This window comes from Dipodomys merriami, unplaced genomic scaffold (assembly GCF_024711535.1).
Source record: "Dipodomys merriami isolate MVZ:Mamm:240054 unplaced genomic scaffold, mDipMer1.0.p SCAF_70, whole genome shotgun sequence".
Lineage (NCBI taxonomy): Eukaryota > Metazoa > Chordata > Mammalia > Rodentia > Heteromyidae > Dipodomys > Dipodomys merriami.
Window position 1 is genome coordinate 823,342 of NW_027206291.1, and position 68,087 is coordinate 891,428.

The 68,087-nt window shown below is 55.4% G+C and overlaps 4 protein-coding genes across 6 annotated transcripts in view; 3 read left to right on the forward strand and 1 right to left on the reverse strand.

The window, feature by feature from the left end:
• Nucleotides 1–6,717: 6,717 nt before the first annotated feature.
• Nucleotides 6,718–22,180, reverse strand: LOC138817578 (excitatory amino acid transporter 4). Of its 3 annotated transcripts, XM_070008036.1 has the most exons (11): nt 22,029–22,177; nt 19,146–19,225; nt 17,967–18,203; nt 16,988–17,125; nt 14,863–15,067; nt 13,803–13,845; nt 11,883–12,226; nt 10,542–10,775; nt 9,551–9,745; nt 8,226–8,360; nt 6,718–6,933 (listed from the first exon to the last, which is right to left on the reverse strand). In XM_070008036.1, the coding sequence occupies exons 3-11, from the start codon at nt 18,169–18,171 to the stop codon at nt 6,738–6,740; spliced, it is 1,695 nt and encodes a 564-aa protein (XP_069864137.1). In that variant the 5' UTR covers nt 18,172–18,203; nt 19,146–19,225; nt 22,029–22,177; the 3' UTR covers nt 6,718–6,737. The 3 variants fall into 3 exon arrangements, with proteins under 3 accessions (XP_069864137.1, XP_069864138.1, XP_069864140.1); XM_070008037.1 differs by lacking the exon at nt 19,146–19,225; XM_070008039.1 differs by lacking the exons at nt 6,718–6,933; nt 8,226–8,360 and adding an exon at nt 8,539–8,644 and having other exon boundaries at nt 22,029–22,180.
• A 6,225-nt stretch (nt 22,181–28,405) lies between these two features.
• Nucleotides 28,406–33,208, forward strand: LOC138817577 (tektin-like protein 1). The gene is made up of 7 exons (XM_070008035.1): nt 28,406–28,981; nt 29,662–29,766; nt 30,081–30,279; nt 31,849–32,015; nt 32,118–32,213; nt 32,292–32,405; nt 32,929–33,208. The coding sequence occupies exons 1-7, from the start codon at nt 28,406–28,408 to the stop codon at nt 33,127–33,129; spliced, it is 1,458 nt and encodes a 485-aa protein (XP_069864136.1). The 3' UTR covers nt 33,130–33,208.
• A 13,219-nt stretch (nt 33,209–46,427) lies between these two features.
• On the forward strand, nt 46,428–49,099 carry LOC138817644 (caspase-14-like). Its single transcript, XM_070008145.1, has 6 exons — nt 46,428–46,463; nt 47,130–47,279; nt 47,375–47,600; nt 48,174–48,290; nt 48,386–48,489; nt 48,830–49,099. The coding sequence occupies exons 1-6, from the start codon at nt 46,428–46,430 to the stop codon at nt 48,932–48,934; spliced, it is 738 nt and encodes a 245-aa protein (XP_069864246.1). The 3' UTR covers nt 48,935–49,099.
• Nucleotides 49,100–64,105: 15,006 nt separating this feature from the next.
• The window catches only part of LOC138817753 (rho GTPase-activating protein SYDE1-like), a 6,288-nt gene continuing 2,306 nt past the window's right edge, over nt 64,106–68,087 (forward strand). Inside the window, exons 1-6 of the mRNA XM_070008387.1 lie at nt 64,106–64,209; nt 65,137–65,484; nt 65,611–66,252; nt 66,347–66,561; nt 67,401–67,527; nt 67,637–67,797. Coding sequence (XP_069864488.1) covers nt 64,122–64,209; nt 65,137–65,484; nt 65,611–66,252; nt 66,347–66,561; nt 67,401–67,527; nt 67,637–67,797 — 1,581 coding nt within the window. The 5' untranslated portion in view covers nt 64,106–64,121. The remainder of the gene's footprint in view (nt 64,210–65,136; nt 65,485–65,610; nt 66,253–66,346; nt 66,562–67,400; nt 67,528–67,636; nt 67,798–68,087) is intronic.

Below are 68,087 nucleotides of genomic sequence, written 5' to 3' on the forward strand. Positions count from 1 at the left end.
GGAGAGCAGTAGAGGGAGAAATCGAGGCCCACTGGGGGTCCAACCATTGAACTTGGAGTCTTGTAAAGCCCAGGGTCTGGCTTCCTTTTTTGATGAAAGAAACATCTCGATCTGTTCATTACTCCTTCAAGCTAAAAAGTCATCTCCTAAAAACAGTGTTCTACGCCTAGCATTCTTATTCGCTGCAATAGTTTGAACAGATGGTCACGTTGGGCTATAAAAGCATTGGTTTATAAATCCTCTGTGTGTGTGTGTGTGTGTGTGTGTGTGTGTGTGTGTGTGTGTGTGTGTGTGTGTTGGGGCTTGAACTCAGGGCCTGGGCCTGCTGTTCCCTTCATTCTTCTCCCCCTCTCCCCTTCTGCAAGCACCCATTTCCTAATACTTATTATTTGGGGCTTTGACTTTGCCTTTTGAAAGAAGTTTACTATTTTGTGCTCTCCATACACTTTCCTGAATGAGAAAAAAAAAATCAATACCTGACCTGACAGGAAGGGAAGTGAGGGAAGGGCAGGGGAGAATGTTGAACGCACAGCACTGACCAAGATACCATGTGCTCATCAGCAGCTCCTTGGTATAACTACTTAAAGATAATTATTTTTTGTGGGGGGGGGGTCTGATCGTGGGGCCTGAACTCTGGGCCTGGGTGCTGTCCCTCAGCTCTTCAGCTCAAGGCTAGCGCTCTACCACTTGAGCCACAGCACCACTTCCAGCTTTTTTCTTTTTGCTTATGTGGTGCTGAGGAATCGAACCCAGGGCCTCATGCATGCAAGGCAAGCGCTCTACCACTGAGCCATCTTCCCAGCCCCAAAGATAATTTTTAATACAAAAAAATAGAAAATAAAAGCACCTTTCTACGTTGGGTCTCGGCGTTCCTGCAGGACCACGCCGCCCGCTCGGGAGGAGGCGATCCTGAGGCTTTCTGGGGGATGGGGCCTCAGGAGGCTGCAGATCGGAGATGCCCATCCTCCCACCACCACCGCGCCAGGTCCATGACACCTTTTGCTGGTGGCCACATCCTCGCCCCCACTTAGCAGCTAGCTTGAGCCTCCATGGCCCCGTGAAACAGACCCAGGAAAAACATCACTCTGCAGCACCTGCTTGGATGCAGGTTTGGAGGGAGGGAGGGAGGGAGGGAAGGAGGGAGGGAGGGAGGGAGGGAGGGAGCTCTCCAAGGGTAAAGGCTGGCAACTTAAAGCATTCAGCACCATCAATCTCTGTCCTTCGTGGCCTTGTCACACCCTGTCCCCTCTTCTGTACCTTCCTCTTGGCACAAGTCTCTCTCTCTCTCTCTCTCTCTCTCTCTCTCTCTCTCTCTCTCTCTCTCTCTCTCTCTCTCTCTCACACACACACACACACACACACACACACACACACACACACACACACATCTGTATCAAGCTGTTATAGCTTGATATATAGCTTGCCTACTAGCCGGGCACCAGCAGCTCACGCCTGGCATCCCAGCTCCTCAGCACCACTTCTGGCTTTTTTTTTCTGCTTATGTGGTGCTGAGGAATCGAACTCAGGGCCTCAGGCATACAAGGCAAGCGCTCTACCACTGAGCCACCTTCCCAGCCCTTTTTTTAAATGACATACCTAATGAACTTTCTTGATCAAGGTTAGCACTCCACCACTTGAACTACAGCCCCATGTTCACCTTTTGTTTTGTTTTGTTTTGTAATTAAATGGGAATAAGAATCTCGCAGACTTTTCTCCCTGGACTAACTTTGAGCAGAGTTCTGAATCTCAGCATGGTAATTAGCTGGGATTACAGGCACGAGCCACCGGCATGTGGCCATCACCACAGGAGGACCTCTCTGTACCTCGCACCAACCTGTGCCTGGCACAACTGAACCAAGTCCCTACCTTAATTATGTGACTAGATCATTCTCTATTAGCAACAGCTGAGATTGTCACGGACAAAAAAAAAAAAAAGGATGACCCTATAGAACAGGGCCTGGCTGTGCTTTAATTACACTCCTTCTGATTCCTAGGCAAGATGGGCACTCTTTCCTGGGCTGATAGGCCAGCGTAAGACACTTGGCTTTTAGTTAACACCGGTATTTGTACTTTGCTCAGATAAAACTAACTGTAGTTCATTTCAGTTAGCATCATTTTATTTTTTTTTAGGGGCGGGGGTCTGGTCGTGGGGACAGCTCTGGGCCTGGGCGCTGTCCCTCAGCTCTTCAGCTCAAGGCTAGCACTCTACCACTTGAGCCACAGCTCCACTTCCAGCTTTTTCCTTTTTGCTTATGTGGTGCTGAGGAATTGAACCCAGGGCCTCAGGCATGCAAGGCAAGCGCTCTACCACTGAGCCACCTTCCCAGCCCAGTTAGCATCATTTTAGGTGCACCAGAGATACTCACAAAACCCTATGTTGGAAATGAACTTTACAACTGGGGGATGGGGGGAGGGAAGAGTGGAATAGGAGAAAAACGAGGGAGGGGGTAACAGTGTTCGACCAGAAATGCACTCATGACCTTACTGTGTAACTGTAACCCCTCTGTACATCACCTTGACAATAAAATTAAATTTTAAAAAAGAAACATTGTCAATCCCTTGTGACTCGGCTTTTGCAAGCAAGCGCGCCCTCTTGTGGCAGACCCGGGTTGGCCATTCAGTTCTTCACAGAGTCCAGCAGGAGTAAAAAATCCTGAATTGATCCAAGTCAGACATTGCTTGGTAAAATGTCAACTTGCAGACCTAGGGGGCGTGGCTTAGACAGTGAGGGCGTGGCTACGCAGGAGCGGACTTAGCTCAGAGCTGGAGGCGTGGCTTAAGCGGTGGGGGCGTGGCTACAGCGAAAGCCAGGCTCATCAGTAAGAGGGCTTAGCTCTACCGCAGGGGCGTGGCTCTGGGTTAGGGGCGTGGTTTGCCTGAGGGGGCGTGGCTCACGTGGAAGAATGCCCGCCTGGCAGATGCAAAGACCTGAATTCCAACGCCAGAGTCACCAACAGTAAAATATGACTAGTGAACCCTGACTTCACACACACACACACACACACACACACACACACACACACACACACACACACACACACACACACACACACACACACACAAGACTGGAAAATGGCAGCGAGGTAGAGGAAAGGAAAAGAAGAGAGGACAAAGGAGTATTCCAGAAGTGCATTAAATATGTGCATGGAAAACAGATCATGAAACCCACACCAAAGATCACTCATCAGGAGAGAGAGGTTACGGATTGTCATGGAAATAGTGAATTTGATCTAAGGACACACAAGCTGTGAATGGATTGCAATTGTGTTAGTCTTAATTGGCTAAAAAATGTGTTGTAAAAAAAATTAAATGTCTCAAGATCCAAATCTATAATAATGGGGGATCTTGCTACGCAAACTTCAGTTACATCTTGTCCACGATGGATTCAGGCGGAAAATATTTTGAAGTCAATTGCCTGATTGTTTCTTGCTGCTTTTTTTGTGTGTGTGTCAGTTGTGGGGCTTTAACTCTGGGCCTGGGCGCTGTCCCTCAGCTCTTCAGCTCAAGGCGAGCGCTCTACCACTTGAACCATAGCACCACTTCTGTTTTCTGATGGCTAATTGGAGATGAGTCTCACAAACCTTCCTGCCCAGGCTGGCTTTGAACTCCGATCATCAGATTTCAGCCACCTGAGTAACTAGGCTTACAGGCGTGAGCCACCAGTGCCTGGCATTTGGGGGATTTTTTTCTTTTTTCTCTTTTTTTTTTTTTTTTTTTTTTTTTGTGCCTGTCCTGGGGCTTGAACTCAAGGCCTGGGTGCTGTAACTGAGATTTTTGCTCAAGGCTGGTGTACTACCACTTGAACCACAGCTCCACTTCTGGACTTTTGGTGGTTAACTGGAGATGAGGGAAGACCTTCTGCCTGGGCTGGCTTTGGAATTGTGATTCTCAGATCTCGGTCTCCTGAGTAGCTAGGATTACAGACATGAGACACCAGCACCCGGCTCTTTTCCTTCTTTCTATTAACTGGTATAGACCAATTGTACAAAGGGGTTTATTATGGTATTTCCATAGTTGGATGTGAAGTATTTTGATTATATTCCCCACTTTGCAACACTTTCTTTTCCCTCTCTCCCTGTGTGGGTTACTATTTTCAATGGATTTTTATCATCCTGTTTTCATACATGCATATAAAGTACTGTGATCACAGGTGCATTAAATTGACATATGACATGGTAAAATCCACTAAAAGTTGTTGAAACTAGAAGGGAGGAAAAGAGAGAGGGACTTCATCTAAACAAAATACAACATATGCATGTGTGAAATTTCATACACTTAGAGTCTTCAAAGTACTTTGATCTATTTTTTAATTTTGGTGTTCTCTGTGTGTATGCGTGTGTGCATGCGGGGAGGGGGGCACATGCACACACCCCACCCAGGGCCTCATCTGACTTTCTTTTTATTGTTGTTACATACAGTCCTGGGCCTCGACTTCAGGCCCTGGGCACTGTCCCTGAGCTTTTGTGCTCAAGGCTAGCATCCTACCACTTGAACCATACTTCCACTTATCACTTTGGGCAGTGGGTGGACAGGGATTGATGGTTAGGGATGAGAATCTCATAGACTTTCTTGCCCAGGCTGGCTTTGAACCTCATTCCTCAGATCTCAGCCTCCTGAGTAGCTAGGATTATAGGCGTGAGCCACCAGCACTGGCTTCACTTGGCTCTCTGTTGTTTTGTTTTGTTTTTTGTTGGTGATGGGTCTTGAACTCAGAGCCTGGGCGCTGTCCCTCAGCTCTTCAGCTCAAGGCGAGAGCTTTACCACTTAAACCACTGCGCCACTTCCAGTTTTCTGGTGGTTTATTGGAGATAAGAATCGTATGTACTTTCCTGCCTGGACTGGCTTTGAACCATGATCCTCAGATCTCAGCCTCCTGAGTAGCTAGGATGACAGGCATGAGCCATTGGTACCCTGCACTTGGCTTTCTTCTGGCTAATGTTCTACCACTTGAATCATGCCTCCAGTCCACTTCTTTTTTAGCCAGACGCCGGCTCAAAACCCAGGATGAGGATCCTGCACTTGGACAGTGAGGGGCGCCGCGCTCGTGGGTGGAATAGCGCCTTTCTCATGGGAGTGGGTGCACTATCAGCCCCCCCTCCACCCCCACCGCTTCCGCACATCTCCCCTCTCCCCCCCCCCGCCCCCCCACCGCTTCCGCACATCTCCCCTCTCCCCCCCCTCCACCCCCACCGCTTCCGCACATCTTCCCCTCTCCCCTCCCTCCACCCCCACCGCTTCCGCACATCTTCCCCTCTCCCCCCCCTCCACCCCCACCGCTTCCGCACATCTTCCCTCTCCCCCCCCCTCCACCCCCACCGCTTCCGCACATCTCCCCTCTCCCCCCCCCCCCCGCCCCCCCACCGCTTCCGCACATCTCCCCTCTCCTCTGGCTTCCACTGTGTCTCGAAGCACTCGGGGCCCGGCAGCAGACTCCGCAGCCAGATGCTGGGCCCCGCAGCGTCCAGAACCAGTCATTCACAGTGACTTCACCACTTATAAAAACACCCATCCCGGGGACTGTGTTACAGTAATGACAAAAGCACACAAGTCCCACTCCGTCTCCTGTGTTGCCCCCCAGTCTTTGATGTCCCACAGGGAAAAGAATTCTTTTTGGGGGGGGGGTCTGATTGTGGGGCCTGAACTCTGGGCCTGGACGCTGTCCCTCAGCTCTTCAGCTCAAGGCTAGCGCTCTACCACTTGAGCCACAGCAACACTTCCAGGTTTTTTCTTTTTGCTTATGTGGTGCTGAGGAATCGAACCCAGGGCCTCATGCATGCAAGGCAAGCACTCTACCACTGAGCCACCTTCTCAGCCCAGGGGAACAATTCTATGCCTGATGTATACTCACACACATGCACACACACACACACACAAACACACATACATACATGCACAAACACACATACACACACACACACACACACCTTGTGTAGCAGAGATACAGTGCTGATGTATCTCAGGAGAATAAGCCTGGGCTGCCATATCCTGCTGTTCTTCCCAGAGGAAACTGCTTCTATTTTCTTTTTGTTGTTTTTTTTTGTTTTTTTTTTTTTTTGTGCCAGTCCTGGGGCTTGAACCTAGGGTTTGGGCTTTCTTTTCTTTTCTTTCTCTGTGTGTGTGTGTGTGTGTGTGTGTGTGTGTGTGTGTGTGTGTGTGTGTGTGTGTGTGTGTGTGTGTGTGTGTGTCTGTGTCTGTGTCTGTGTCTGTGTTGGGGCTTGAACTCAAGGCCTGGGTGCTGCCCTTGAGCTTCTTGTGCTCAAGGCTGGTGCTCTACCACTTGAGTCACAGCTCCACTTCCAGCTTTGAGTGAGTGCTTTCACTGGAGATGAGAGTCTCCCGGACTTTCCTGCCCGGGGCTGGCTTTGAACCGTGCTCCTCAGATCCTGCCTGTGGGATAGCACAGATCACTACAGACGGGAGCCAGACACCAGCCCCCACTGGCCTTCCTTTGTTGTGAACTCTGAAGCTTTCCCCTGCACACCCCTAAATTACCCAAGAGAGGGGTCCCCCGTCTTCCTTGTCCAGCCCCACCACACAGCACTCAACACGCACTCAGAGAGGACTCGAGGCCTGGGACAGCTTTCGCTCCTGCTCCTTTATCTCAGCTGCCCCCTCCCCAGACAAGACAAGCAGAGCACCGCGCGTGTTCCACACACGGTCCGCTGGGCTCCGAAAGCCCCCAGGGCTCCCTCCCGTCCCCTCCCCACCCGCCCGCCCGGCGGCCCCCCGCAGGCCCCTCACATGGCGCTCTCGTGACCCCCCCGGCCCCTGGATGCCCCTTTTTCCTGTGCCATGAGTGACTTGTAGGGCTTGCCCAGGCTGGGGAGGGTGAGCTCGGCCTCCTGCAGATCCAGCTCCTGCTGGGACAGGTGCTCGATGACGGCCGCGCCGATCGAGTCCCCTAGCACGTTGGTCATAGTGCGGAGCCGGTCGCTGGTGGGAGACAGAGACAGAAGCCATCGTCCACGGGGGAGCGTGGGGGGGGGAGGGGACCGCGGGGAGGACCGTGGGGAGGACTGTGGGGAGGACTGTGGGGAGCGGGGCATTCACACCCCCCACCCCACCCCCACGCAAGTCCTTCTCCTTCTGTACCCTCAGTGGACCTTCTGTTCATTTTTGTTGGCCATGGGGCTTGAACTCACGGCCTGGACGCTGTCCCTGAGCTCTGTGCTCAAGGCGAGCGCTCTACCACTTGAGCCACAGCGCCACCTCCGGCTTTCTGGTGGCTCATTGGAGATCAGAGTCTCATGGACTTTCCTGTCCAGGCTGGCCTTGAACCACCATCCTCAGATCTCAGCCTCCTGAGAAGCTGGGATGACAGGCGGGAGCCACCGGCGCCCGGCTCAGTGTCCCGGCTGTGAGATGATCACAGCTGTTCTTAGCAATGGGGTTGTTTCTAAGGATGTGAATCTCACAAGACAGGCCATGGGGAGTAGAGGCAATGGCCAGGGCAGAGCGGGGACGGTCCATCCAGACCCTAGCCCACCACAGTAGAGTAGCTCCCAGCTACTCTGTGACGCAGGAGGCTGAGATCTGAGGACCGCAGGTCAAGGCCAAGCCCACACAGGAAAGTCTGTGAGACTCTTATCTCCTTGGGGGAAAAAGAAGCCACAAGTGGAGCTGTGGCTCAAGTGGTAGAGCACTCACCTTGAGCAAAAGAAGCTCAGGGACAGCGCCCAGGCCCTGAGTTCAAGACCCAAGACCAACCAGAAAAAAATTGCAAGCCAGATCTGTTCTGAGTATCTCCCCCCCCCCGCCCCCCGCCCCTTTTTGTTTTTTGTTGGTTGTGGGGCTTGAACTCTGGGTCTGGGCCAGCTCTTCAGCTCTAAGCTAGGGCTCTACCATCTGAGCCACAGCGCCACTTGCAGTTTTCTGTTGGTTCATTGGAGATAAGAATCTCACAGACTTTCCTGCCTGGGCTGGATTTGAACCGTGATCCTCAGATCTCAGCCTCCTGAGTAGCTAGGATGACTGGCGGGAACCTCCAGCTCGTATCCCCTTTTTTGATTTCCACGTAGAGCACTTCCAAGAGGAGCTGCTCTAGCTGACGAATAAAGCTCTCCCTCTGTGTCCCGTCCCGCCCTACATCCTGGGGCCCACAGGCCACGGCTTCCAGAACTCTCCAAAGACCCTTTGGTCTGAGACACTAGGGATCTGTCCTTGCTGGATCCTACAGACAAAAGCAGGGGTGGGGTTGGAGGAGAGGGTAGGCGGAGGGCACTCACAGAAACCAGTCCACAGCGATGATGAGTGTGATGTCCTCGGTGGGCAGGCCCACGGAGGTGAGCACGATCACCATGGTGACCAGGCCCGCCTGGGGGATGCCGGCCGCGCCCACGCTGGCCGCCGTGGCCGTGATGCTGGGAGAGGAGAGGGGAGGGGAGGGGAGGGGAGGGGTGGATGGAGTCAGCTCAGATCCCCAACCCGGCACCCAAAGAGAAGAAATACTGCAGGAGCTGCCTGACAGCGAGGGAGCTCCCCAGAAGACAGAAGATGTCAAACTCAGGGAAGCAGAGTAGAGTAGTGGGGTAGTTTTTTTTTTTCAGGGTTGGGGGGGAGGGGGAGGAGAAGACCTGGGTCAAAGGGTACCAGATTTTAGTCACAAAATTAGTAAGTCCTAGGGATCTAATGAATTGTATGGCAGCTAGAGTTAATAATGGCGGTGTTGCAGGGAGAGGAGAATGTAGGTGTTCTCAGAACACCAACAAAAAGGAAGGAAGGAAGGAAGGAAGGAAGGAAGGAAGGAAGGAAGGAAGGAAGGAAGGAAGGAAGGAGGGAGGGAGGGAGAGAGGGAGGGAGGGAGGGAGAGAGGGAGGGAGGGAAGGAGGGCAGAATGAGGGAGAAGGGAAGGGAAGGAGGAAAGGGAAGAGAAAGGTAATTATATAGTGTTGCATAAATTCATCAGCTTGATACAGAAATCATTTTTGATGGGCATATATATGAGACCACATTACATACCTTAAATCTATACACAGTTTGCATCAGTTACCCCTCAATGTGGGTGAGAGGAGGGGAGAAGGAGAAGTTTTGATGGTTTCCTTTTTTTTGTTTTTTTGCCAGTCCTGGGGCTTGAACTCGGGACCTGGGCGCTGTCCCTGAGCCTCTTTGTGCTCAAGGCTAGGGCTCTACCATCTGAGCCACAGCACCACTTCTGGCTTTTTTGAGTAATTTACTTCCTGCCCGGGCTGGCTTTGAACCTCCATCCTCAGATCTCAGCCTCCTGAGTCGTCAGGATGGCAGGCGTGAGCCGCGGGCACCAGGTTTCTTGAAGTACCCACACAGCTAGCCACACTGAGGCGGATTAAGTCAGGTATGGAGTGCATTTCTCGCTCAGTTAAAAAAGAAAAATCTGTTCGTTTTGAAAAAACATACTAAGCAACTTGCTGACAGCTCTTGCCTAGACACACTGGGTACTGTTCTCGGTACTGAGACTAAACCAATCAACCCTCAAATTAATCAATTCAAAGTGACACACACCCCTCCCCGCTGTGGCTCCCACCCCCCCCCACCCCCAGCCCAGCGCCACCCACTCCCCGCAGGCAGGTCTCACCTGATCGTGGTGATCTGGCCCAAGTTGAGCTCGTAGTTGTTGACTTGGGCGATGAAGATGGCGGCCAGGGCCTCGTAGAGAGCGGTGCCGTCCATGTTGACCGTGGCACCCACGGGCAGCACAAACCTGGTGATGCGACGGTCCACGCCCAGGCCTTCTTCCAAGCAGCGGAAGGTGATGGGCAGAGTGGCAGAGCTGCAGGGGGGAGGGGGAGAAGAGAGAGGGAAGGGGAGAGAGAGAGGAGAGGAGAGGGGAGGAGAGGAGAGGAGAGGCGAGGAGAGGAGGGAGGGGGGAGGTGCAGGGGGAGAGGGAGGGGAGGAGAGGAGAGGAGAAGAGAGGAGAGGAGAAGGGAGGGGAGGAGAGGGGAGGGGAGAGGTGAAGGGAGGGGAGGGGAAGAGAGGGGAGGGGAGGGGAGGGGAAGAGAGGGGAGGTGCAGGGGAGAGGGAGGGGAGGAAAGGAGAGGAGAGGGGAGGGGAGGAGAGGGGAGGGGAGGAGAGGGGAGGAGAGGGGAGGAGAGGAGAAGTGAAGAGAGGAGAGGGGAGGGGAGGGGAGGAGAGACTGCAGCATAGGACCAAAGGAGGGCTTCCCATGACAGCATGGAGAGCGCCAGTGGAATCGGGGCCAGAGGAAGAGAGGAAGTGGCAGGCCTCAGCACCCGGTTAAACTCAGGAGTTTAAGGCCAACAGTACCAGCCACTAATTAATCCGGTCCTGCGCTTCCAACCCCGCCCCCCTTTCCCCCCCTCCCCACGCCTTAGGGCAAACAGCAGTGTGTTGGCCAGACGCCGGTGGCTCCCGCCTGTCATCCCAGCTACCCAGGAGGCTGAGCTCTGAGGACGGGCAGTTCAAAGCCAGCCCCAGTCCTGCGGGACTCTCCATCTCCAATGAACCACCAAAAAGCGGGAAGTGGAGGTGGCCTCAGTGGGGGCGGGGCCTCGGTGGGTGGGCGGGGCCTCAATGGGGCGGGGCCTACGTGGGTGGGCGGGGCCTACCTGGAGGAGGTGCCCATGGCGGTGAGGAGCGCCTGCAGCATGCCCCCGATGAAGGGAAAGGGGTTCCGGTGGGTGACCAGGAAGTAGATGAGGGGCAGGACGCCGCCGGCGTGCAGGAACAGGCCCACGATGACCGTCAGCGTGTACATGCCCAGCTGACCGCCCAGGACCGCCATGTCTTCCATCTCCAGAATCTTCCCCGCGATCAGGAACAGGATGCCCACGGGCGCGTACCTGGGCGAGCCGGGCACCTGTCTAGGCTGGTCACCCTGTTACACACGCACACACGCGCACACACACACACACACGCCTCAACCCTCCCGCACACCCACAAACCACACAGATCTAACGTTCCCTAAAGCTCAGCGGTCGCCCAGGGCATCAGCGCCTTTGAGGGGTGATCGGATCTCGAGGATCCTGACCCCCACGCCCAGGGATTCATCCACTGAGGGACTTCGAAGGTGTGGAAACTACCGGAAGTAGAGCCCAGTTCCATGAAGTAGGTCACTACAGAGGGGGAGGGGGTGACCTTATAGGGTGTATCTGGTCCCCCGGTCCTTCCTTCGATGTGTGTGTCTGCACCACCGCCACAATGAACAACTCACATGCACGTTAACAAAAAGGAATAAAAATTCCACCAGGCGCCCGTGGCTCACACCTGGAATCCCAGCTACTCGGGAGGCTGGGATCTGAGGATCGTGGTTTGAAACCAGTTCAGGCAGGACAGTCCATGAGCCTCTTATTTCCAATGAAGCAGCCAAGAGCCTGGAGTGGAGCTGTGGCTCAAGTGGTAGGCTGCCTGTCTAGCAAGTAAGAGGCCCTGAGTTCAGACCCTGGTACTGCCAAGAAAAATTAAGTAGGAGCCCGATACTGGTGGTTCACACCTATAATCCTAGCTACTCAGGAAGCTGAGATCTGAGGATCATGGTTCAAAGCTAGCCCAGGCAGGAAAGTCCGTGAGACTCTTATCTCCAATAAACCACTAGAAAACCAGAAGTGGTGCTGTGGCTCAAGTGGTAGAGCGCTCGCCTTGAGCTGAAGAGCTGAGGGTCAGCGCCCAGGCCCAGAGTTCAAGCCCCACAATCAACAGAAACAACAGGAAACAAAGAATAAATGAAACAAACAGATGAATGAGAGATGGTGCAACTGAATAAACTATTGCAGGCAGGAAGGAATGAACTGGCAAGTAAATTAACCAGTAGATGAATAAATGACTTTGGTTAAACATCCACCATCACCTCTTCAGCATCTCCCACACGGCCTGGCTGGTCCAGCCCCTCGGGGCTCCCCCACGCACCCCCAAGTTACCTGCATGCCCGCCCAGACCCAGCCACCACTCACCAGATAATGATGCCCACCAGCCTCATAATGGCCTCGTTGAGGCTGTCGAAAAAGTCCCTGAGGACGCGGCCCTTGTGTTTCATGCCCCCGATGACCAGGCCGAAAGCCACAGAGAAGACCACCAGGCCCAGGGCGTTGATGCCATTGGCAGAGCCGGGCACCGGCACGGTCTCCTCGAAGCTGAGCATCTCCTGCAGGGTGCCCAGGGCCCGAGTGACGTTCTCCACCACGCTGCTCTCGTTGTCCACCGTGGACAGGGGCGCCGCCGAGGCTCCTGGCTCCGACCCGTTCTCCGTCCTCACCACCGTCCTGGTGACCACTCTGGTGCTATACTGAGTCTTGAACTGAAACGCAGAGCGGTGGAACCCAGATTTAGCATGGTGGGCATAACAGGGAATTCCAGACTCTCACAATGACGCATACACACACATTTCACTCGCACACACACAGAAAACTGGGAGAGTGAATTAATGATTTGATCGAGGCATGGGGGCGGGGGAGGGGGAATGCAAATGAATTACAAGAGCCGCCCCCAACCCCATTACCAAGTATCTATAACCAAAGGAAATGAATTCGGTGTCTCAAGGAGACAGAGGTTGAGCCTCCCTGATTGGAAAAAAAAAAAAAAAAGCCACACAAAGTCTGAAACTTTTTTCAACACTGGCATAACACAAGCAGAAAAACCCCACGCCTGAATTTTTGTGTGACAGATCACAGTGAAAACACGGGTGTCCGGCTGGGTGACCCAGCACACACCTGTAATCCCTAGCTACTCGGGAGGTGGAGATCAGAGGATTTCAGCTTAAGGTCAGACAAGATAATAATAATAATAATAATAATAATGTCCATGAAACTCCATCTGAACCAAGGACTGGGTGTGGACACTTGTCACCCGCAGTGACAGAGAGAAACACAAAAAGGAGGTTCACAGTCCAGACAGAAGTGGTCATAAGTAATATCCTACCTCAAAAATAACTAGAAAGAAGGCTGAGACTACTCACTGGAGGCTCACACCTGTAATCCTAGCTACTCAAGAGGCTGAGCTCTGTGGATCACTGTTCAAAGCCAGCCCTGGCAGACAAATCCAAAGTGTGTGTGTGTGTGTGTGTGTGTGTGTGTGTGTGTGTGTGTGTGTGTGTGTGTGTGTGTGTGTGTGTGTGTGTGTGTGTGCATACCAATACTGGGGCTTAAACCCAGGGCTTCATGCTCTCCCTTAGCTTTTCCCACTCAAGGCTAGCATTCTACCACTTAAACCACAGCTCTACTTCTGGCCTTTTGCTGGTTAATCGGAGATAAGAGTGTCACAGACTTCTCCACCCAGGCTGGCTTTGAATGGCAATCCTCAAATCTCAGCCTCCTGAGCAGCTAGGATGATAGGCGTGAGGCACCAGAGCCTGACTGATTTTAAGAAGAGGGAGCGGGGGGGGGGGGGGGGGGGGGGCGGGGAGGGGTGGCAGAGCGACAGAGGAGGTGAGGCAGGCTGGGACACGGCACACACATGTGTGGGAATGTCACCACGCAACTCCCTGTACAACGAATGTGTGCCAGCAAAACAAATGACGATCATAATTAACTAACCACTAGAAAATAAACGAAAAGGAAATGAGCCGGACAAATAGGTAATAAATGATGCACAGAAAAACGAATGTAGAGCCTGCATCCTTCGCTACTCTGGATGTCGCTTTAGGGCCTCTCTCCCCGAGTCTCCACGTCCAGGCCTCCTCTGATCCCAGGCCGGGAAAACCCAGGTCTCTCCCTGACCCTGGTGCCCGTGGAAACTACATTTTGTCTCTCAGTGTCTTCCAACAACCCTTGCCCACTCTCTTCTCCTCCCACCCCTCACCAGCAGCCTCCACCTACCTCCCCCCACACCCCCCAGGCTCCAACTCTTTCCAGACGAAGCAAGCTCTTCGTCCTCACCTGTTTGAAGCAGGCCTCCACGAGGTTGGGTGGAAACATATTTCTGCAGAAAAAACAACAGGAAGCAAAAGCGCTTAGACCTTGGAAGGGAGCCTCAAGCGTGACTCTCCTTCATCTGAGGTAATGATGGCGCGCATCCATGGTAGGCCAGGACCCATCTGCACCTCATCTGATTTGAACACTACAACAGCCCTGCCACACAGGTGTGTCATGTCCCGGTTTTTTACATGGGAAGAAACAGGTGGTCAGGGAACTTCTGTTCATTACCCAGAGCTGTCCAGCTAATGGAGGTGGCCTTGGCTGCTAGCGCTCTACCACTGGAGCCACAGCGCCACTTCCGGTTTTTCTAGTGGTTCACTGGAGATCAGAGTCTCATGGACTTTCCTGCCCAGGCTGGCTTTGAACCATGATCCTCAGATCTCAGCCTCCTGAGTAGCTAGGATGACAGGCGTGAGCCACTGGCTCCAGCTGGAAGGTTCTTTAGCTTATGGTTTTGGAAGCTGGGGAATGGAACACAGCCCCAAATGGACGAATCCAGCTCTGACAGCCAAGCCCTCATCTCTCCAGAGATGGATTCATCCATTTGTGGCTGTGTTCAATTCCCCAGCTTCCAGAACCATGAGCTAAAGAACCTTCGAGTCTCCACAACCCACCCAGACTTAAGCGTTCTGTGACAACCATGGAAAACAGACTAAGACAAACCTCAAACCCAGGGCCTAATGAGCACCTTTGTCAGAGCCCTTCCAATTCTGAAGCTCCCGGCCAAGTTGGTGGTCAGGGGGAACCTGTGAATAGCCCTGATTTTGCCTACCTAAACCTCGATGAGAACCACGGGCCCACCCAATGGGAGCCTGCCAACATCAAGCCAACAGTAGCCCTCAAGATGGCGCCACCATACCCTGCCCGGATGAAGGGTGGGAAAGCTCTCTCGGAAGATATGCATCCACCAGGGAAAGACAAGGTGGAGGCTCAGGTCCCGGGCTGGGTATTCCCCTGTCCCTTTGTCCTTGGCTGCATGGCCCAGAAGGAAGTCCCGCCCCAGAGGCGGGCCGAGCCTCACCTGACCAAGTCCATGAAGGCGTCGGCCGTGGGGACGGTCTCAATGCGGCCCTCTCGGTGCAGCCCCTCCTTGGAGCCCTTGCCAGGGTGGATGATGGTGACCATGAGGATGCCGATGAAGACCGCGATGACCGTCGTCACCATGTAGTACACAGCTGCCCGCATCCCCATCCGCCCTGTGGCCTTGTTGTCCAAGGACGCCATACCTGAAAGACAGACAGCGCAGTCTCCACACACGTGTCCGTCCTGGGGCTTGAACTCGGGGCCTGGGCGCTGTCCCTCAGTTCTTCAGCTCAAGGCGAGCGATCTACCACTTAAGCCACAGCACCACTTCCCGTTTTCTGGTGGATCATGGGAGATCAGAGTCTCACGGACTTTCTTCCCACCTGTGACCCTCAGATCTCAGCCTCCTGAGTACCGAGGCTGCCGGGTGTGGGCCACCGGCGCCCGGCTTCGCCCTCTTTGTTTTTATTTCTCTTTCATTCTTTTCTTCAGGTGGAGTCTCTGTTCTTGTCAAGCTGGTCTGTGATTCCCATACCGCAAAGCTGGGATGGTAGGCGTGAATGACCATGCCTGACTTTCTTTCACTGACAGAGGGGAAGATTGCACCCCTGGCCTTGAACCTCAATCCTCTCCATCTCTATCTCCCTCTCAGATCAGATTACAGGCATGGGCCACCACATCTGGCTCCCCCACCCCATTCTTTACCCCAAACACACCTCCAGCCCGCCACACTACCTTCCCTCTACTCCACACCAACCTCTTGATCTCAATCTTGCCCCATAACCTCCTTTCCATCTGTCTTCATGTCACTACCCACCTCAGACCTGCCCTCCCTCCAGCTCCCCTCACCAGACACTCACTCGGTGGATATTTTTGGCACTGTATCCAAATGCCCGGGACCAGCCCAGTGTACTTGTCCCTCAGCTGCTGTGAACGCTGGCTGCTAAGAACTCAGGCTGCCGCCTCCTCCTGATAATTGCCCTGAGCACAACAGGCACTTCTTCACCAGCAAGGCTCCCCAAAACAGCCAACAGCCAAACACCGACTGGTATAAGAGTTCAAAGGCTAATTCCTCCCAGGCACCCCATGGCTCATGCCTGTAAATCCTAGCTACTCAGGAGGCTGAGATCTGAGGATCACAGGTGGAAGATGGCAAAGGCAGGAAAGCCCATGAGATGCCTATCCCCAACTAAGCAGCAAAAGGCCAGACGTGAAACTGTGGCTCAAGTGTTAGAGCGCTAGCCTTGAGCAGTAAAGCTCAGGGGCAGCACCAGGGCCCTGAGTTTAAACCCCAGGATTAGCTCCCAAAAAAGGCAAACTCCTTTGATGCAGGTGTAAACAATCTCCCAGTGCTGTCCCAGGCAATGAGGCAGAGGGTCTGGAATTCTTCTGAGCACACATCCCTCACCAAACCCTGCTTCCAGACCCCTCATGATTCCCTCCCTCAAATATCCTGTCAGCCTCGGCTTCTAGGAAACCCAACCCAAGGAACCACTCTTCATCTTTTCTTTCTGTTGTCAAAACCAGAAACACGCCACCTACGATTAAGGAACCAAACCTGGCCCGCTTCTTGTTTTTATAAATACAGCTTTTATTAGAATACAAGAGTGTTCATTTGCTCTCCTGTTGCCTATGGCTGCTTTTGTGTTACAAGAAACAGCAGTGGGTGAAGCTGCAGCGGAGATCAGAGGGTCAGCAGAGAGGAAAATGCTTGCTATCCAGCCTCCTAGAGAAAATGCTTCTAGAGCCCTGCATGATCCATCCATCCTCCCAGCCCACCCCCTGCTCCCCATCCTGGAATCTCAGCCTCATTCACCGCCTCTTCATCCCCCACCCCCACCCCACCCCATATTACAACTAGCTTTCTTGACTGGCTCTCCTTTTCCAGCCTTTCTTTCCCCTCTGGATAAAACTGAGCCCTTGTAGGCTGGCATATCTGCTCCTAAGGAGAAGTACAGGAAAGTTACTGAGGCAAGTGGGGTGTGAGTGCCAGGACCACCAAGACTTGAATGGGAAGGGAACCTAGGCTCAGACCAAGGGCGAGGGGAGCCGAGGTGTGGAGGAGACCCACAGTTGGACTGTAGGTAAGTCTTGGAGGCCAACACTGGCCCACAGTCGCTCACCTGTGACCAGACTGGAGACGATAAGAGGCAGGACCAGCATCTGCAGCATCCTCATCAGAAGCTCGCCAGGAAAGGAGAAGTATTTGATTTGGCGGTAAGTGAGCTGGTATGGACGCAGGGCGAATGCCAGGCTGACTCCTACAGCCAGAAGAAGATGTGCATGGAGGACAGAGCAGGCGACTTGGGCCCAGGCAGGTTCCATCCATCCTCAGAACGGCGCGTGTGGGGATGGGCAGTTGGAGAAACGTGCTCTAAGTGTGTGTGTGTGTGTGTGTGTGTGTGTGTGTGTGTGTGTGTGTGCACGCACTGGTAAATGCATACACTGCAGAGATGTACAAATGTGTTGGGCGCCTGTGGCTCACACCTATAATCCTAGCTACGCAGGCAAGTTGAGATCTGTGGATCTCAGTTCAAAGCCAACCCAGGGAAGGAAAGTCTGTGAGATTCTTATTGCCAGTTAACCGTCAAAAAAAAGCCAGGAGTGAAGTTGTGGTTCAAGTGGTAAGAGCACCGTCCTTGGGTACCAAAGTTCATAGGCGGTACCCAGGCCCTGAGTTCAAGCCGCAGGAGGGATACAAGAAAAAAAAGTGATCTGATTCTGGGATGGGAGAAAACAGATATGATATTCAATGTACTGTGTGAACATGGAACCGAGGGGATGGAGTGGGGCTGGGAAAGACGGGAGGAGGGACAGGATGGCATTGAGCTGACACGTTGAACTGAAACCCCTTTATACAAATGATCGCTTTAAGTAAATATTCGCTTCTGGGCTAAGCATTTACAGACTTCTTATTTTTCTGTTAGAGAATAAATTTTATTTTTAAGAGGCTTTTTGGCACACGACTCGTGAGTGCCAATCAGGGATGAGCCAGTAGGAAGTTCCGCCCTCTACGGGGAGGAAGTCCCGTCCCCAACAACAGAAACTCTTTCTCCTTCATCCCGCCGGCAGGAAGCCCCTCCCCCGGAAGTCCCAGCTCACCAATGACGACGGCGCTGACGGTGAGCAGGATGAAGGCGTTCCGGCGCAGGAAGCGCCGCACGTGCTCGCGCGTGGTGGTCTGCAGGCGCAGGCGCAGGCGCAGTGCTCGCCGCTGCAAGCCCTCGCGCGTGCGCCGCAGCCAGCCCGCCCGGCCCAGGCGCGGGCCGCTCTCCCGCAGGAACAGGCTGTTGCCGTGGCTGCTCATCGTCTCGCTGCGGGGGACACAGGAGCCCGGGTCTGGTGAGGGAAGAAAGAGGGGGGCGGGGGGGGGGAAGACACCTGAGACCCTGCTTGGAGTTCAAAGGTCACGCCACATCCGGGCATCCGAGGCCCGCCAGGCTGTCGCAGGAGCATCCTGATGGATGCCGGGCTCAGTGCCCCGTGCCCGCTGCCGGGCTCAGAGTGAACAGCTTGCGGTCCTGGCAGGAAAGGCCATGCTTCTCACCAGGGCATCGTTAGCAGGCGAGGTAAACAGTGGGTGCCCCATAAATGTAGCTCTGCCCATCCCCAGCGCACCCCCAGCAGCAAGACCGGGAAGGGCACCCCAGGGAAGAGGCCGGGACAGTTCTCTGGTCTTTGTGCTTTGTATTTCCCTTCTTTATATTTGTCCATTTGCTTTTTTTTTTTTTTTTATGTTTGAGGATCTGAACTGAGGGTCTCGGAGCTGTCCCTGAGCTTTATTGGCTACCACCTGAGCCACAGCTCCACTTCTGGCTTTTGGGGTGGTTAATTGAGAGAGAAAAGTCTCATGAACTTTCCTGCCCAGGCTGCCTTCAGTGATGCTCAGATCTCAGCCTCCTGGGTAGCTGGGATGATAGGCGTGAGCCAAAGGCACTGGCCTTTACTCATATTCTCATTTACCTATCTTGGGGGGAAAAAAAAGCATCTATACACACATATGGGTAGATATATATCAACATATATATCCAAAGTGGAACGCTTAGATCACTACTGGAAATGATGTACTTTTCATAGATGTTAAATAAAATGCATTAAAAAAAAAAACTTGCCCATCTATTTGCCAACTAAACACCTCAAACAGGAGAGGTTGAAAATTGTGACTCTCCATGGATCTGAGGAACTTTCCCCTTCATGGACCCCTTCCATGATCTCTTAAAATTATATTTTACTACTGTCTTGATATCAAGATAAATACAAGCAGGGCATGGTGGGACATACCTGTAATGCTAGCATTCAGGAGGCTGAGACAGGAGGATCATGAGTTCGAAGCCAGCCGTGGCTACATAGCAAGACCCTGTCTTAAGGAAAAAAAGAATTTTGGCCATTCAGCTGTGTTCCAAGAAATCACAGCTCCCAAAACCTCTTCTCACCTCCAATGCCTGAATTCATGCAGAGCAGACCTAGGAGGTATGATTGCTTTCCTGGCACTGTCTCCCTAATCTCCCCAGCCCTTCCCAAAGTCTTGTTGTTGTTGTTGTTGTTGTTTGTCTTAAGTAAAAAAAAAAATTGTTGGTCACTGGGCACCAGAGACTCAAGCTGGAATCCTAGCTACTCCGGAGGCTGTGATCTGAGAATTGAGGTTCAAAGCCAGCCCAGGAAACTCCCTGAGACTCACCACCAAAAATATACTCAGGGGAAAAAAGAAAAAAAAAAACGGAGTGGATCTGTGGCTCAAGTAATAGAGCAAAATCTTGAACGAAAAGCAGCTCATCGACAGAGCCTGGGCCCTGAGTTCAAGCCCCAGGACCAGCACACACACACAAAAAAAACCTAAAAATTAAAAACTTGCTGGCCCTCAGCCTAGAGAAAAGCACACATGTCCATATTTCAGACCCCAATTCACTGTGGCTAAGATAGTTCAGTGCACCAAACACTTAGAACAGCACAGGGTGACCACAAACTTAAAAAAATGTGGTTGGTGAAAAGCAGAAACCTGAGCCCAGGGACTCAAACTTGTAATGCCAGCTCTTTGGGAGGCAGAGATGGGGCTCCGTTTTAGGCCAACCAGGGCAATTAAAAAAAAGTTTATATAAAAGACTCCACCTCAGGGCTGGGAAGGTGGCTCAGTGGTAGAGCGCTTGCCTTGCATGCCTGAGGCCCTGGATTCGATTCCTCAGCACCACATAAGCAAATAAAAAAAGCCGGAAGTGGCACTGTGGCTCAAGTGGTAGAGCGCTAGCCTGGAGCTGAAGAGCTGAGGGACAGCGCCCAGGCCCAGAGTTCGGGGCCCACGACTGGACCCAAAAAAAAGACTCCACCTCACATCAATGCCTGAGCATGGTGGTGCATGCCTGCTATCCCAGCTACCAGGGAAATGCAACAACTAGACACTGTGATGTGAGCCTCTCATCCCCAGCAAAGAGAAACACAAGTAGGAGAATTATAGATCAAGCTGTTCAGGGAATAAGTCAAGACTCTTGTAAATAACAGGAAAAGGGGGGTTGGGAACGCAGCTCAGTGGTAGAGCGCTTGCCTTGCATGCATGATGCCGTGGTCCAATTCCTCAGCACCACATACACAAAAAAAGCCAGGAGTGGCGCTGTTGCTCAAGTTGGTAGAGCGCTAGCCTTGAGCTGAAGAGCTCAGGGACAGTGCCCAGGCCCAGAGTTCAAGCCCCACAACTGACAAAAAAAAAAAAAAAAAAAAAAGGAAAGGGGGCTGAGGGAATGGCTCAAGTAACACAGCATCCGGCTAGCAAGCATAAGGCCCTGAGTTCAAACCCCTGACGTCAACTTGTTTCAGTCCTGTCTGCATTACTGTAAATAGATAATTATAGTCTGTTAATTGAAACTAATATTAGAAGTCTGGCTCTGGTGGCTCACATCTGTAATCTTGACTACTCAGGAGACAGATGGGTTTGAAACCAGCTTTGGGCAGGAAAGTCGGGGAGATTCTTACATCTAACTAACCACCAAAATGCCAGAAGTTGAGATGTGGCTCAAGTGGTAAAAGCACTAGCTTTGAGCAAGAAAGCTCAAAGACAGCATCCAAGCTCTGAGTTCAAGCTCCAGCACAAATACTATATATTTAATACATGCATATATACGTATATGTGCATGTACTAATTTTCTTATTTTTAATTGGCAGTAATTGTGCCTATTTATGAGGTAGTGATCGTTGGAAACATGAATACAGTGCGCAGTGCTCGCCAGAGTACACGGTACTTTTGCGCTCCAGGCATCCCACTGCCTGCAGAGCGCAGGACTCGGCCCAACGCCCCGCCCTGGACTGGCTCTCCCGTGTGGCCTCCCCCCTCCACCCTCTTCCTGTCTACGCCCTCTGACCCGCAGCACCCGCATCCGTGAAAACATGCAGTGATCTTAATAAAACTGTTAATACTGGTCTGACGTGGTTCTTCCTGGGTGGGCAGCCACCTGTGTCCCCGGCCTCTCTCGGGCTTCTGGAGGAGTCTCTTCTTACCCTGAGCTCTGGCGCTCCACCACTGATCCACACCTCCACTCCGGCTTTGGGGGGGGGGGGTCACTCGAGATGAGAGACCTGACAGGACTTGGCTGCCCAGAGCTGGCTTCGAACCGTGATCCTCGGGTCTCAGCCTCCAGAGTAGCCCGGATGACAGGTCCAGCCAAGGGGGGAAGCCGCGGCGGCGGCGGCTCCGGGTGCGGGGCAGGGCCGGGCCCGCGTCCTGTCCGCCCTCCGTCCCGCCCGCCCCACCCCCGGGCCCGCACCCCACGTGCGGACACCGCCGCGGGCCGGACAGCGCACTCGGACACCGGCGGACACGGGCGTGCCGCACGCGCACCCCTCCCCAAAGTACAGGCGCCGGCCTTGCACGGGCACAGCTTGCACACGCCCGTGCGCACGCCCGTGCGCACACCCGGTGCACAGGGAGCACCACACGCAGCGCGTTCGCGTGCGCACACCGCACACTCGCACGGCCCCCGTGCAAATTAAGCCTGACAGGCGGCTCCTGCACGCGCGCGCACACACACACACACACTCGGGCACAGAACTTCACCACGGCCCTCGGGCAGGCAGCCGCTCCCAGCTTCACGCCCGCTGGCACGCGCGGCCCGGCGGCGGGGAGGGGAGGCGCGCGCACCCCGGGGCGCAGGCCCGGCCCGGGGAGGGTCCCGCACTCACCAGCCGTGGAGCGGAGCGGCCGGCCGGCCCGCGCGGAGCCGCCGGGACCGTGGGGCGCTGGCTGGCGCGGAGCCGCGACGCGCGCGCTGTGCGGCCGGCGGGATCGGGGCCGGCCGTGAGCTCACGTGGGCGCGGGGCGCCGGGGGAGGGGGCGGGGTCCCCTGCGGGACGCCCCCCCACCCCGCCTCCCCCGACCCGCAGCCCAGGGCCCCCCGCGCGCGCGTGCGGGCGGCGGCGGCGGCGGGGAGGGAGGGCGCGGGCCTCCGGTGCGCAGCCTCCCCGCCTCCGCCCCGCCCCGCGCCCGCCCCGCCCCCGGGACCCCCGCGGGGACCTGGGGTCCGCAGCCCGCGCTCCCTCCGCGCCTCCCAGCCGAGAACTATTCCTTATCCGAAATGCGGAGTGCTTGGGCTCATCCTGTGTGTGCGCGCGTGTGCGTGTGTGTGCGTGAGTGTGCGTGTGTGTGCGTGCGTGTGCCGATCCTGGGGCCTGACCCCCGCGCCTGGGCGCTGCCCTCGGCTCCCCTCTAAGGCTGGCGCTCCACCCCTGGAGCCACAGCCCCACTTTTGGCCGGTTTCCTGGTGGTTCATTGGAGATCAGCGCCTCACGGACTTTCCTGCCCGGCTGGCTTCGAACCGCCGTCCGCAGATCTCAGCCTCCTGAGTCGCTGGGATGACAGGCTTGAGCCCAGCTCTGACTTTTTTTTCTTGTCTTTATTTTATATATATATACACACACACACACACACACACATATACATACATATATATATATATTAAGGTTAAATTCACACCATCTCCAAGAATCTTCCCATTCTAACCACCCGACAGGGAATCCAGACCCTGGCCACCAGCCTGCTCCCCGTGTTTCCCACCCGCAGAATGCTTCACACTTGACCTCTGCCGTGGCCTTGTACATCCCTCAAGCTTCCTCTCCACCCTCGAAATCCATCGGCTTACCCTTCTACACAGAAGAGAGGACCAAAGAGGTTAACTGGTGAGCCACGCCTTAACAGGTGACAGAGCCAGGATCTGAGCCAGGTCTGTGTGGTGTCCACCCAGCCCAGGCCCCCCCTGGCCCCCAGCTCCGGCTCACACGGGGCACTCCCCACCCCCACCTGTCCCAGGTGACCAGCAGGCTGCAAGGTGGGGCCTGAGCCAAGCCCAGAAGAGCCTGACACGGAAGAACCAGGCTAATTCCTCTGTGGGTAGCCTCCCTGTCAATTAATTAGGGCAGAGTTAGCCGGCGGCATCCCCGACACCCCCAGAGTCATTAAGGGAGAGGAGGGTCTCATTAGGATCCAGCCGCTTCCCTGCTGTTCCCAGAGGCCTAAGGGAGCTGGCCTCCCAGAGCAGCAGGGCTGCGTAGAGGAGGCCAGCGTGGCGGGGAGAGATGTCAGACCAGCGGTCAGGGAGAGGCCTTAGGAGATCAAACATGAGCACGAGCCTGGTGCTCACGCCTGTCATCCCAGCTGCTCAGGAGGCTGAGATCTGAGGATCGTGGTTCAAAGCCAGCCTGAGCAGGAAAGGCTGTCAGATTCTTATCTCCAGTGAGCCACCAAAAAAGCCAGAAATGGAGCTGTGGCTCAATGGTAGGCTAAACCTTGAGCACCAAGAGACTCAGGGACAGTGCCCAGGCCCCGAGTTCAAGCCCCAGGATCGGCACAGAAAAGGGAGGCGGTCTCTAGGAAATAAGCCAGACACAGAAAGTCAACTGGTCCATGTTCTGGTTCCTATGTAGAATGTAGCACAGCCGTTCTCACGGATAGAGGCGATCTAAGCTGACTACCAGGGCCGGGGAGGGGACGGGCAGAGAAGCCAGGCAGGGAGTGCAAAGACAGAATTCGGAGAGAGGCCTGAGCCCTGAACTCCACTCCCCAGGAGCAGCCGGAGTTGACAGTCATGGAATGCCTGTTCCATGGTCTCCACACAAAGAAATGAGGGCGGGTGTTAGAGGCACAGACACACTAACTTCTGACACGGACAGATACTGAGGTAGTCCTCTCTTGTTAATGCCAGTAATCTGTATGTGCCAGTTAAAAAAATAAATAAATAAAAGCTAATGGGTTTTGTTTTGTTCTGTTTTGGGGTTTTGTCAGTCCTGGGGCTTGAACTCAGGGCCTGGGCACTGTCCCTAAGCTTCTTTTACTCAAGGCTAGCGCTCTACCACTTGAGCCACAGGCACCACTTCGGGCTTTTCCTGTGCATGTGGTGCTGAGGAATCGAACCCAGGGCTTCAGGCTTGCTAGGCGAGCGCTCTACCACTAAGCCACATTCCTGGCCCAAAGCTAATGTTGTTTTTTTTAAGTAATAATAATTAATAAAATGGAAACCCCCAAAGAGAAGTGAGCCAGTCTGCCAAGTGGCCCATGCCTGTCATCCTACTTACTCAGGAGGCCGAGATAGAGGCTGGCCACTCAAAAAACCAGCTCAGGCAGGAAGGCCTGTGAAACTGTTATTCCAAGGAAGCAGCAAAAAGCTAGAAATGGAGCTGTGGCTAAGGGAAGAGGTAGAGCACTAGCCTTAAGGAAAAAAAGTTCTTAAAAAAAACTAAGGGACAGCTGGGCGCCGGTGGCTCAAGCCTGTAATCCTAGCTACTCAGGAGCCTGAGATCTGAGGGTTGAGGTTCAAAGCCAGCCAGGCAGGAACATCTGTGAGACTCTTATCTCCAATAAAACACTAGAAAACCAGAAGTGGCACTGTGGCTCAAGCGGTAGACCACTTGCCTTGAGCTGAAGAGCTGAGGGACAGCGCCCAGGTCCAGAGTTCAAGACCCACAACCGACCAAAAACAAAAACAAAAAAGAAAACTAAGGGACAGTACCCAGGCCCAGTACCAGCACTAAATAAGTAAATAAACAAGCAAATAAACTATGTGACTCTTCCATCCCAGAAACAGGAAGTTCAGCCATAATTCTCCCATCCCAGAAACAGGAAGTTCAGACATTTCTCTCCCAATCTCAACAACCATCTAGTGAGAGACCTAAAGTAAATAAATAAAGCTTTTAAGTGTGCAAAGTATCTATATAAGAAGACTCAGGGACATCAACAATTTCAGATAGTACCCTAAAGGTCCAGTCGACTGAAGTGGAAAAGACACTGGAATTTGCCAGGTCCAACAGAGCAATGGCGACCTTTGCTTGGGTCATTTCAGGAGCCTGGGGGAGAGGACCCATCCTTGTCACTCACTGGCCACCACAGGTCACTATTGAATCCCTACCTTTGCAGGAAGTGACCAGGAAAAACCTCCCCTCACAGCCTCGGGCTTCCCGCATCTCCTGACACCTCTGCTAGGAAAGCGACCTCATTTCTCAAAGACAAAACAAATTCTAGGTCACGTCCCCCTGAGAAGAGAGACCAACTGGATGTGATTATCTCCGAGAGAAAGGGGGGCACCTACTAAAAGTAGAAATCCATGCCCCAGAAGGGAAGACCTCGGGGAACCTAAAAAGGGGTCTCTGATAATTATCTGCCAAGATGGCAGTGTGAAGGGCATCTCCATGTAATGCCAAGAGGAAAGGCGAAAAGAATCACTAGAAGTTTTCGAAGGTTCTCCTTCCACGGCCACTCTGGCACTAAACTCTTATTGTGCCCAAGGACACAACTCTCTTCTCTGCTTGACACTTCTCAACTGCTCTAGCAGGTGGCCACAGCTCAGAAGGCAGCCAAAAAGAAATTTTTCACTGTTCCCTCTATTATTTAAAAAAAATGTGTATAATCACAGAGGTAATTTCATAGAGAAAGGAATAATTCCCTATTGGCCGGAGTTAGAAAGATTTGGGTTTTAGTATGTTAGAAGGATATGTGTGTATATTCACGTTATTCCTATTTACATAGGAAGTACAAGGGAATAGAGTAAAAAAAAAAAAAAAAAGGCCATATTCTGAATAAGTAAAGCAAGACCCTATATCTTGAAAATATCCCAAAGAGAGGCTGGCTATAAGCAACCAAGCACCACAGTTCAAGGCAGCTTAGGGGAAAAAAAGTCTTGAGAGTCATACCTCCTTTTAACCAGCTAAAAATCTGGAAGTGGAGCTGTGATTCAAATGGTAAGCGAGAGCACAAGGCCCTGAGTTCAAGCCCCAGTACCAACACAAATTTTTAAAAATTTTAAGAGGAAAGATGGGCACCAGTGGGTCACACCTGTCATCCTAGCTACTCAAGATCTGAGGATGGTAGTTCAAAGCCAGCCTGGGCAGGAAAGGGCGTGATAATCTTATCTCCAATGAACCGCCAGAAAACCAGAAGTGGCACTGCGGCTTAAGTGGTAGAAGGCTAGCCTTGAGCTGAAGAGCTGAGGGACAGTGCCCAGGCCCAAAGATCAAGCCCCACAACTGACAAAAAATAAAAATAAAAATAAAGAGGAAATATCAAAACAAATCAAAAAAAACAGCCATCCCTCTCTTCCCCACAAAAAAAATCCATAACAAGATCTGATCAAAAGAGTTGAACAAAGTGGCACTGTGGCTCAAGTGGTAGAGTGCTTGCCTTGAGCTGAAGAGCACAGGGACAGTGCCTAGGACCAGAGTTCAAGCCCCACGACCAACAACAAATGTTTGGGGCTGGGAAGGTGGCTCAGTGGTAGAGCGCTTGCCTTGCATGCCTGAGGCCCTGTGTTCAATTCCCCAGCACCACATAAGCAAAAATTTTAAAAATTAAAAAAAAAGAGTTGAACAGCCCAAGAATTGTAGGAAGACAGAGATAAGCCAGGGAGACTGGCTTCGGGATGAGGTGGAAATAAAAGACAAATTCACTCAGGAAGGTGAAGAAAACAGCCAGACTGCAAGGCCTTGTGAGGAGGGAGCTGGCAGACTTCATTCTCCCTTCACTGGGATTCACTGAAGGACATTACCGCTGGCTGCTGGGTGGGAAACGACTAATGGAAGCCGAGGAGTGGAAGGTGGGCAATGGATTAAAAGTTAAAAAAAAAATGAAGAGGAAGAAGAAGAAAAAAATAAGGAAATACTTCTAATTTTGTATCATGAGCAGCTGGAGTGCATAGCGAGCCGACTACCAAGTGAAGCAACTTTAATTGAGTGGAAAAAAGCGAGGACATTCCATCTGGAAGCTTCGGGAAACAGAGGTGTGATGGAGAATTACTCAGGAGAGAAGGACGGGCTCTTGTCTCTTGGGTTTCCCACCTGGCAGAGACTATGATAGGCCGCCAGAAGCTCTTCCTCCCATCCCAGAACCAGGAAGCTCAGCCCTGATTCTCCCATCCCAGAACCAGGAAGTTCCGCCATGACTCTCATTCCAAAAATCAGAAAATTCAGCCAGGACACGCTTCCACTTTTCTTAGAAACAGGAAGATCAGCCAAGAGTTTGCCATCCCAGACACAAGAAATTCAGCCCTGATTCTCCCATCCCAGAACCAGGAAGTTCAGCCATTTCTCTTCCATCCCAGAAAGAGGAAGTTCCGGCGTGGCTTTCCCAGCTTCCCTTGCTGCCAGGCATGGCCATGTGGCACAGGCCCTCAGCTAACGGAAGCCAACTGAGGCCCTGGGCTCCACAGAGGTAGAAGCGGGATCGGAGGGGAGGGGTCAGGGGTCAGGACAGCAGACAGGGTGCAAGTGTGGCCGGGCCAGCCACAGTGTCCCCAGGGGGCAGCCCTTGGCTCTCAACCTTGGGTTGTTTTGTGGCGTGGCCTTTTGCCCGCCATCTAAAGGTGAGGCCCTTTCCTGTTCCCACAATTCCCAAGCGATGACGGGGAATGGGGCAGAGAAAAAAAAAAATCTCCTTTCAGATACAGAGGCTGGGTTCTGGTATCGAAAGGAGGCGGCCATGAACACAAGGACATGCAAGGGCTGGGGGCATGGCTCAGGTGGCAGAGCGCCAGCCAGTGAAGAGTGCAAGTCCCCACACAGCCCCAAAAAGAAAAAGAGACATTGAGAGAGTATCCGGTGCGGAGGGATAACGAAGTCGAGCGGCGTGGACAGAACGCGGCACGTCCCAGCGCGACCCTCTTCGCTGCTGTTACAAATGGACCATGTTTCCCCTTTTTGTTCATGTTTTTCCGCTCGAGGCGGGATCCCACGGAGGCTCCGGTCACGGCGTCCGTGACGGGCCGGGCCGGGCCGGGGCGCTCCCAGGCACCCCCGCGCGCCGCCGCCGCCGGCCGGTGCTTCCGGTGGTTCCCTTCCTACCCAGGGCTGGCTTCGAACCGCGATCCTCCGATCCGAGCGTGGCCGGCCCGGGAGGGGGCCCCTCTTCCCGCCCCTCCCCCCTGGAACCCCGCGGGCGTCCGCGTCGCGTCGCCCCGGTGACCGGCGCGCGTGGCGTTCCGCGCCAAAGCGGAGCGGTGGAGGTGCGTGCGTGGGGTGGGCCGAGGTCCCCGCGTCCGTCCGTGCGTCCGTCCGTCCGTCCGCGCGCCCGCGCCGCCGCCATGCCGCCCGTGCTGCTCCCGCCCGCCGCCGAGCGCCCGCAGGACCTGCGCGTGGGCGCCCCCGCGTGGCGGGAGGCCGCGCTGGCCGCGTCGCGCCGCGCGCAGCAGCTGACGGAGCGCAGCGGCCTGGAGGCCGTGGGCATGTGGCAGCCGGCCGACACCGGGCGCGACCCGCACCTGGCGCGGCACCTGAGCCGCGCCGCGCACATGGAGCCCTGGCGCTTCCGCGTGGAGATGCTCAAGGGCGGCGGCACGGTGGAGCGGCCGCCGCCCGGCGAGGGCGTCACGCTGTGGCGCGGGAAGACCAAGCCGCCCGCCTGGCGCGCGCGCCTGCCGCTGCCGCTGCACCGCGACGCGCGCGCCCTGCAGACCGCCGAGGTGGTGCTCGCGCACGCGCGCGGGGCGCGCCTCACGGCCGCGCGCCTGGGCCGCGCGCAGGGCCAGATCAACGCGCAGCTGCAGCGCGTGCTGCGCATGCGCGAGGGCTGCGACCGCCGGCTGGGCGAGGTGCGCAAGGGGCTGCTGATCAACGAGCAGAGCACGCGGCTGCGGAGCTTCCGCCACGCCTCGGAGAAGGTGCGGGGCGAGGGAGCGGGGCGCACCCCAGGCGGGGAGGGGGCAGGCCCGCACCCCCCTTCCCAGCGCCAGGGACGGCTGCCCGGCCACGCTGGAGGCCGAGAGGAGGAGGATCGCAACATGAGGCTGGCCAGAGCCTGGTGGCTCTGCCTGGAAAACCAACACGAGTTCAAGTCCCCAGTGTTGTCGAGGAGGAGGGAGGGAGGGAGGGAGGGAGGGAAGGCAGCCAGACCCTGTGATGTGAGAACCCTCTTTGGTCAGTCGTGGGGCTTGAACCCTGGGCCTGGACGCTGTCGCTCAGCTCTCGCAGCTCAAGGCAAGCGCTCTGCCACTTGTGCACAGCATCATTTCCGGTTTTCTGGTGGATAATTGGAGATAAGAGCGCTTACCTTGCATGCACGAGGGCCTGGGTTCAATTCCTCAGCACTATATAAGCAGAAAAAGCCCAAGTGGCCCCATACTTTATTTCCCCCTCCACCCAAGGTTGGTACTCTGCCACTTGAACCCACAGCTCCACATTCAGGTTTTCAGTGATGAATTCTCCAATAAGAATCTCATTAAATGACTTCCCTGCCCTGGCTGACTTCCATCTAGAATCCTCAGATCTCAGCCTCCTGAGTAGCTGAAGATTACCGGTGTGAGCCACCAGTACCACCCACCCACCCCCCCTTGGTGTTTAGATTCCTGACAGAGTGGACAGCACACTGAAATGGGAGAAAGAGGAGCTGAAGGCCATGAAGAGGAAAGTGGAGGTGGACATGGAAAAAACAGAGACCTTGCTCAAGGTCAGGAGGCACCTGACCCTTGTTAGGCAGAGGCTGAGTTGCTGGGGGCTGGGGAAGGGACCCCCCCCCCCAGCTGTCCAAGGGCTGACTCATTCGGACGCCGAAGACTGTACGAATGGCAGATCCATGCACTCACATGGCACTCCTGGCGGTGGTGGTGTCTTCGCTTTGCAAAAAGGAAACTCACAGCCCTGAGAGGTGGGGTGTGCCCCACCCTGCACCATCCTTCAAAACTGTGAGGGGCTGAGCACATCATCCTGGCTGGATGAGAGACAGAGACAGGATCACGGATTCCCTGCTCTCCCGGCCCCCAGACTCTGGCCACCTGCCGCGACATGCTGGGCTTCTACTGTCAGGAGCGGCTCCAGGCCGCGGAGCTCATGAACCAGCCTCTGGACAAGGTCCTGGAGCAGGCCGGCCGCCACTCCTGGGTGGACCTCTCCCGAGCCCCTACCCCTCGAACCCAGGGCCTGAAGACACCGCCTCCCGACCCTGTGGGTGCCTACACCCCAGGTAGGCCCCACAGAAGGGAGGACTCTGTTACAGCGTGCATGCGTGCACGTGTGTGTGTGTACACTAGTCCCAGGGCGTGTGTGTGTGTGTGTGTGTGTGTGTGTGTATACTAGTCCCAGGGCTTCTGTGTGTGTGTGTGACACTTGTCCCAGGGATTGAACTCAGGGCCTGGGTGCTGCCCCTGAGGGGTTGTTTTGGGGGAGAGCACAAAGTTGGCACTCTACCACTTGAACAGCTCCACTGCTGTCTTTTTGGTGATTAATTAAAGGTAATCTCAACCAGGCGCTGGTGGCTCACGCCTGTCATCCAAACTACTCAGGAGGCTGAGATCTGAGGATCACGGTTCAAAGCCAGCCCAAGCAGGGAAGTCCATACGCTCTGATCTCCAATGAAGCACCAGAAAACCAGAAATGGTGCTGTGGCTCAAGTGGTAGAGTGCTCGCTTTGAGCTCAAGAGCTGAGGGACAGCGCCCAGCCCCAGAGTTCAAGCCCCATGGCTGACAAAAAAAAAAAGACAATCTCAAAGACTCTCCTTCCCTGGCTGGCTTTGAACCTTGATCCTCAGATCTCAGCCTCCCGAGTCGCTAGGTTGACAGGTGTGAGCCACCAGTGCCGGCTCACTTCCAGCTTTTTTCATGGTTCATCAGAGATAGGAATCTCTCAGACTTTTCTACCCAGGCTGGCTTTGAACCTTGGTCCTCAGATCTCAGCCTCCCGAGTCACTAGGGTGACAGGTGTGACCCACCGGCCACCAGTGAGCGTCGTCAGTCCCTGGCCCTGCAAGAGTTCGCTCTGTTTCTCCCCCTAGACATTCCTCTCCATGTTCAGCCACAGATTTTGCTTCAACAAACAAAATTCCTACTCAGGCGGTTGCCCGTGTGCATGGCCTGCCTCTGTGTGAGGGGTGAGGGGGCAACAGGAGAGGAAAAGGAGGGAGAAAGAGAGAGAGAGGAAAGAGGAAAAGGAGGGGAGGGGAAAGGGGGAGGAGAGAGAGGAAGGGAAAGGGAGGAGAAGAAGAGGAGGAGGAGAAAGTAGAGGAGGAAAAAGAAGGAAGAGGAGAAGAATTGGAGGAGGAGAGGAGGGAAGAGGGATGGGAGGAGGAGGAGAAAGAAGAGGAGAGGGGGGAAGAAGAAGAGGAGAAGGAGGAGGAAGTAGAAGTTGTTGAGAAAGTGCGTGGCCAGGTACCAGTGGCTCACACCTGTCATCCCAGCTACTCAGGAGGCTGAGATCTGAAGATTGTGGTTCAAAGCCAGCCCGGGCAGAAAAGTCTGCAAGACTCTTTATCTCCAATAAACAACTCAGAAACGCCAGAGTGGTGTGTGGCTCAAGTGGGAGAGCCTTGAGCCCAAAGAGGCTCAGGGACAGCGCCCAAGTCCTGAGTTCAAGTCCCAGGACGGGGGGGGGGGGGGGGGGGGGGGGTGGACAATGGACGTGGAGCTGTGTCTCAAGTGGTAAAGACACCATGCCTAGGCCCCAGGATGGGCACAAAAGAAGAGGAGGAGGAGGGGAGGGATGGCGGGGCCAGGGAAGGAGGAGGCCCGCCCCCCACCCTCACCCCTGCACCCCCAGACTGCGCGACGGCCCTGTTCGAGGCCAAGCGCCTGCTGATGGAGTCCAAGGAGGCGCTGGCGGAGCTGGAGCGCGGCTCCAGCGGCCTGGACGAGCAGCAGCGGCAGATCGGGAACCGCGTGAACAACACGCTCCTGCAGAAGATGCGGGAGACGCTGGAGCTGAAGGTACAGGGCTGCGGCGGGAGGGGGCGTGGGGGCCAGGAGGGGGCGCGGGGCCCCCACACCCACGACCCCCTGCCCCCCCCCCCCCCGCGCCCCGACCCCCAGGAGCGGATAAACATGACGCTGGGCCTCATGCGGGGCACCATCCACCGCTGCACCAAGTTCAGCCAGGAGATGTACGTGACCTGCGGGATCATCAAGGTACGCATACACCCGCGTGGGGCCTGCGAGTCTCAGTGTCCCCGCCCCCCAACACTCTGCCCCCCACTCCCGCCCCAGGGGCCTATGCTGAAGACTCACATGGAGGCCCGAGAGAAACTGGACAGACCCCTGGTTCGAATGTACCAGAAGCACGTGGGCACGCAGCTTCCCGAGGCCACACGCCTGGCTCAGGTAGGCGCACCCCACCCAGCCCCCCACCACGGACAGGAGCCGCGGCTCAAGGGGCAGAACGCAGCGTCCCAACAGCGCAAGGCCCCGAGTTCACAGCCCCGCACTGCCGAGAGAGGAACACGCACCGATCACCACGCTGCCTTCCAACCCAGCCTCCCAGGAGTCTCCTTTCTGTTTGTTTTTGCTCTGGGTGAACTCGGGTCTGGGCGCTGTCCCTGAGCTTTGTTGTCGTCATTTTGCTTATGGCTGGTGCTCTACCACTTGAGCCACAGCTCTGCCTCTAGCTTTTGTTGGTGGTTCACTGGAGATAAGGGTGTCTCAACAGCCTTGCTTGCCCAGGCTGGCTTCGAACCCCGATCCTCAGAGCCTCCTGAGTAGCTGGGATGACAGGCGTGAGCCACCGTGCCCAGCTCTATTCAGCCCTCTCTGGCAGTGCCGGGGGCCGGCAGGGTCCACCGGCCCAGGGCCTGGCCGGAACCCAGCCTGGCCTCTCTCCTCCCCTCTCCCCCGCTTCCCCTCCCAGGGCACCGACCAGCTCCATCAGCACAACATGCTCATGGAGAAGAACTTGAAGGAGCTGCTGGCCACGCGGGACAAGCTGGCCGGGTGCCTGGGCGCCAAGGAGATGGGCTACCAGATAGACCACAGCGTGGTGCGGCTGCGCCGGCGCCAGCAGAACCCGCACGTGGGCTACGAGCAGGCCCAGCAGCTGGTCCACCACTGAGGCCCAGCGCCCCCCACCCCTCCCCCAGCCCCTCCCCCTCCCAGCCCCCCTCTGGCAGAATTATAATTAAAAAGGCTATTTATCATGTAAACCTATTCCTGAAAGCTATTAGGAAGACGGGGGGGGGGGGCACCAGATGCCCTGGAGGTTCAAATCTCAGTCGCCTGGCTTCTTTAAGCTGTGCCACTTTGGGTACATCATCATCCCTCTCTGATCTGCCTCCCACCTACAACAAGACAAGGACACAGGGTCCCCGTCCTGGTCTATTTAATACCATGGGTTCCACTCCCCCCCCTTTCACATTTTTACTGGATAATTTTCTATTTAAAACACCCCCATAGGACTGGGAAGGTGCATTAGTGGTAGAGCGCTTGCCTTGCATGCCTTAGGCCCTGGGTTCGATTCCTCAGCGCCACATAAGCAGAAGTAAATAAAAATAAAGTTCTTTTTAAAAAAAAAAGGGGGGGCTGGGAAGGTGGCTCAGTGGTAGAGCGCTTGCCTTGCATGCCTGAGGCCCTGGGATCAATTCTTCAGCACCACATTAAAAAAAAAAAAAAAAAAGCATGGTCATAAAAAAGTCATCTCTTGGGACTGGGAAGGTGGCTCAGTGGTAGAGCACTTGCCTTGCATGCCTGAGGCCCTGGGTTCAATTCCTCAGCACCACATAAGAAAAAAGCCGGAAGTGGCACTGTGGCTCAAGTGGTAGAGTGCTAGCCTTGAGCTGAAGAGCTGAGGGACAGCACCCAGGCCCAGAGTTCAGGCTCCAAGACCTGACCCCCCAAAAAAAAGTCATCTCTTAATAGCAACAGAGAGAATATGTTACAAATATTTCTAAGAACATGGAAGTGTGGTTCAGGTGGCAGAGCACCTGCCTGGGAAGAGTCAGGCCCCAAGTTCACACTACTTCACACACACACATGCACACACACACACATATACACATACACATATACACACACATACACACACACTCACAATTTAAAAAGGGCTGGGAAGGTGGCTCAGTGATAGAGTGCTTGCCTCATATGCATGAGGCCCTGGGTTCGATTCCTCAGCACCACATACACAGAAAAAGCCAGAAGTGGCGCTGTGACTCAAGGAGTAGAGTGCTAGCATTGAGCAAAAGAAGCTCAGGGACAGTGCCCAGGCCCTGAGTTCAAGCCCAGGACTGGCAATAAATAAATACCCTCATATAAAGTGAGCATAAACAAGGGTGTCTCGCTGCATAAACTGCACATCAGTCTGGTCATTTAGGTCGTGAAATAACTGAAACCCCTTGGGATAATTCATATACACTTTTAAAAACAGACAAGGTAGACAGATCCTGTCTGGGCAAAAAGTCCTGGAGTCCTCTTCTCAATAGCAGCCGGACACAGTGCAGACGTGTCCCAGCCACCTGGGACACAAATGAGGAAGATCATGGCCCAGTCTGCTCACATGCAAGATCATGTGCAAAACAAGTGTGTGTGTGTGTGTGTGTGTGTGTGTGTGTGTGAGTGTGTACACACACTGGTTCTGCTGCTTGAACTCAGAGCCTGGGCGCTGTCCCTGAGCTGCATTTTGCTCAAGGCTAGCCCTCTACCACTTGAGCCACAGCGCCACTTCCAGTTTTTGAGTAGTTAGTTGGAGATGAGAGTCTCACGGAGACTTTCCTGCCTGGGCTGGCTTCAGACCTCAGTCTTCAGCTCAGCCTCCTGAGTTGCTGGGATGATAGGCGTGAGCCACCGTGCCCAGCCCTCCCTGTGTGTTTGGACCGGCCTGCAGCTCCTTTTCCTGGGGCTGCGCAATGCAGCGTCACCCGTCCCCATTCCCAGAACCTTTGCATGAGGATGCAAATGCTGCTCTGCAAGCAACGTCTTGTCCCACGGGATGGAAGCCTGCCACCCTCGCCCGGCTGACACAGCCCCAGCTGTCACCTCGGCGTGCACGTAACCCAGGCAGCATTTGCACAACCCCCAAAGTTGCCTCAGAGCCGAGGTTTCAGCTCGGTGGCCTCCCCAGGTGTGGGCTTTCCAGACAAGCCACAAGATGCTGGCCGGGTCACAGGTGAATCCAGTCACAATGGTGGAAGAACAGCATGAGGGAATGAAATCCAAACTCCAAACAGTGGTCGGCGAGCGCTAACCTCTCCTTTCATACAACATGGGGGCCCTGGGTTCCCTTACTGCAATAATGAGTAGACAGCTAGGATAATGTTAGCAGATGAGCAGAACAGCTCGCTGTCTGTGTGTGTCTGGCCATGGCAGACGATGCTAAGTGAAAGACATGGACACAAGAGGCGATTCTCCATTGTTGTTCTCCATGTGCTACATGATTCCTTTTTTCTATCGTGTTTTCCCCTCTATGGTATATCCCCTATTGTCACTGTATTTGGCCTTGGTACCCTGGGTACAATTTGCGGGGGGGGGGGGTTGGGGGAAGAGGGGAGGGGACAGCGCCAGGCCCAGAGTTCAAGCCCCATGACCACCAACAACAACAAAAAAAAACCTCTGGCTGGGAAGGTAGCTCCGTGGTAGAGCGCTTGCCTAGCATGCATGAAGCCCTGGGTTCGATTCCTCAGCACCACAGACACAGAAAAAGCTGGAGTGGCACTGTGGCTCAAGTGGTAGAGTGCTAGCCTTGAGCAAAAAAAGCTCAGGGACAGTGCCCAGGCCCTGAGTTCAAGTCCCAGGACTGGCAAAAAAATAATAAAATAAAGAGTAGGTCATCTCACAATTACAATCACACACACACACACACACACACACACACACACACACGAGTATTATTGAACCATAAAGAATGAAATGATGACATTAGTAGCAAAAAATGGATGGAACTGAGGATCCTCACATTAAGCAAAATAAGCCAGAGTCAAAAAGACAAATATCCCATGTTGAGTCCACATCTCTATAGAAAGAGATACATGAAGGAAGGGAGCAGGGAGGGAGGGAGGGAAAGGGAAGGAACGCGAAGGGAAGGGGAGACAGGGAAGAAGCCAGAGAGATATAAAGAAATGGAATGGGGGAAAAAGAACTTTCTAAAATAATCCCACATTTCCTCTTGATATGAGAGGAGAGAGAGAGACAGAGACAGAGACAGAGAGAAAGAGAGAGACAGAGACAGAGAGAAAGAGAGGGAGTGCAAGGGAGAGAGCCCTCTGTGTGTGACGCCGTAACATGCCCCCCCAGCAGCAGCTCCACGCCCCGCCATGCTGAGGAGACCACCAGGAAGCATCTAGAAAACCCAACCTCAGTCACCCCACCGTCTCCTCACTTCCGGCGTCCTGGCTCCTGAGGGCAGGATCTCCCTACAGATCTCAGCATTCACCCCGTGCTGCTGCCCTGACTCACTGGGGCTGACAGCCCGGGACTCGCGCTCCAGTGCTCTGGGCAGAAATGATCTTGTGCAAGCATCCCCCCCCAGCCCCTCCAGGACTCACTGTCTACTCCAGACCTCTTTCCTGACACTTTCTGCCCCCTTCCTCCCCCTCTCTTCTCTCTCTCTCTCCCTCTCCCTCTCATTTTCCCCCATTTCTTTCCCCGCCCTTTCCTGAGCACAGAAACATGTTTGCAGTTCTTCCTTGCAAGAACACACCACAGTGGCCATGTGTGCGTATTCGCGCTCTCAGGCGGATAATTGCTCTTTTATCTTCATCTCCCCCTCATTAGGAGCCCGCCTGAAACAGCCATGATTAAGTCATGCATCATCTTAAGTCACTCACCCCACGGGGACGCGGGGACACACATCCTCCTCCAGGAGACCTGGCTCTGCTCATGGGTCCTGCGGAGGCTTGGGGCAATCTCCTTCCCTTCCTTCTTCCATGTTGTCTTTGTTTTTGTCCATCGTGGGGTTTGAACTCTGGGCCTGGGCGCTGTCCCTCAGCTCTTCAGCTCAAGGCAAGCGCTCTACCACTTTGAGCCACAGCACCACTTCCGGTTTTCTGATGGTTCATTGGAGATAAGACTCTCACACAGCTTCCTGCCTGGGCTGGCTTTGAACCGTGATCCTCAGATCTCAGCCTCCTGAGTAGCTGGGATGACAGGCGGGAGCCACCGGTGCCCGGCTTTCTTTCTTCCTTGTTTATCATTGAAAACCCAGAGAGCGCACACATGACCCCAGCCAGAGGACCAAGCCCACCTCCTCAGACGCCAAGAGCACGTCCAGGCCAACCCACACGCAGCGCTGAGCCTCCGGGAGTCCGGGCTGCCCCTCGCACCAGCTGCCCACCGAGTACCATTCAAGAAGCCGTGTTGGAGAAAAGGGATGAAGAGAGGCGCGGAGGGCAGAGGGAAGGAGGAGGATATTCACAAGGTGTGTGGGGCTGGGCCTGGCGGCTCACTCCTGCCATCCTCACTACTCAGAGGCTGAGATCTGAGCATCGCCTGAGGGGGGAAGCTGACGAGATGGCGGGTGTGATGGGCCCTCTCTCCTTCTAGCTATACAGGGTACACAAGGAGGAGGGCTGAGCTTCAGCTTTCCCTCTGTGTCATCATGAAACCTTATAGGAAAACATTTTAAGCAAAAAAAGGCAGAGGTCCTGGCTCAAGGGAGAGAGCACCTGTCCCGCAGGGACAATGTCCAGTCCTTCGCTCCAACTAGACACGCAGCAAAAGAAGGTGTAGGGTTTGCTGAGTAAAAGCCACTGCTTCCCTCGTGTGTCAGAAACAGGAAGCCCCTACCACGCTCCACCACGGTGGGCACAGCTGTCTCATCTTTCCAGATGAGGAAACCGAGTCACCAGAGTGTGCCCTAGTTCAAGTCACTGGGATGGCGCCTTTGGAGTTGGATTCCAGAGTGAGCAGCCTTCCACAGTGCGCTCCTCTGTGCTTTCCACCAAGTGATCTACTGCTCCAGACTCCTCACCTGTGTGTGCCCCGCTTCCATCAGCCTTACACACACACACACACACACACACACACACACACACACACACACACACACACACACACACACACACACACACAATTTATAGCCAACTTACAGATATTGGAACAATGTGGATGTGTGTGCAGGAGGGAGGGAGGGAGGACGGGAGGGAGAAAAGAAGGAAGGAAGGAAGGAAGGAAGGAAGGAAGGAAGGAAGGAAGGAAGGAAGGAAAGAAGAAAAGGAAGGAAGGAAAGAAGGAAGGAAAGAAGGGGAGGGAGGGAAAGAAGGAAGTCCAGAGGGAGGAAGGGAGGAAGGGAGGAGGGAAGGAATGGAGGGAAGGAGAGAGGGAACACGAAGGCAGAACGGGCTGGGAGGATGGCTAAAGTGGTCCAGGCTCCCTGGGTTCAAAGCCCCAGCACTAGCCAGGCACTGATAATCAAGGAGGAAAACCATCCACTGCGGGAAGATGGCAGTTAATAAAACCTGTGTCATTCATTAGAATAAAAGAGGAGTAAATGCAAATTTCAGAAGCAGGATTTGATGTGGTATATATACACAATGGAATTCTATGCCTCCATCAGAAAGAATGACATTGCCGCATTTGTTAGGAAATGGAAAGACTTGGAAAAAATTATATTAAGTGAAGTAAGCCAGGCCCAAAGAAAACATAGGTCCCATGGTTTCCCTTATTTGCAATAACTAGTATATGTCTGAGTCAAGCAGAAAAGGTCAGATAAGGTGATGTTAGGGAAATGAACCCTAAGATATGTATTCAAATGTTTTTTTTCTTTCATGGAATTGTTTCTAACAGATTTATAAGATTATTTCTTTGTTGCTTTGTATGTCCCTCCCCCACAGTATAACCCCTGCTTTCACTGTATTTGAGGTCAGTGTAATTTTGGAGGGGAAGGGAAAAAACAAATAGTTTAAATAGGGATACAGGTGGACCCAATGCAACAATGAGATGTACAAGTCGTTATGTAAAAAAGGAACTTTACAACTTTGGTGCGGGGGTGGGGAGGGGGGGTGGGGGGAAGGATTGAGGGGGGGGCAGGGGGAGGATGGGAAGGGATAGGAAAGGGAAACAAAGGAGGAGCCTACAATGCTTGGTAAGAAATGTACTCATTATCTTGTCCATGTAATTGTAACCCCTCTATACAGAATTTTTGCAATAAAAAAATAAAGTAAAAAGAAGAAAAAAAAGAAAGAAGGAAGCAGGATTTGGGGGCTACGGGCACAGTGGGGTCACAGAGTCCTGGCGGAGCCCGTGTGAGGTCCCAGGTTCCAACTCCAGCCCTGAAACAATACCGACGGCCATCCTTGCTATTATTCTTTCAACAATCAGAAGTTCCATCCAACAATAACAAGGTACCGGTATTTCTACTGCGCCTGAACATATTCAGATTGTTTTCTCGTTATCAATACCAGAGGGAAGCTATTTCTCTTTTCAAAACAACGTGAACTTCAGGGGAAATAAAATGAGACATTCTAAGTGGGCGTCTGGGATCCGGGATCTTGGGAAACTCCACCACTGCCCTTCCTCCTTGAGTTGCAAAACTTTTGACACATTCCAGGAGGGAGAGGGAGGGAGGGAGAGAGGAGAGGGAGGGAGGGGAGAGGGAGGGGGGAGAGCGAATTCCTGGCTCTGGGCGTCATCCCCCAGACGTGGCTGACTCACTCCTGCCTGACAACCTGTCACCTCTTCTTATTGTCCTGGTGAGTTGTTGATCCTCCAGGCAGCCTGGGTTGGTGGGACGCTGGCCACAGGTTGGGGCTCAGCCACCCTCTCCCACCACCATCTCTGTAAAAGGGAGGCCTGGGGGGAATACTATGCTGGTGATAAAAAATATATATATATATGGGGCTGGGAAAGTGACTCAGTGGTAGAGCACTTGCCTTGCATGCATGAGGCCCTGGGTTAATTCCTCAGCAAACCACATAAGCAAAAAACAAAAAAAGCGGGAAGTGGCACTGTGGCTCAAGTGGTAGAGCGCTAGCCTTGAGCTGAAGAGCTGAGGGACAGCGCCCAGGCCCAGAGTTCAAGCCCCACGTCTGGACCCAAAAAAAAAAAAATAGGTTTCTGATCCAGGCAAACAGACAGAGAAAGGCTGCAGGGAGGCATGGAGGGGTGTGCTTGCCCAGGAGGGCCATGCGGGATCTGAGTGTGTGCTGGTCTCTGACCCAGTGTGGAGGCCGATCATCCTGCCACCTCCCAGGGAGAAATGGGACTCAGAAAGCAGGGCACGGAGAAACACCTTCCCTCACCACTCTCCAGAAATGATCAGCTGGGCACCGGTGGCTCACACCTGTAATCCCAGCGATTTAGGATGCTGAGATCTGAGGATCCTGATTCAAAGCCAGCCCAGGCAGGAAAATCCATGAGACTCTGATCTCCAGTGAACCACCAGAAAACCAGAAGTGGCGGCGCTGTGGCTCAAGTGGTAGAGTGCTCGCCTTGAGCAATATAAGCTCAGAGACAGTGCCCAGGCCCCAAGTTCAAACCTCAGGACTGGCACAACAAATAAATAAACAAATAAGAACAAGAGTGGTAGTTGAGTCCCCAGGTCTTTCTAGTTACGGATTTGCACTGCGCATCATGGCTGCTCATTTGTGTCAACCCCGCATGGTTCATGTGTCCTCTGTCTTTTGGAAACAGAAGGCCTCTGGCTATTTCATTTGGGGTCAGTACAGGGATTTGAACCCAGGACTCACACTTCCTAGGCAAACACTCTACCACTTGAGCCACACCACCAGTCAATGAAGGAAGACTCACTAAGCACCATTGTAAAGGCGATGTGGCTCCAGAAAGCACTGAGAACTCTGGATGATGGCCCCAAGCTGGTCCAATCTCCTGCCAGAGCTTCATTTCACCTGCCAACTGCCATCTAAGTGGTCGCCGTGGTCTTCTTTCTCCTCCTCCTCCCTCTCCCCCTCCTCCTCCTCCTCCCTCTCCTCTTCCTATTCCTCTCCCTCCTCCTTCTTCTTTTCCTGGTTCTGGGACTTGAATTCAGGGCCTGGGCGCTGTCCTGAGCCTCTTTGTGCTCAAGGCTAGCATTCTAACACTTGAGCCACACACCACTTCCAGCTTTTTCTGAGTGGTTCATTGGAGATCAGAGTCTCACGGACTTTCCTGCCCAGGCTGGCTTGGAACCACGAACCTCAGCTCTCAGCCCGCTGAGCAGCTGGGATGACAGGAGTGAGCCCTGGCACCCGGCTCACTTCTTACCGTATTGCTTTCTCTCTCCCTTCCCAGACTAAGCTTCACCATGACTGCCCCTCACAGCTCACTGTGTGACCACACAGCCACGGTGTCCGCCATCGAGTCCTCTCTCCCTCCTTGGCCTCCGCCATTCCTCAGTCTGGCCCCCTGCTCTACAAGCTGTGGCTTCCATGTGTCCTTCTGGACAACTCCGATTCATTCTCAGTGTCTTCCCTTTCAACTCATAATTCTGTATCCTCTAGCAGCGTGCCCGCACCTGAGTCGATTTTCCAGGCTGTCTTCTCTCTGACTAACCGAGTGTTTGATCCTCTTATTAATATAATGAACCACTTAATCAATTCCTCTCACCCTGACACGGTGTAGACCTCTCTAGAACATCTGGACTGCAGCATTTCAAAGATACACGACCAGCCATTAGTAACAAGAAGCCGTGCATTCCCATATACAGCCCCTCAGGGCTGCCCAGGGCTGGCTTCAAACCTCAGTCCTCAGATCTCAGCCTCCTGAGTAGCTGAGATTACAGGCGTGAGTCACCCATACCTGACCCTGTCCGTTGTTTGAGTGCATGTTACTTGGTGCCGCACAGTATAAAACACATGCAGATGAAGAACTCCAATCCACCGACCCCTCCTCCTAGACCCCATCTCCCTCACCCTTTACCCCGTATCATTCAATAGCTCCCAGTGAGTTCCAATCTGGCTTATCTCACTCAACATGATCATCTCCAGTCTCACACACTTTTCCCTGCAAATGATTTTGTTCTTTTTGTTTGGTTTGGTTTGGGTTTTTGGTCAATCATGGGGCTGGGACTCGGGCCTGGCTGCCATCCCTGAGCTCATTCGCTCAAAGTTAACCCTCTACCACTTTGAGCCACAGCACCACTTCTGTGTTTTTGTGGCTCATTGGAGAAAAGAGGCTCACAGACTTTCCTGCCCAGGCTGGCTTTGAACTGTGATCCTCAGTTCTCAGGCCCCTGAGTAGCTAGGATGACAGGTGTGAGCCCCCAGTGCCTGGCTTCATTTCATTCTTCCATTGGGTAGCTCCATCCATTCATCAGCAGGTGGACGTGTAAGCTGAGTGCACACAGCGTGGGGGTTGTGAATGGAGCGACAGTAATCACGGGTGGGTGAGTGTCTCTGTTGTGTGCTCAAGTGTGTGTGTGTGTGTGTGTGTGTGTGTGTGTGTGTGTGTGTGTGTGTACACCAGTATGAGGGCTTGAACTCAGGGTCTGCCATGGACTTTTACCCCAGGCAGGCTTTGAGCTGGGATCCTCAGGACTCAGCTTCCTTGAGTAGCTAGGATTTATAGGTGTGCACACTGGTGCCTGGTTTTACACATGGTTACTTATTGAGATGATGAGAATATTCTAGAATGGCATGTGGTTTACACATGGTTACCTATTGAGATGATGATGAGAATATTCTAGAATGGCATGTGGTAAGGACTCCAATCAGTAAATATAGGAAATAAAATAAATAAGGAAAAGCCCCTGAGTTGGACACTTTCTGTGGTCAAGCCCCGTGGTAGGTGAATGAAAGCTGGGAACATTTTTTTAAAAATCACAAAAATAAGCCGGATGTCAGTGTCTCCCACCTGTCATCCTAGCTACTCAAGAGGCTGAGATCTGAGGATCGCGGTTCAAAGCCAGCCCGGGCAGGAAAGTTCCTGTGAGACTCTGATCTCCAAAGAACCACCAGAAAACCGGAAGTGGCGCTGTGGCTCAAGTGGTAGAGCGCTCGCCTTGAGCTGAAGAGCTGAGGGACAGCGCCCAGGCCCAGAGTTCAAGCCCTACCACCAACCCCCACAAAAAAAATCATGGAAATAAAATGAAATACTGATTGATACTGGGGGGGGCAGCGAATCTCCATGGAAGCAGCCGGATGCCACCGCCCTGGCCCTGGGTGGCAACTGTGCCAGTTACCAGCTGGCTGAGCTCAAGCAGTCATTCCAATGTCCCAACTGTGGGCTTCGATTTCCCCATCTGCCAAGCAGAGGCGCCACGCTCACCTCCCTCCCACAGGCTGCGAGGTTAGCTGGGGCACGTGCGCGCCGGCACACACACACACACACACACACACACACACACACAGGATCAAGGGATCGGGCACGCCAGGCGGCAGCCAGCTTTGCCAGGGGGTGTTCTCCACGCCGAGCGCGCCAGGCCTCACTCCATGGGTGGCTGACGATTTCTACACCCAGGCCGGGCCCTGGGTGTGTCCTGACTGGAGTCAGGAGGTGGCAGAAGCTTTGGTGGCAATAAAAGGGACTAGCCGTCACAGGCGGCGCTCTGGGGAGGAAGCCGGGAAGAGCCCACTCCACTGGCCTGAGCCGCGAGCCGGGAGAGCAGCGGGCATCAAGGTGAGTGATGGCCATGCCCCCTCCCTCCGCTCCACCCAGCAGCGGCCCAGGCCACTTCCCGGAGTGAAGGATGTTTGAAAGGAGGGGTCTCCCGCATCACCTGGGTGAATGACAACTCCTTTCTTTGTACAGCGACTCCAGGAGGATTTGGGGGTTTGTTTGTTTTTTCAAAAAGGAATCAATTTAAACACTGGATGTGTTCTTGGATTTTTTTTTTTTTTGCTTTGTTCATGTTTTGGTTTTTTGTTTGTCTGTTTGGGTGCCAATCCTGGGGCTTGAACTCAGGGCCTGGGCGCTGTCCCTGGGCTCCTTTTGCTCAAGGCTAGCGCTCTACCACGTGAGCCACAGCGTCTCTTCCAGCCTTTTGTAAGTGATTTAGTGGAGATGAGCCTCACGGACTTTCCTGCCCAGGCTGGCTTTGAACCTCGATCCTCAGATCTCAGCCTCCTGAGTAGCTGGGATGACAGGCGGGAGCCACCAGTGCCTGGCACTTTTTTTTTTTTAATATGCTGCTTCGTAATGCAGGCAAAAGCAGATGGGGCCGTGGGAATCCTAAAGCCTACCTTGCTTCATTGCTACACTTAAAGGAAGCATGCATCCCCCTCTCCCTCCGGTCCTTTGTGTTCAGGTGGGAAAACAAGACTCAGAGAGGGGACAGAGATACTGAAGGTCACATCACCAGGAGGAGCCAAGGCAAGAGGAGATTCTGGTTTGTCGGGTTCTAGAGCCTTACTTCCACCTCCTCCTCCTTCACAACACACGGCTCACCTCCACCTTTCACTCATGTATTCCCAGTACTTAACACATAATACTCAGAAAATGTGTGCTGGGTGGATGGATGGGTGGATGGATGGGTAAGTGGATGGACAGATGAATGGATTGATGGATGGGTGAGTGGATGGATAGATGAATGGATTGATGGATGGGTGAGTGGATGGATGCTAGATGGATGGATGGATGGATGGATGTGTGGGTAGATGGAGGGATGGTGGGTGAATAGATGCATAGGTGGATGGGTTAATGGATGAAGAAATGTACAGACAGATGAATGGGTAAGTAAGGTGGATGGATGAGTGGATGGATAAATGGGATGGATGGATGGATGACAGATGGATGGTGGATGGATGGATGGATGGATGAATGATAGATGGATGAGTGGATGATGGTGGATGGATTGGTGGATGGATGGTGGATGGTGGATGGATGGGTGGATGGTGGTGGATGGATTGGTGGATGGATGGATGGTGGATGGATTGGTGGATGGATGGATGGATGGTGGATGGATGGGTGGATGGTGGATGGATGGGTGGATGGTGGTGGATGGATTGGTGGATGGATGGATGTAAAGATCATTGGATGGGTTGACGGATGAGTATATGGTAGGTGAGTAGATAGGTGAGTGATGTGGACGGATGATAGAGGAAGACAAGGCAAGTATTATGACACCAAAATCATCAAGGAACTCTTCGCTAACAATAAACTCCAGGCTAACAATAAATAACATAAAATACAAAATAATGTAAAGCAAAGTGATGGGAAAATACCAAGAATGTGCCTGAAGTCTCTCCATCCAGCCATAGAGCACCACGGACTCTGAAAGAATAGAGCACTTTGATAGACTCGTTTTTTTTTTTTTTTTTCTTGCCATGGGGCTTGAACTCTGGGCCTGGGCACGGTCCTTCAGCTCTTCAGCTCAAGGCGAGCGCTCTACCACAGGAGCCACAGCACCGCTTCCAGCTTTTTCTGAGTAGTTAAGTGGAGATAAGAGTCTCATGGACTTTTCCCCCCAGGCTGGCTTTGAACCATGATCCTCAAATCTCAGCCTCCTGAGTAGCTAGATCATGGGGCCTGAACTCTGGGCCTGGGCGCTGTCCCTCAGCTCTTCAGCTCAAGGCTAGCGCTCTACCACTTGAGCCACAGCGCCACTTCCCACTTTTTTCTTTTTGCTTATGTGGTGCTGAGGAATCGAACCCAGGGCCTCAGGCATGCAAGGCAAGCGCTCTACCACTGAGCCACCTTCCCACCCCTGGTGCCCCGCTTCTGCTAGCACTTTGCTAGAACTTTCTCAAGGCCAAAAGAGGATAGCCAGACAAACTTCTTCACATTACAGAAGCACAGCTTCAGAGGATATTCCCAGCCCCAAGGGCTCATGCCTGTCATCCCAGCTGCTCAGGAGGCTGACCGCTGAGGATGGAGGTGCAGGCAGAAGAGTCCATGGAACTCTTATCTTCCATAAGTCACCAAAAAAAGACAGACGTAGACATGTGGCTCACGTGGTAGAGCGCCAGCCTTGAACAAAGAAGCTCAGGGACAGCGCCCAGGCCCCGAGTTCAAACCCGAGGACCACGCGCGCACACACACACACACACACACACACACGCACAGAGTAATGCTACACACACACACACACACACGCACACACACACACACACGCAGAGTAATGCTACACACACACGCACGCACACACATGCACACACACACACAGAGCAATGCTACACACACACGCATGCACACACGCAGACACACACGCACGCACACATACACACACACGCACACAGCAATGCTCCTCACATTCATGGAACTCTCATCTTAAGCCTGAGCCCTGAAGCCCCTCCTCACAGTCCCCCAGCCCGTCACCCCGGTCGCCCCGTCCCCCAGGGCCCCGCAGAGCTGCGGCTGTGGCGGGAGCTGCCGGCTCCGAGGGCCTCGGGTGCAGGGCCTGGCCGCAGCGGTGCTTTCCGAGAGGCCCCGTGCCGGGGCGGCCACCTGTGCCCGGGCTGAGCCCGGAACAATTCCCCACCGCCATCCTCACAGCTCCCAGACGGCCAGCCCGAGCTTGTGTCCAGCCGCCGCCCGCAAGCCCACGCCGGGATGGAAGCAGAGATCCAGCCTCAGCCTCTGGAGGAGGTGTGCGGGGCAGTGGAGGGGTGACGGGGAGGTGTGGGGAGAGGGGACGTGAGGAGGGGGGACGTGGGGAGGAGGGAGGTGTGGGGAGGGGGGACATGGGGAGGGGGGACGTGGGGAGGGGGGACGTGGGGAGGAGGGAGGTGTGGGGAGCAACAGTGTTGAAGCCCGAGGACCAGCACACATGTACACACACTTACACACACGCACACGCGCGTGTGCACACACACACAAAATTCACAGTTGAGTGTGAACTGTGCCCAGGTAACAAATAATTCTGTAGTCCACACTCCATGTTCTATTTGGGATATACTTGCTTGTTTCTCACTTACTTTATTTAATCTGAAATGTCAGGATCACTAGACCCCATGTTGTTCTTCTTGTTGTTTTTTTGTTGTTGGTCAGACCTGGGCTTGAACTCAGGTCTGGGCGCTGTCCTGAGCTTCTTCTGCTCAAGGCGAGCGCTCTACCACTTGAACCACAGCGCCCTTCCTGATCTTCCTGTGTGTGTGGAGCTAAGGAATCGAACCCAGGCCTCACGCATGCTAGGCCAGCTCTGTAGCACGGAGCCCCTTCCCGGGTCCTGCGCCCCACGTTTTCCCGGCCACGCCCCACTGTCTCCCTGCCTGTCCCGGCCCTGCTGACGCCTACTGTCATGTGGGGTCCCAGGAGACATACGACATGTCAGGCGCCCGCCTGGCCCTCACGCTGTGCGTCACTGAAGAGCGAGAAGGTTCCGAGGTGGATCTGGACGCCCTGGAGCGCATGTTCCGCCAGCTGAGATTTGAAAACACCACGAAGGAAAACCCCACTGGGCGGGTACTGGACTGGGGGGGATGGGCACGGGGGGGGGGCAGGGGCCACAGCGAGGCCTGGGCCAGAGCCCAGCTCAGCCTCACCTCTCTCCCTTCCAGCAATTTCTAGAAGAGATGAAAACATTCCAGGAGACCCTGGACGGCTGGGCGGAGCCGGTCAGCTGCGCCTTCGTGGTGCTCATGGCCCACGGGGACGAGGGGCTGCTCAGGGGGGTGGACGAGGAGATGGTGGAGCTGGACAACCTCTTTGCGGCCCTGAACAACAAGAACTGTGCGGCGCTGCGGGGGAAGCCCAAGCTGTTCATGGTGCAGGCCTGCCGGGGAGGTGAGGCCCGCCACACCGCGCCGCTCCGCGGCCTGCGCGCTACACCAGGCCCGGAGCTCGAGCCCAAGGCCGGGCGCTGTCCCTGCGCTCTGCAGCTCCAGGCCAGCGCTCTACCGCTGAGCCGCAGCCCCACGTCCGGCTTTCTAGTGGCTCATTGGAGATCAGAGTCTCAGGGACTTTCCTGCCCAGGGTTGGCTTTGAACCGTGATCCTCAGATCTCAGCCTGCTGAAGAACTAGGATGACAGGCGTGAGCCACCGTCGCCCGGCTCCCCATGTTACTTTCAAGTAATATTAGGCTCCCACAAATCATGCCCAGGTCAGGGCCTCAAACCACGGGCCTCCAGATCTCTGCCTCCCCCAAGGGCTGAGATGACAGGCATACGACGTACCCTTCATCCGTCATATCCTTCATCCATCCCTCCTCCATCCTGAGCCCCAGCTGAGAGCACACACGCGTGCGTGCACACACACACACACACACACACACACACGCACACACCCCAGGCCCTCCCCCCACCCCCCGGCGGCCCCTGGGCCCCTCTGACGCAGCTCGCTCCTCTTTGGTGTTCCAGAACACAGGGACCTCGGTGAAGCCATCGGCGGGGACCAGGTGGCCGTGATCGAGCAGGAGCACCCCCAGACCATCCCGACGTACACAGACACAGTGCACGTCTACGCCACCATGGAGGGTACGCGCTCCCTGGCCGTTGGCCCGGGGTGGGCGGGTGCTCTCCCCCCTCCCGCCAGCGCCCCCCCTCCGAGCGCCTCTCCCACCCCACCCCAGGGCACATCGCCTACAGGCATGAGCAGAAAGGGTCGAGCTTCATCCAGACGCTGGTGGATGTGTTCACCAAGAAGAAAGGGCCCGTCCTGGAGCTGCTCACCGAGGTAATGTGGGGCGAAGGTGGCGCAAGGCCTGAGCAAGGTGGGACCCCAGCAGCCCCCTCCCCCCCAGTCTCTCCATCCCCACCCCCACCCAGCCCAATCCCACCCAGACAAAAAAGAAACGGAAATGTCTACTACTCAGGAGGCTGAGATCTGAGGATCGCGGTTCAAAGCCAGCCCGGGCAGGAACGTCCGGGAGACTCTGATCTCCCATGAACCCCCAGAACACTGGAAGAGGCGCTGTGGCTCGGGTGGTAGAGCGCCCGCCTTTGCTGAGCAGCTGAGGGCGGGGCGCCCTGCTCCCCCCAGGGCCGGGTCCCCTCAGTGACACGTGTGATTGCAGGTGACCCGGCGCATGGCGGAGGCAGAGCTGGTGCAGGAAGGCAGAGTGAGGAAAGTGAACCCCGAAATCATGAGCACCCTCCGCAAACGGCTCTACCTCCAATGAAACCCCAGAGCCCGCTGACAGCGCCACCAGCCACCCTGCTCCTTCTCTGTGTCCCCTCCCGGCGAACCCCGCCCCGGCCAGAGCGGGCCAGGCGCTGGGGGTACCCCACTCACCCAGGCACGGAGTGCACCCACCTAGTCTCTTCATTGTTCTTCCTCTCCACAATCAAACCACACAGTATCCACTCTCAAACCCAAGCTTGCTCTCCTCCTCCTCCTCCTCCTCCTGCTCCTCCTGCTCCTCCCCCTCCCCCTCCCCTTCCCCCTCCTTCCCCTCCTCCTCCTCCCCCTCCTCCTGCTTATCTTCTCTCTCTTCTATCTCCTCTTTCTCTCTTCCCTCTCTCTCCGCTTTGGAACTGCCTCCTCTACTTTTTCTAATACCCTGCATTCTGGGCACTCTCCAAGAAAATTCCACCACTGTCTCTCTCTATTCTCGAATCTTCCATGCTCCATCAGAGCACCCCGGGGCTCCAGGGCACCCCTCACCCCGTATCTCTGTTCTTTTCCACAGCCCATATAACTGACGCCCAGAGAGGTTCAATAATTGATCAAATGCCACACAGGATGACGGAAGTAGACTCGGGTCTAACTTTAATTCCACTGTCATTTTTCCAAGTCTTCATCCAGCATAAAACATTTCTCTTTCTTCTCACTCTCTTTGGAAATGTATGATCATTGAAGGGGAGCCAACTCAACATGTCGGTTTATGAGGACAATGCTTCTTCTCCCCCACACACACACACAGAATCATTCCTAACACTCCTTCCAGTTCATTCTGTCCTCTGACCCAGGGTGAGCCGAATGCCGGGAATCAGCAGCAGCTGGAGGGAGGGAAGGGCCGTTGATGGACATAAGGAATGATCAATAAACAGCTGCTGAACTTAGCAAGACATGTGTGGGAATCCTTGTTCAAACCACAAATCTGAGGCGTGCACCGGCGGCTCACGCCTGTCACCCTGGCTGCTCAGGAGGCTGAAATTAGAGGATGCCATTCTTATGTCAGCCTGAGCAGGAAAGTCTGGGAGACTCTTAGCTCCAGTTAACAAGCAAAAACCCAAAGTGGAGATGTGGCTCAAGTGGTAAAGCACTAGCCTTGGTGGGGGGAGAGCTTAGGGACAGCACCCAGGCCCTGAATTCAAGCCCCAGAACCAGTACAAAACAAATAAGTAGGGGCTGGGAAGGTGGCTCAGTGGTAGAGCGCTTGCCTTGCTTGCCTTGCAGGCCCTGGATTCCATTCCTCAGCACCACATAAGCAGAAAAAGCCAGAAATGGTCCTGTGGATCAAATGGTAGAGCGCTCCCCTTGAGCACAAAGAGGCTCCAGGGACAGAGCACAGGCCCTGCAGACAAGACTGGAAAAAATAAATTCACATCAACAAAAAAGGATCCCTACAACTTGGGGGCGAAGGTCTGTGTGTGAACAAGGAACAGGGTAACATTGTTCAAAAAGATATGCACCCCTCACCCAACTTGTATAACAGTAACCCCTCTGTACACTAGAATCATAATAATGAAATAATAAAAATATTGATGTTGTATACAATTGTTCCCTGTCCAGAATATTCCCCAGGAGGCCTCTGACCATGGAACAGTGCCTTGCCCGGCACGTGGGAGCTCACCAGGCCCCAGGAACACACATACGTAGCCAGTGAGCCACCATTTCCAGCCTGGTGCCAGTGACAGACATGACTAATCAAATCACAGTGAACAAAGATGCATCCTGGAAGTTGCTCTCTGTTCTGCATCCAGGAAGGGGCACTTGCCGGATTATTTGTATCCTTCCCAGCCATGACTTTTATTTCCTGCCAGTCCTGGGGTTTGAACTCAGGGCCTGGCTCTGTCCCTGAGCCGCTTTTGCTCAACACTGGCACTCTACCCCTTGAGCTCCATCTCCACTTCCAGACTTGTGGTGGTTCGTTGGAGGATAAGCGTCTCATGGACTTTCCTGCCCCAGTGGGCTGGCTTGGAACCGTGATCCTCAGAGTTCAGCCTCCTGAGTAGCTGGGATCATAGACGTGAGCTGCCAGAGAGAGCCCAGCAACATATTGTTTAATGCGTGCTGAGTGAGTCCCGCAGTATTGAAGATGTGACTTCGATGGGGTCTTATGGAGCAGAAGTCCGAGGGCTTCTTGTCCGCATGAAGGATGCTCAGTGGATTCCTGCCCTTGGGATTTTACTAAAAGCAGATTTCTTTCAAGCACACTGTGTGGGGGAGGGGCCAGTCCCGAGCCTGAACTGAAGGCCTGGCACCCGCCCTTAACTTTTTCACTTAGAGCTATTGCTCTACCCCGTGAGCCACAGCTCCACTTCTGGATATTATTTTTCGGTAGTTCATTGGAGATAGTCTCATGGACTTTCCTGCCTGGGGCTGGCTTCGACCCACGATCCTCTAGATCTCAGCCTCCTGAGGAATGAGGATGACAGGCGTGAGCCACCAGCACCTGGCTTTGAAAATTGAGGACACAAACTGGTCCACCTTCATTCTGAGCAGTTGGTTATACAGAAGGACTGTATTGCAAGTGTTGACGAAATTGCTCTGATAGCTGATCAATCGAGAGAAACGAGGTCACCCTCACCCTAACGCATTAAACTAATCCCCTAATAACCATGATCCTCACGGATTCCCCCCAGGACATCCAGGCAGGGGAACCGGCGCTCAAGTGAGTTCTCTTAGCTTCTGACAATTGTGAGACTCAGGGGGGACAGAGGGGGGAGGGGAAGGAAGAAGAAGAGGAGGGGAAGGAGGAAAGGGAGGTCTGAGCCTTTCTGATGGGGCTGCCTACAGCCACGGCGTCATTTCCGTTTCCAGTGCTTTCTGTTTCCACGTGCCAGCGCCCCTCGAAGCAGCTGCGCTCAGCTGATCAGCAAGGCCGTCCCAGAGACAGGGGTGTGGATGCACATGTCCCTGCTTTTCCACCAGAACTTCTAGGGCCTTAGCCAGGCGCTGGTGTGTACTCCTGTCACCCTAGTTACTCAGGAGGGTAAGATCTGAAGATCACGGTTCAAAGCCAGCCCAGGAAAGAAAGTCTGTGAGACCCTTTTCTCCACTCAATCACCAAAAAGCCTGAAGTAGAGCTGTGGCTGAAGGGGTAGAGCGCCAGCCTTGAGCAAAGAAAAGCTCAGGGACAGTGCCCAGGCCTTCAGTTCAAGCCCCAGGACTAGTACCAAATTAAAAAAAAAAAAAAACAAAACGTTTAGGGTCTAAACCAGGCACTGGTGTCTCTTGCCTCTAATCCTAGCTACTCAGGAGACTAAGATCTAGAGGTTCATGTTCAAGATCTCCTTCAGGCAGAAAAGTTCACATGACTCCACCTGCAGAATAACCAGCAAAAGGGAGAGATGGAGCTGTGGCTCAAATGGTAGCATGCCACCCCTGAGTGACAAAGTTCAGGAACAGTGCCCAGGCCAATTTCAAACTTCAAAATTGCCAAGAGAAAGGAAGGAAGTAAGGAAGGAAGGAAGGAAGGAAGGAAGGAAGGAAGGAAGGAAGGAAGGAAGGAAGGAAGGAAGGAAGGAAGGAAGGAAGGAAAGAAGGAAGGAAGGAAGGAAGGAAGGAAGGAAGGAAGGAAGGAAAAGAAAGAAGTTAACAAGAGAGGAGGATTCAGGCTGTTATTCAGCTGTAACTATCATTTTCTTTCTTTGGTGCCAACACTGGGGCTTGAACTCCACGCCTGAGCTTCTCTCGTGGGGCTTTTTGTCTTGAGACTTGAGCCACAGCTTCACTTCTGGCTTTTTGATAGTTCATTGGACATGAGAGTCTCGTGGACTTTCCTGCCCAGGCTGGCTTTGAACCGTGATCCTCAGATCTCAGCCTCCTGAGTAGCTGGGATGACAGGCAGGAGCCACCGGCGCCCGGCTTGTCCTGGTACACTGGGAATTTTAACCGGATGAAAGCTACATGAAATGCCTTATCTTGAACTCCACCCCTAGGAATGTTTGTTTACTGAGGAGCTGTTTGTGGTAGCAACAAAGAATGAACTGGAAATTTCCCTGCAGCTCCTCGGAGGGAGCCGGGCTGCATAAACACAGGTCACACCTCCTGTGAGATATTACACAGCATTAAAAATAATGAGTCAATGCATATGTATCTCTCCGCTTGGAGGAACTCCATGAAATACGTGCTGCCCTTAAACAAAAAGCAAGCTCTGAAAACACATCGACGGTACATTCTCCCAGACAAAGTGGGGTTTGTACAAACACACACACACACACACACACACAAACAAATAGTCTACTGTTAGCATTAATTACATGAGAATGGATGGATAGATAAGACAGTCAGGTGGACAGAATGATGGATGGATGAATGGATGGATGGATGGATGGATGGATAGACAGGCAGATGGACAGATAGATATAGATGACAGACGGATGACAGAGCGAGAGATGGGTGGACAGGTAGATGAATAGATAGATATAACATTATCTTATGTAACAGATCCTGAAGAGGAGAGGTGTTGGTTAAAGGGAGACAAAGGAACAAGACGGTAAAAATAAGTTGCACCAAAGTAGACAAGATACCAAGTTATGTAGTGCAAAGCTTTAGTCCCAGCCACTTAGGAAGCTAAGGCAAGAAGAATGGACAACGTGGTAAGCTCCAATACCAAAGAAGAGGTCGGGCGCCGGTGGCTCCCGCCTGCCATCCTAGCTACTCAGGAGGCTGAGGCCTGAGGATCACAGTTCAAAGCACCAGCCCTGACAGGACTCGTCTTCAATGATCTACCCAGAAAACTGGAAGCAGAGCCGTGGCTCTAGGGGTAGAGCACCAGCCTTGAGCTGAAGAGCACAGGGACAGCGCCCAGGCCGAGTTCACACCCGGGGATTGGCACCAAAAAAGAAAGAAAGAGATGAGCCGCCAGTGCTGAGCAGGACAGAAGCTCAGACCTCAGCCTGGCGCCTGGGGAAGTGGGGATTGCAGGGGGGAGGGCAGGGCTGTGGAGGGTGGGGGGGAAGGGCCGGGCCGGGGTGCAGGCTGGGCTGGGATTTCACTCTCAGAAGAGCGGGGGCAGAGGAGGAAGGGAAGGACTCGCGTGGGCAGTGAGGATTCCAGCTATGGGCCAACCCTCCATCACCTAAGCTGTCCTCACAGGACCCCGGTGGGGGGGAGACCAGGAATATCAATGAGCGGAATGCAAATGTAGGGCGGGCCACCACAGGCATGAAAAATGGCGGAGAAGGGAATGCCCTGGGCCTGCTGGCTGCCAGATGGATGAGATAGGTGTGTGATGATGAAATGGAGGGCAGGGCCGCATGTGGGATGGGTTTCTTCATGGCCAGGGCTGGGCAGAGGGGGGGAGGGAGGGGGAGAGAGAGATTGAGGGAGAGGGAGGGAGAGAGAGAGGGGGGAGGGAGGGAAGGAGGAAGGAAGGAAGAAAGGAAGGAAGGAAGGAAGGAAGGAAGGAAGGAAGGAAGGAAGGAAGGAAGGAAGGAAGGATCACTGGACTACCAAAAACTGGATTAACTGTCACAAGTGCAAAACAAAGTTCATGCACAATCCTTCCCGAACACTTCGTTTCCCAGCATAAATTAATGTGCATGCTCACGCCTGTAATCCCAGCTAATTGGGAGGCTGAAATCTGAGGATCAGGGTGTGAAGTCATCAAGTCATCATGGGCAGGAAAGTTGGTGAGACTCTTATCTCCGATGAACCACCAAAGAGCTGGAAGTGGCGCTGTGGCTCAAGTGGTAGAGCGCTGGCCTTGAGCTGAAGAGCTGAGGGACAGCGCCCAGGCCCAGAGTTCAAGACCCACAACCGACAAAAAAAAAAAAAAAAGGAAAGAGAGAAATGTACTCATTACCTAAATTATGTAACTGTAACCCCTCTGTACAGCACCTTCACAATAAAATTTAAAATTAAAAAAAAAATCTAGGAATGGGCTGACATTGTAGTTCAATAGAAAGAACTTGTTCAGTAGTAGGACAATAGTTCAATAGTAGAAAACTTGCCTAACGTATAACATCCCAGGTGTGAAAGCCGAGAAAAAAAATTAATAAATAACAGTTACCTATGAAATAACTAGAATAGAGTCAATACAGACTAACTACAATAGCCCGGCACTGGTGGCTCACACCTGTAATCCCAGCGACTCAGGAAGCTGAGATCTGAGGATTGCCGTTCAAAGCCAGCCCAGGCAGGAGAAAGTCCATGAGACTGTTATCTACGATGAACCACCAGAAGACTGGAAGTGGCGCTGTGGCTCAAGTGCTAGAGGCTAGCCTTGAGCTGAAGAGCTGAGGTACAGCGCCCAGGCTCAGACTTCAAGCCCCACGACTGACTAAATAAATAAATAGCTAGAAGAGAGGGTTCCCAAGACACAGAAATGATGAATGTTTAGTTATGTGGAAACATGTAGCACCAGGTGGATGTGAATTAAATTAGCACCGCAGCACACAAGCAAATGAGCAATCGACGGTTGTGTAATACCTGTGATTATTAGGTGCCAATTCAAACCAAATAAATACAATGTAAATCCACTCCTAGGCAAACGGACAAACTTTACACAATACCAGGATCGACAAGCGCTGTATCTAGGACAGCCAAGGCACGTGCTCCTTGCAACAAGCTTTTTTTTGGGGGGGGGAGGGTTCTGGTCGTGGGGCCTGAACTCTGGGCCTGGGCGATGTCCCTCAGCTCTTCAGCTCAAGGCTAGCGCTCTACCACTTGAGCCACAGCGCCACTTCCGGCTTTTTTCTTTTTTGCTTATGTGGTGCTGAGGAATCGAACCCAGGGCCTCAGGCATGCAAGGCAAGCCCTCTACCACTGAGCCACCTTCCCAGCCCCTTGCAGCAAACCTTTTATGTGTATTTTTTAACCTCTTAGTTTTCCATCTTCCTTTATTCCCAGATTTATGTATGGTTAAGAAACAAGGGTGGACCTAGCTGCACACTGTGGAGAGTCTGTGAGACTCTTAACCTCCAGTTAATCACCAAAACACCAGAAGTGGAGCTGTGGCTCAGGTGGTAGAGCGCCAGCCTTGAGTAAAAAGGCTCAAGTCCGGGCCCTGAGTTCAAGTCCTAGGATTGGCACACACATACACACACACACACACGCACACACGCACACACACGCACGCACACACACATACACAAGCACACACACGCACAAGCACACATGCACACAAGCACACACACACAAGCATACACACACACACAAGCACACAAGCACACACGCACACACACACACAAGCACACACGCACGCACGCACAAGCACACGCACGCACACACACACACACGCACACACGCACACATGCAAGCACGCACACACAAGCACACACGCACACACAAGCACACACGCACACAAGCACGCACGCACGCACACGCACACACAAGCACGCACGCACGCACACACAAGCACACACGCACACACAAGCACACACACAAGCACGCACGCACGCACACACACACACACGCACGCACACACACACGCACGCACCCATGCAAAGAAAATTGACATCTGTATGTTGATGGCTAATCACTTCCTGGATGGAACCAAATGGTATAAATCATCCACTCCGATGGAATGAATGAATGAATGAATGAATGAAGGCACATCTGAGATTCAGGGGTCCCAGTGCCCTAATTGAGGAGTTGGCCCTCATAACCGTCCAGACTGCGAACAGCCAAGAGGCTGCAGGAGGGAGGATAGCTCTCCACCTCCTGAACCCTCCATGACCCCACAGCCCCGCCCTCCATGACCCCAGAGCCCCGCCCTCCATGACCCCACAGCCCCGCCCTCCATGACCCCACAGCCCCGCCCTCCATGACCCCACAGCCCCGCCCTCTATGACCCCAGAGCCCCGCCCTCCATGACCCCACAGCCCTGCCCTCCATGACCCCACAGCCCCACCCTCCATGACCCCACAGCCCCGCCCTCCATGACCCCACAGCCCCGCCCTCCCAGGCCCTATGGGCTCCAGGGCGTCAAACCTTCTGCTTCTTCCTCCCTCAGGAAGCCTGCGAACCCCGTCCCCAGCATCGCCCGCTCTAACTCAGCGCCAGGCCCCTGGCCCGCACCTGCCCCAGGCTGCTCCACGCCGGCCCCCGCCTCCCAGCGAGCGGTGGTGGGGAGAGGCCTCTCCTGTCCTTCCTTGGGGATCGGGTGGACGTGGGCTTCCTGGGGTCGACAGCAGAGTCAGAGATTTGCTGAGCGTTGTAGGGGGGAGGACATTCTGTGGGGCGCTGGTGGCTCACATCTATCATCCCAGCTACTCAGGAGGCTGAGATCTGAGGATTGAAGTGCAAAGCCAGCCCCAGGCAGGAATGTCCATGAGACTTAGCTCCAATGAACCACCAGAAAACTGGAAGTTTTCTGTGGCTCAATGTGATGAACAAAGTGCTGTGGCTCAAAGTAATGAACAAAAGAGCTCAGGGACAGCACCCAGGTCCTGAGTTCAAGCCCAACCACCACCACCAACAACAATAAAATAGAATGTTATTTTGGTGAGCAGAAAGAGAGGAGTCCACGTCCTCTTCCCTATGGAGAGAGAAAGGGACAGAGAGACAGACAGAAAAACAGAGACACACAGACATACACAGAGACAGAAACACAGACACAGACACAGACTTGGGGGAGGAGGCAAAGAAAACAGGAAAGACTATGGGGTGCCCAGGGGCCCCAGGACCTCTGAGAACGGCCCTGGTGAGCCCTGGGCCCCTGGGAGCGGGTGAAGGTGGGGACCAGGGCTTCTCAGGGAGATCACCCCGCATCTCCTGGTAGTCAAGCCCGAGAACCCCCAGCAGAGCCCGGCGTGGCCTCTTCAGGCTTCTCCAGCCCCGGGCTCTGGGTGTCTGTGCATCTGCAGCGTCCCACGTCCCTGCCTTGTCCATAGTCCTGGGTTCGCTGTCGGCTGTGGCTCCATGGGTCCTCCGCTGAGCGCACAACCACACACAGCACATCTCTGCCGCTCCCACCAAGGCCCAGTGTTCAGACTGTGATAGCAGAACCAAGAGTTTCTAGAAAGTTCTGAGGGACGCTGGTGCTGCTGGCCTGGAGACCATGCGTCCGTGTCATCATCTCCCGCATCACTATGGGTCACCCCCCACCCTCCGCCACTGCAGGCCCTGAGCACGTTCCCTTCCGTGTCTTTTTCTTCTTCTTCCAGTACTGGGGTTTGAACTTGGGGCCTTGCGCTGGACAGGCAGGTCCTGCAAGGCGTCATGCCTCCGACTCTTTGAATTTTAGGTCCAAGACTGGGACTTGAACTTGGTACTTGCTGCTTTTACTCACTGGCTCGGTGCTCTACCAACTGAGCCACACCGGCTCTCTTTTTGATCTAGTTGTTTTGAAATAGGATCTCACCCTTTGCCTTGGCTGCACCTAGATATTCTCTCCTCTCTCTGTCTCTGTCTCTGTCTCTGTCTCTGTTTCTCTCTCTCTCTGTTTGCTTTTCAGCTGGCACTGGGGCTTGAACTAAGGGCCTGGGATTTTTTTGCCCAAGGCTAGTGTCCTACCACTTAAGCCACAGCTCCACTTGCAGCTTTTTGGTGGTTACATGGAGATAAGAATCTCTTTCCTGCCTAGGCTGGCTTCAAACCCTGATCCTCAGAGCTCAGCCTCCTGAGTAGCTGGGATTACAGGCATGAGCCACCAGTGTCTAACTTCTGAATTATTTTGACAACAATTCTAAATCTTTATGGTACATGTGATGCTGTCAAATCTATACGTTATAGAATGGCTGAACCAATGATCAAATCCATGATTTCATGTACATAAGTTTATGTGCTAAGAGCTCTTATGCTGGATTTCTCCAATTTATTCCTCCTGTACGGCTGAAATTTTAAAACCTACAAACAACATCTCACCAATCCTACCCTTGCCGGTGTCTGTAACCACCACTGAGCTCTGCTTCTGCGAATGTGGCTCTGAAGGCTGCACAGATGAGTGGGAAGCGCACGGCATCTGTCTCTCTGCGTCTGGCTTCTCTCATTTGGGATAAGGTTCTCCAGTTTCGCCCATGTGGTGACAAATGACAGGATTTACTGCTTATTTGAGGCTGAATCATATTCCATTGTGGGTGTGTTTACCACTTTTTGTTGGTGTTTCTGAGGTCACACTTAGAGCTTCATGCAGCTAAGTACACGCACGCTCTGCCACCGAGAAAAAATCACTCCAGCCTTCTATATAACCTGATTTCTTTACCCATCCATCTGATCTTAACACACAAACAATGTTCATATTGGAGTTAGGTGGCGGAAAGATGAGAGGGAAGGAGGAAGGAAGGAGAGGCTCCAGGAAGACACACTGGGGCTCAGGCCTGTAATCCTAGCCACTCAGAGGCTGACATCGCAGGATTGCAGGTGGAAGATGGGCCAGCGTCCCTTCACTGTGCCGGCTGGGGCCTTCCATTCCGGTCTGCTCCATGTCCGGAGAAGCTGGGTCCTGCTGAAGGTCTGGGAGTCAGCTTTCATCCCTGTCAGCAAGGACCTGACAGGAGTAATTGCTGTCAGAGGTTTCAGTCCCTGATTGCTTTGCACCTGTGGCAGCTCAGTGCATCTGGGCGGGCACACCTGACGAGCACACCTGGCCAGCACACCTGGCCTGCACACCTGGCGGGAACACCTGGCCAGCACACATGGCGGGAACACCTGGCCAGCACACCTGGCGGGAACACCTGGCAAGCACACCTGGCCAGCACACCTAGCGAGCACACCTGGCCAGCACACCTGGCGGGAATACCTGGCAAGCACACCTGGCGGGAATACCTGGCCAGCACACCTGGCAAGCACACCTGGTGGGAATACCTGGCCAGCACACCTGGCAAGCACACCTGGCGGGAACACCTGGCCAGCACACCTGGCCAGCACACCCGCACCCCATGCTCTGCAGCCAAGAAGCAAGCAGGGGCACAGACAGGCAATTCCCTTTGAGACCCTCTGAGGCCACGCCCCCGGTGACCTCACTTCCCTTGAGGCCCTCTGAAGCCACGCCCCCAACGGCCCTACTTACTCTCCATAGGCCCCACCTCTTAAAGGTGTAACCACCTCTCAACCGTGCTACAGATTGGCAAGCAAGCCTTTAACCCATGGACGATTCAAGGCTTGGGTTTAAAATGAGGGCTGCATGATTGTGAGGAACACTACGTGTGTGTGTGTGTGTGTGTGTGTGTGCGTGCTCACGCGTGAGCAGTCCTCAGGCTTGAGCTCAGGGCCTGGGCGCTGTCCCTGAGCAATTTTGCTCAAGGCTGGCACTCTACCACTTTGAGCCACAGCACCACATCCAGTTTTCTGGTGGTTCCTTGGAGGTAAGCGTCTCACAGACTTTCCTGTCTGGGCTGGTTTTGACCACCATCCTCAGATCTCAGCCTCCTGAGTAGCTGGGATTACAGGCGTGAGCCACTGACACCTGGCCGCATGATTCTTTTTTTCTTCTACCTCATGATCAGAGTGCCCAGGAAGGACTGGAAGGTGCTGCAGATGAGCCTCCCCTGGAATCTCAGCTACGAGAATCACACTGCTTGGATGAAAGACATAGCTACATGGACACAGACAGGGTTAGCGTGTGGTGGTTCATGTCTGTAATCTCAGCCACTCAACAGGTAGAGGCGGGGAAGATCAGGGTTCAAAGCCAATCCAAGCAAAAAAGGTTAGCAAGACCACTAAGCTGGGCATAGAGGTACCTGCCTATCATCCCAGCAACACGGGAAGTGCAGGTAGGCAAATCTCAAGACTAAACATGTATGTCACTATCCTGTTTTTGGACTTGGTGTATGTTGTGCTTTGTGTGTGTGTGCATGTGTGTCAGTCTTGGAGCATGAACTCAGGGCCTGGGCACAGACCCTCATCTGTTTTGTTCAAGGCTGGTGCTCTACCACTTGAGCCACAGCTCCACTTCCAGTCTTTTGGTGGTTCATTGGAGATCAGAGTCTCACAGACTTTCCAGCCCTGGCTGGCTTTGAACTGTGATCCTCAGTTCCCGGCCTTCTGAGTGGCTGGGATGACAGGTGTGAGCCACCGGCCCCTGGCTGCTTTTGCTTTTGTTCTTTTTCTTCTTCTTCTTTTAAAGAGGGTCTTTCTCTGTGGCCAAGGTTCAGGATCCCAGGCGGGAGCGACCCTCCTCCCCCAGCCTCTCCAGCAGCTCCAGCGGGCCCTGAGGGGGGCGTTTAATTCCAGGTTTAATTCAAGCAGATGCCACCAGGTGGCGACAGAGCCATTTTACAAAACATTTCAAATTCTTTTTGTTGTGTTGGGTTTTTGGTTTTGTTTTTTCATAACTGGGACTCCTAGCCGTGAGCTGGCTGGTCTCCCCCGGCCTCCCTGCCCCGGGAGGGGACAGTGGGTGGAGATTTCCTGTGACCCGGGGACAATCACAGAGACTCAGTGGATCCAGAATGACAGGCTGAAGAGAAACCTGCGGGCATGGTAGGGAGGAGCTCCACAGACAGAGGGGCCCTGGAAGACTTCAGCAGGGCCAGGAGCAGGATTTGTGCTGCAAAATAAAGCTATCTCTTTTTCTTTTTTTGCCCTGTGCCCGCCAGGGAGTTCTGCTGGGTTTACCAAATGCATAGTCTGTGCCTGCAACACTCTACTCTGCTGGGGTGATGTGAAGCCAGCTACACCCAATGCATTGAAGAAGCCCAGGCCAGGTGTCCTAGCTCACACCTGTAATCCCAGCCAATCAGCTACCTGTGATCTGAGGATCCCAATTTAAGGCCAGCCCAGGCAGGAAAGTCTGTAAGACTCTTATCTCCAGTTAACCACCAAAGAAAGCCAGAAGTGGAGATGTAGCTCAAGGGCAGAGCGCCAGCCTTGAGTGAAAAAAAGCTCATGGACAGCACCCAGGCCCCAAGTTCAAAGCCCAGGACTGGCACAAGAAGAAAAAGAAAGGAAGATCAAGTAAGTACACCTGCACTTGTTTTGTTTTGTTGTCCTGGGTCTTGAGCTCAGCCTGGGCGCTGGCCCTCAGCTCTTCAGCTCAAGGCAAGCGCTCTACCACTTGAGCCACAGCGCCACTTCTGATTTTCTACCTGGGCTGGCTTTGAACCTCGATCACCTGGCCCTTCTGGCTCTTAATGAGAGCATAAGAAAGAGAAAACAGAATGGTGCCAAAAGACGGCAGAAACTTCCTGAAATTAGTGAAATACACGTATAAAAGATGCTCAGAGGGCCGGACACAGCGTAAACACAGAGTACCACAGTGAGATGCATGAGAACTGCGCGCACGCGTGCGCACACATACACATACACACACATACGCACACGCGCGCACACACACGCGCACACACACACACGCGCACACACGCACGCGCGCACACACACGCGCACACACGCGCGCGTGCATACACACACGCACACGCACACACACACGCGCGCGCGCACACGCACACACGCGCACACACACACACACGACCTCCTCGCTGCGGCCTCCTGATCACACACACCCCATGCAGGCCTCCATCCCCTGACCCCTCAGCAGTGACCCAGACAGCCAAGCCCCATCCGGACAAGGCGGGGATGAAGAAGCCTCTGGAAAGATTCCATGATCCCACTCAGGCAATGGTGAGGGTTGGAAGGAAAGAGAAGTCAGGACCACACGGCGCAGAGTGGACGGACAGGAAGGGCCTTCTGGGACGACGCCTCAGACTTAGGAGAACCAGGGCTTGCCGGGCAGGAGGAGCCATGTGTGCAAAGGGCCTGGGGCAGCTTGAGGAGGAGGACAAGAACGGAAGGCCCGGAGAACGAATGGAGCGGAAGAGATGGAGCCATAGGCTGTGGTGGGAGTTGGACTCTGTTCAGGGTGGGTGAGGTCAGCGTGCGGGAGGAGCTCCAGCAGGGTTTGAAGCGTTGCCAGACTTTGGTTCAAGTTGGCCCTGAGCAAGGATGAAGGAAGGTGGGGGCTGAAGCAGGTCGGACGCCGCGGTCAGCACCTAATGTCCGCTCCGCGTGGACCTACAGGCTCACCTGGAGAGGCGGGGTCTCACAGGAAGGGGCGGGGTCTGCGGGTGGGAGGGGCCTGAGGGGAGGCCTATGGAGAGTGGGTGACACGTGGGCGGGGCTTTGAGAGGCGGAGTCTGTAGGAGGTGAGGCTTCGGGGCGGTCTGTGGATGGGAGGGGCCTGGGGCGGGGCTTGAGGAGAGGGGAGGCCTATGGACAGGCAGGTTGTGTGTGGGCGGGGCTTTGAGAGGCGGAGTCTGTAGGGGGTGGGGCTTTGGGGCAGAGTCTGTGGATGGGAGGGGCCTAAGGCAGGGCCTCGAGGAGGCCTATGGAGAGGTGGGAGACAGGTGGGCGGGGCTTTGGAGGCGGAGTCTGTGGGGGTGGGGCTTTGGGGCTGAGTCCGTGGGTGGGAGGGGCCTGGGGCGGGGCCTGAGGAGAGGGGAGGCCTATGGAGAGGCAGGTTGTGTGTGGGCGTGGCGTTGAGAGGCGGAGTCTGGAGGGGGTGGGGCTTTGGGGCAGTCTGTGGGTGGGAGGGGCCTGGGGCGGGGCCTGAGAGGGAGGCCTATGGAGGCGGGTTGTGTGTGGGCGGGGCTTTGGGCCTAGGCTTGGAGGGAGGGGCTCTGGGCGGGGCTTGTGGAGGGGCGGCCCGGCGGTGGGCGTGGCCTGTGGAGAGGCGGGGCCGCGTCTCTGCACTGCAGGAGTGACGCGCTCCTAGGCATGGAGGCGGTTCTCCTGGGAGCAGGCGTCCCGGGCGGGACTCAGCCTGGGCACTGGGCTTTTCTTTTTGCTCCAGGCTGCCGCTCTACCCCTTGAGACACAGCTCCAGGCCGGGCTTTGTGGTGGCTCACTGGAGACAAGCGTCTCGCGAGCTTTCCTGCCCGGGCTGGCTTCGAACCGCGAGCCTCAGCTCTCATCTTCGGCGTCCACGTGCATCCTCCCTGAAGAGCCCCCCGGGTGCTTTGAGACACCCCCCCCCCCGCTTCCAGCCCGGAGACAGCGCCCGGGCCCTGAGTTCAAGTCCCGGGACTCCACGCACGCACACGCACACGCGCACACAGTTCCGGGGAGGAAGCGGGGCGTGCGGTTCACCCGACGCCTTCGGGGCGGGCCGCCCCCGGCCGCTCCCCTCCGGCCGGGCCGACTACATCTCCCAGCACCGCCCGCTCGGGGCTGCGGGAAGGGGAAAGGGAAGGGAGGGAGAGAAGTTGGGGCCAGGCATTCCCGGAATGCGCTTCCTGCCGGCGGGCGGGGGGCGGGCGCGGGGCGGGGCGGGCGGCCGGGGCGGCGCAGCGGGCGCACGGGCCCGGCCGGGGCCCAGCATGGCCGAGCCGCTGCTCCGCAAAACCTTCTCCCGCCTGCGGGGCCGGGAGAAGCTGCCCCGCAAGAAGTCGGACGCGAAGGAGCGCGGTGCGTGGGGGGCCGGCGGGGGGAAGCGGGGTGCGGAGCTCCGCCCGGCGCTGGGATGCCGAGACCTCCCCCCTCGAGGGGGGACGGCGGGAGGAGCCGGGGAGCCCCCCCCCGCGGGCCGGACGCCCGATCCGGGGCGGGCCCGGGCGCGGGGAGGGGGTCGGGCGCGGGGAGCGGCGGGCGGGGGTCGGCGCGGACCGTTATGTGCGGTCGGCCGGCGGTGCCAGCGCCGCGGGCTCCCTGGGAGGCCCGGACAGGAAATGGGGACGCGACGGGGCGGCCGGAGAGGGGCCCGGGAAGGGGGGCGAGGCCGGCCGAGCCGGACACCGGGGCCGGCCAGGCCCTCCCCCCCCCGCCCCGTCCTCGGCTCACCCGGGGCTGCGGCTGTGCCGGCCTTGGGCACACCCCCCCCTCGGGACCCTTCTGCACAGAGGGGGAAACTGAGGCACGTGGCAGCTGCGTGGCTGGCCCCGGGGCCAGCGAGGTGACCTGACGGCTCTTTGTGGGGGTCGTGGGGCAGACACGAGGGGAAGGTCGGGGCCTGACCGCGGAGGGCGGCTGCGCCCCCCCCCCACGGGCCCCGACGTTCCCAGGACCGCGGCAGGAGCGTCCCGCGCACACAGGAAGCGGCCGTGATGTCACTGGGGGCGCTGGCCGTGGGGTCCGGGCTGAGGGACGGGGTCCGCCCCAGGTCCACCCGGGGCCGGCCGGACCCGCCCCCCGCTGGGTGTCACGTCTGTCGCCGGAGCTCCCGGGGGAGGGGGGCTGCCTGGAGGGGGCGGGATGGGGGGGCTCCCTGACTGTGAGGCCAGGGAAGGGAGGGGACGGGCGGCACCGTTGCGGGGGTCGCGTGTGGCGAGTGGACGGGGCGGACGCCCCCACGGCTCCGCCCGCGGCCTCACCGGCCCCTCCGCTTCCCCTTCCCAGGCCGCCCCGTCCCGTGCCCGGCGCCCAGCCCCCCGGAGCCCCAGCCCCCGGCCCTCGAGGGCGCGCAGGCCGGGGCGGAGGGGCCCCCGAGCCCGGAGCCGGCCCGCAGCCCCGCGCGCGGCGCCTACCTGCAGAGCCTGGAGCCCAGCAGCCGCCGGTGGGTCCTGGGCGGCGCCAAGCCCCCCGAGGAGGCGGCGGGGCCCGGGGCCCCGGGCGGCGGCGGCGGGGAGCCCGCCGGCGAGATCTGGTACAACCCCATCCCCGAGGAGGACCCGCGGGCGCCGGCGCCCCAGCCGCCCCCGGGGGCCCCGCCGGGCCCGGCCGAGCCCGACGGCCCCGCGCCCCAAGGTAAGGGGCAGGGCGCCCCGGCCCGCCCCCCCCCCCGTCACCCCCCTCCGACCTCTACCCTCCGCCCCCCCTCCGGCCTCCGCCCCGCCCCGGCCGCCTCCGCCCTGACGGCCCCGCCCCCCGCAGGCCCCGCGCCCAAGGCCTCCCGCACCAAGTCCCCGGGCCCGGCCCGCCGCCTGTCCATGAAGATGAAGAAGCTGCCGGAGCTGCGGCGCCGCCTGAGCCTGCGGGGGCCCCGGGCCGGCCGGGAGCGCGAGCGCGCGGGGGCCGCGCCGGCGGGCTCGGTCATCAGCCGCTACCACCTGGACAGCAGCGTGGGGGGCCCGGGGCGCGCGCCCGCGGCCCCCCGGCCCCCGAGGTTCGGCTACCTGAGCGACGGCGACTCGCCGGAGCGGCCCGCGGGGCCCCCGGCGCCCGCCGCCGCCGCCGCCTTCCGGCCGTACCGCGCGGGCCCCGCCGCCGGCCGCGCGCCGCCCGCCGCGCTCTCGGGGCGCCTCAGCCTGCACCTGTACGGGCTCGGGGGGCTGCGGCCCGCGCCCGGCGCCGCGCCCCGCGACCTGTGCTGCCTGCTGCAGGTGGACGGGGCGGCGCGGGCCCGCACGGGGCCGCTGCGGGCCGGCCCCGACTTCCTGCGCCTCGACCACACCTTCCACCTGGAGCTGGAGGCCGCGCGCCTGCTGCGCGCGCTGGTGCTGGCCTGGGACCCCGGCGTGCGGCGGCACCGGCCCTGCGCCCAGGGCGCCGTGCTGCTGCCCGCGCTCTTCCGAGGTGGGCGGGCGGGGAGGGGAGGGAAGGGGAGGGCGCACCCCCCCCCCGCGAGCGCACCCCCCGGTTCAGCCCCCCCGCCCTCGTCCATCCGCAGGGTGCCAGGCCCAGCAGCTGGCCATCCGCCTGGAGCCCCAGGGGCTGCTGTACGCCAAGCTGACCCTGGCCGAGCGGCGAGACGCCCCGGCGCCCGCGGAGCCCCGCGTCTTCGGGCTGCCTCTGCCCCTCCTGGTGGAGCGCGAGCAGCCCCCCGGCCGGGTGCCCCTCATCATCCAGAAGTGCGTGGAGCAGATCGAGCGCCGGGGGCTGCGGGTGAGCCCCCACCCCGGCCCGGACCACCCTCCAAGACAGAGAACCCAGGCTACAGTTCTTGGAGATCTGTTCTGTGTCTGTCTGTCTGTCTTGTCTGTCTGTGCGTGCGCGCGAGCGTCCTGGGGTTTGAACTCAGGCTCCAAGTGCTGTTCCTTAGCTTCCACTTGAGCCACAGCCTCACTTCCAGCTTTTTAATCAGAGAGAAGAGTCTCATAGACTTGACTGTCCGGCCTGGCTTTGAAGCCCGATCCTCAGATCTCAGCCTCCTGACTAGCTGGGATGACGGGCCTGAGTCCTTGCCTTTATCGATCACTGAAATGTTTAATAATACAATCCCACCTGTCCCTTGAGTTCCGTTTCCAGGGAGAAATACCACGAGCCATAGCCCACAGCTGCCAAACTGCAGCTGGGAGAAGAGGTCAAGAAGGGAAGAGTGGGGTGTGGTGGTGCATGCCTAAAGTCACAACAGGGTTAGGAGGATGAAGGTTCAAAGCCAGCCTGGACAAAGTGAGGCTCAGGACTCCATCTGAAAAAAACAAACTTAGGGCTGGGAAGGAGGCTCAGAGGTACAGTGCTTGCCTAGCATGCATGAAACCCTGGGTTCAATTCCTCATCACCACATGCACAGAAAAAGGTGGAGGTGGCGCTGTGGCTCAAGTGGTAGAGCGCTTGCCTTGAGCTGAAAAGCTGAGGGACAGGCCTAGATTTCAAGCCCCAGGACTTGGAGGGGGAGGGAGGGAAGGACCCCAAAGGACTGGGAGCATAGAGGTCAGTGGTAAAGCATTTTCCTAACAAATGCCAGGCCATGAGTTCAAACCCCGGTCTCTCCCCACCACCAGGTAGTGGGGCTGTACCGTCTGTGTGGCTCTGCGGCTGTGAAGAAAGAGCTTCGGGATGCCTTTGAGCGAGACAGTGGGGCTGTTTGCCTCTCTGAGGACCTGTATCCGGATATCAACGTCATCACAGGTCAAACCGGCCCCCTTCTCGCCCTCTCCACTCTGCCCCCTTTCAACCCTGACCTCACAGGTGGCCTGGTGTCTGCAGACACCCTGACTGCAGGCGGCTGTGTCTACAGGCATCCTCAAGGATTACCTTCGGGAGCTGCCCACTCCGCTCATCACCCAGCCTCTCTATCAGGTGGTGCTGGAAGCTATGGCTCAAGGACCCCCAAGCAGGGCTCCCCCTGGTCCCGAGGGCACCCGAGGGCTCCTCAGCTGCTTGCCTGATGTGGAAAGGGTGAGTTAACCCACCTGGGCCTGAGCCTGCATCACCTGCGGGACCAACACCCCACTCCCACAGAGCGGGTTAAATGCCTCGTCCATGATAAAAACCAAGGCCCAGAGTAGTGGAGTGACTTGCCCAAGAAAGCAAATGTCAAAAACAGACGCACCCGGCTCACCCCTGTAATCCTAGCTACTCAAGATACTGAGATACAGTTCCAAACTAGCCAGAGCAGGAAAGCCATGGGGATTCTTAGCTTTAATTAACCAGCAAAACAAAAAAACTAAAAGTAGACCTATGGCTCA

Coding starts and splice junctions, on each gene's coding strand:
- LOC138817578 (XM_070008037.1), bottom strand. CDS start 18,171: ATGAGCAGCCACGGCAACAGCCTGTTCCTGCGGGAGAGCGGCCCGCGC. Junction 15,068..16,987: donor CGTCTCCAGTCTGGTCACAG/GTGAGCGACTGT, acceptor TCTGTCTTTCAG/GTATGGCGTCCTTGGACAAC. Junction 9,746..10,541: donor GCCATGGGCACCTCCTCCAG/GTAGGCCCCGCC, acceptor TCCCCCCTGCAG/CTCTGCCACTCTGCCCATCA.
- LOC138817577 (XM_070008035.1), top strand. CDS start 28,406: ATGCCGCCCGTGCTGCTCCCGCCCGCCGCCGAGCGCCCGCAGGACCTG. Junction 32,016..32,117: donor GGGAGACGCTGGAGCTGAAG/GTACAGGGCTGC, acceptor CCCGACCCCCAG/GAGCGGATAAACATGACGCT. Junction 32,214..32,291: donor TGACCTGCGGGATCATCAAG/GTACGCATACAC, acceptor CTCCCGCCCCAG/GGGCCTATGCTGAAGACTCA.
- LOC138817644 (XM_070008145.1), top strand. CDS start 46,428: ATGGAAGCAGAGATCCAGCCTCAGCCTCTGGAGGAG. Junction 47,601..48,173: donor GGTGCAGGCCTGCCGGGGAG/GTGAGGCCCGCC, acceptor TTGGTGTTCCAG/AACACAGGGACCTCGGTGAA. Junction 48,490..48,829: donor TCCTGGAGCTGCTCACCGAG/GTAATGTGGGGC, acceptor GTGTGATTGCAG/GTGACCCGGCGCATGGCGGA.